The sequence below is a fragment of the Salvelinus fontinalis genome, chromosome 5 (assembly GCF_029448725.1).
Source record: "Salvelinus fontinalis isolate EN_2023a chromosome 5, ASM2944872v1, whole genome shotgun sequence".
NCBI classification, from domain to species: Eukaryota; Metazoa; Chordata; class Actinopteri; order Salmoniformes; family Salmonidae; genus Salvelinus; species Salvelinus fontinalis.
This window is the reverse complement of record NC_074669.1, coordinates 18,169,020-18,239,509: the sequence shown is the minus strand read 5'-3', so window position 1 is coordinate 18,239,509 and position 70,490 is coordinate 18,169,020. Positions and strand designations below refer to the sequence as shown.

Genomic DNA, 70,490 nt, shown 5'->3' with positions numbered 1-70,490 from the left:
TGACGCCTCTCGCACTGAGATGCAGTGCCTTAGGGCTCCCGAGTGGCGCAGCGGTCTAACACAAAATAACCACGTTGATGCTTCAACCAAACAACAAATCAAGCTTGGACATTTTGGGCAAAGCTCGTAGGCCATTTATTGAAAAAGATTCACACATGGAAATGTGTTATCAGTCATTAAATGACATCTTCCAATCTACTACCAGCAATAGAAAAGAATGGCACATTTATCTCAGATCTTTCTCAATAGATCTGATTTGTGAGTTTCCTGATGGTACTTGGTAATACAGAGTACATTGTACTAAGAGGAAAATACACAATTATTCAATCAAAGGAAATACATTTTTCCAGCTGCAAGCCAAAAGAAGACATCTTAACTGGTCTTTCATTTGCTTTCTGGCACATAAAAAAACATCCTTTCACAGAAAATGTAATCTCATAATATTAAGGCATTGTATTGATCACAGAAATAACAATAAACATTTCAGAGGAAAATGTTTGATATCACCAACACTAAATTCTAAATTATGACAGCTTGGTCACTACAACTTTGTCCAACATTAGAATAGCATTAGTTTATCGTTTTTATGACATAAGGTAAAAGCATCTCAGAAAAGCTGAAAAGCTCACTTTTTCGGCTTGACACATTTCTCCCTCTCAAACTGGGCTATCTGGCTGAAGAGATCTAGGAGATTAGTCGGCAGCTCTTTTTTCTGACTTCCTCCTGCGGATGATCCCTTACCATTCCGAGTGGCGTCAGTGGAAGACCTGTAATCTCCTCCATCAGACCTTCGGGTGCCCCTCTCCTGCTCTTTCTTATCGCCTCGCTCTGTGCTACCATACTTCCCACTATCTGATCGCCTGTAAGTGGATATGTGGGACTGTGATGGGAGGTCGTTGGTGTACTGGTCAGATTTGCGGGAATGCTCTGAGCCGGCAGATGAGGAGGACATTCTTCTGTGTTTGACTTTATCCAATGAGCTGGGAACATCTTGTAGGCCACTTTGATCCTCCTGGCCCCTGGAGCCTTCCCTCTTCTTCACGTCTCCATCACTGGTCTTGTCACCACGGACACCTTTTCCCTTGCTGCCATCAGCTCGCTGAGGAGAGGAGTCAAAAGGGTCATCTTCAAACCTGCTGCTGTCCGGAGCGTCGGACACTGATGATAAAGAGCGGTATGAGTGGCTCCTGCCCTTGCTGGGGGGCTGACTGCCTTCTTCAGTCCTCCCTGACCCTTCAAACGGCCTAACCACGCTAGATTTCTGATCCAGGAAGGAGGCGGAGGTGTTGGGCGGGGCAGGGTACCACTCCTCCTCGTCATCAGCCACACTCCTGTTGTCCCTGGATGATACCTGCTGGTGTTTCTTCCCTCGAGATGACCGTCTGTGTTTGCGCTTCTTTTTCTTTGACTTCCTGCGACCCGAGGAGGATCGGTCGGAAGAAGAGGAGGAAGACGATGATGAAGAGGAGGATCTCTTCTGTTTCCTTTTCATTCTAGAGGGAGTTATAGCAGACAAACCATGTAGCTACATATGAAATAGGTTATATTTGTGATCAACTTAAATGATGAATGATAATATTTCACCAAATTAAATTACGTGTATGTATTTTGTTTTACAAGACAACCGATGAGCTGACAGTTTACCAGGTTACCTTTCTGACGGATTGGTATGGATGTACCTTTTTTCTTCTTTTAAGATCTTACGCAATTTTTCTGCACTTGTCTCCACATTCTTAGCTTTTTCCGCTTCCTTTGCAGCTGCCTCTTCTCTCAGTTTGAGGGATTTCTTTAAAGCAGTCATTTTCACAGTAAAATTTTACCCATTTTCAAGAGATGAAAAATTATAAAGGGAGGAAACCAGCAATGTGAAAAACATTCCATCAATTAATTTGAATGGATAAGGACAAGGGGGGAAAAGGCATAAACACAGACATGTTTACCATAGCATGATCCAGAAATCACAATTACAAGCAGAGAACAAATGTTAATTTTACCAGGTGGACAAAAAGGGTTTACATTTACCGCATTGAGACCAGGTCCAGCGTACCAACCATTTTCATTCCAGTTGTAAGGTTGTTTGTTCCCCCAATAGACAAGCGACAATCAAGGCAGTCGGGTAGAGTCAAAGGGCAGGATCCCAGATCAGACAAGCACACAACAAAACACTTAATCAGTATTACAAGGTTCCCTGTGTGTTACTCCAAGCACTCTAAGACACAGAACCTTTCACTGGCCCTTTTCCCCAAAATGTTCATAGTTCATAATGTTCAATGATCAGTCATATGAGGAATAGTTGGCATTGCCATGGAATGTTCCAGCTCACCTGGATAAGCAGCTCTATTTTTTTCAATGCTTCCTTGGCGTCCTGGAAGGAGTCGTCTAGGGCCAGGGCTTTTCTATAGAGACCTTCAGCTGTGACTAGCTTTTCTTCCTCCTCCAGTCTAACAGAATGAAAAACAGTTTTTTTTTCAGTGGAAGGGTTGTTGCTTGTAAATCACTTCAGTGCACACAAGATAATAAAGGAAGTGGATAAACATTCCTACTTACTGGCCACCTCGCTCGACCAGGGTCTGGCATAGGTATTTCTTTGCATTTCTGTGGGTTGGGCAGCTTTCCAATGCCAGCTCAAAGTCAGTTATTGCCTTCAGCAAACTCCCTTTGTTAGCATACCTGGGAAATCAAATGGCAAATTTATATTAGCTGTAGGACCACAACTACATTTTATATGACAATTAAACAACATTACGTTTCAAAAACCTGTGGTCAACAGAGATAACTAGCAGAGTGTAGGCTAGGAGTGCTGACTATTAGATTGTTAATGATCGACCACATTATCAATAAAATAAGATGGCTACTCACAGTGCACCACGTGCCACAAGGGCTTCCACATTGTTAGTGTCGATCTCTAAGGCCTTGTTATATTCATTCATTGCTTCGACATGGCGGCCAGATTTGAAGTGGTCCACACCAACCCTTACACTGTTGCGCAGACATATTGACAAAGAAAGAAAGATCAGGACCAGTTCATTCATTCTGCAAACATTCAGCTAGCAGAGATTTAGTGACATGCTGCTGCAAATGTCAAAATGCAAAAAAAGTTAAAATGTTAGGCATACCATTTAAGAGCCCAGGATGCAGACTGCTTCTTTCGGATAGTTGTGGCAAAGTCCTCCTCAAGGAAATGTTTGCTGTAAAGGAGAGTCCCAAAATACAGTCAAGTACTGATAAAAGGGGGCTACAGATATATTTATGGAAAACGTGTCTTCTGAAGAATAGCAAAACAACAAGTTTGTCTTCTCACCTCTGTAGCCCTCTCATGAGTGAGGGAGGCTGTGTGTCACTGACCCCAATCTTCCCCAGGAGATATTCCACATTAGACGGATTGGAGTAGCCAAGAGAACCCTCTAAAACCCTCTCATAGGTTTCAGTGTTGTCGTTTGCAACCCTCACACTGCGACTGGGTAAAACAATGAAAACAATACAATGAGCAAAGATGTAGCCTAAGTTCTAGCATAACTATTTTTCTGCCAACTAGAATATATCTGTCTTACCTGTATTGAAGTGGCAGATCATCTCTACTAAAAACTCCAAGCTTTAGGTTCATCAGATTTGGGCCGAGGGAGGAGGGCTGAAGTGAAATGGTTATCTTCTCATGGTATCGGTCAATGTCCTTCACTCCAGCTAGAGAACAGCACATGGTACATGGTTCAGTTTGTTGACTTATGTTCACAATGCAGTTTTGTGATAAGTTGTTTAAATGTACAACACAAAGTTAGCTAGTGTGCACTGTGCATTCACCTCTTATTAAATCATTAAGCTGATAGTATGATAGCGGATCATCATGATTGCCATTAGAAGGTACATCTCTAAGGGGACACAGGGCCTGAGGAGAGAAATAAAGCAGAGAAAGAGGCTACCACTTACTCCTATTTCTTCAATAGTGCACACTGACCACCAGGCCGAAGCCACAAACCCTACCGTGAGCTCCAGATCCTCTATGTCTCGCTCTAGTCCACCTCCCATGCAGATCAAAGTTACAAAGAAGCCAAAGTCCCTGATGGAGTTGATCCTGCCTATCACAATGTCCCCTCGCTCAATGTCCCTGTACAAGAGATTCCTCCGTTCCTCAAATGACACCTCCATGAACTGCTCCAGAGGGGGCATGATGGCGTAGGGCTCTAGGAAAAGGATAGTCGTTAGTCCACACTCAAAACAATATGTTGGTTTACCTCTAAATTTCACAGTAACCGTTACCTTCTCCTTCCTCCTCTAACACATCCTCCATAAGTGCACTAGACTTCCATGATGGCGCAAACAGGATGTCAGCTTTTCTAGCAATGAACTGCTCCACTAAGGCATTGTCCTCCCCTCCATATTTCCTGTAGATGATAGTATTAACATTATCAGTACACCTGTCTGGTAATCTGCAGTTGACAGTGTTGGTGCTCAATTAGCCTACATATGGATATAAATAAATGTGGATTCAATAGTGTCTGTGTTAACCATTTAAATGACCTTTGATAGCTGGCTTTGGACAAGTCAGGTTCAATAGCCTTGAAATCTGGATTTTCACTTTGTTCACATTTGAGATGGGTAAACAGGCTTTGTCCATGGTGAGACAAAGTCTGCCTCAGTAAATCTCTATCCATTTTCAGTTATTGGCATCAGAATTCAGCCTGGTTAGCTAGTATGCACATCATCCTGTAACAGAAGAATAATATGTTAGCATAATAGCTAACTAGTAGCTAGCGAAGAAGAATCACAAATATATTTTAATTCAGCGCGGCCAACCAGCCCAACTCATGTCACGAGAGCAACATAGCTAGCTGGCTAGCCAACTGTAAATATATGGCTCTGGCGCTAGCTAGCTAACGTTAGTTGTTGCTGCTGCTCTGTACTGCGGACAAAACGCAACTTACCGTGCAGTTGCAGATGTGTACAAAACATTTACGCGAATTATTAACATAGCTAGCAGCTAGCTATCTGACAGAAGAATCTGTGGAAGCGTTCTAACTCTCGAACGTCCGGAACTTCAATCTTATGTGTTACAGTTATTTGATCCCAAGAGAAACAAAACCCTACTAGGAACGTTTTTGAGTTCATAGGGTTGCCATAGACATATTTTGTAAACACAATTTTGTTGATAGTTCTGGATATCTCCTGTCCTTCCAGTCAAACAAAACATCCAGGAGACAGTTGCATCGTCTTGATGAGAGCCTCTTTTATCCATAGCAAAATGTTCTATAAATAGCTTTGCTTGGGTTTTCCTGTATGTAACACAACAGGTACGAAGAATATCTACAGTGGTTAGCCTAAACTGAGGGTATAGAGCCCCACAGTGGAGGTGTCAGAATACCCATAAAACCCACCTATAAAATCGGGGAAATGGTTCCAATCGTTTTTCCACCATTCATCTGTCCCATAGGGGAATTTAGAAACGCGTAGAAAAAAGGTCTTACCCTGGCGTGACATTTTATTAACCATGTAAATCTCTCTCGGACAAGGTGACTCATCAATATGTTGGGCTCTATTTACTCTCGGATTCGAAAATACTAATCAGCATCAAAGTTGACATCATGGAAAATTACACATCCCTGCACGTCATCTCTAGCTGACACCTTTGCTAACAGGTATTGTGTCAATTTAAAACTTGCACAAGACAGTTCACAGAATTTTCCATGTAAGGAAATGTAGCCAATTTATTCATTAATACATTTAGCTAACATTAGATAGTTAATCCAGAGATTTTTACCTTTGCCTCGATTCGGCAGTCTTGTCCAGATCATCGTGACATTTGTTGTTCTTTATGATAGCCACATTAGCAGCTAATTAGCGTTTCGTTTTGGGGGGTAAATACAGGTGAATATATTGATAAAAGTCAACTTGTCCTAGAGAGATTTACAGAGTTAATAAAATGTTACGCCAGGGTAAGCCTACACGAAACAGAGACCTTATTTTAAGTGTTTCTAAAATCCCCTATGGGGAAAAATGAATGGTGGAAAAATGATTGGAACCATTTCCCTGTTTGACCGATAGGTTTTAAGGGTATTATGACTCATACTGTGGTACTCTGTATTGTACGCTATGAATGTTTGTTTAATGGAGTTTATTATTGATGGCCATAATTAGGCCTACATTATACAGTGCCTTCGGAAAGTATTCAGACCCCTCGACTTTTTGCACATTTTGCCTTATTATAAAATGTATTACATCTATTTTTCCTCATCAATCTACACACAATACTCCATAATGACAAAGCAAAAACAGGTTTTTAGAATTTTTTTCTAATTTATAAAAAATAAAAAAACGGATAATACATTTGCATAAGTATTCAGACCCTTAACCAACTACAAAAACATATTTCGTAACCATTGCAAAGTCATTGGTAACCATGGCAACATGATCTGCAACCACAGAAACATCAACTGCCATCACGGAAACATCATCACCAGCTACGGAAACAGTAACCATTGCAAAGTCATCGTCATTCACGGCAACATCATCACCAACTACGGAAACATTATCGGTAACCATGGCAACATATGCAACCGTGGCAACAGCATCACCAACCACAGCAATATCATCGCCCACCATGGCAACATCATCACCAACTATGGAAACATCATCGGTAACCATGGCAACATCATTGGTAACCATGACGACATCACTAACCGCAGAAACGTCATTGCCCATCACGGCAACATCATCACCAGCTACGGAAACATCATCGTAACTATGGTAACATTGTCAACTACCGCAGCAACATTCCCAACCACGGCAACATCATCACCAACTATGCAAACATCATCAGTAACAATGGCAAAGTCATCATTATTTATGGCAACATCATCAGCTACCACGGAAACAGCATTGGTAACCATGGAAACACCATCTCCAAATCACTTGTCATCATCAACCACAGCAACATCAATCCAAACCATAGCATCATCATCGCCCCAAATCCCCCAACAACAAAAAAACTCCAGCCTCAACAATCACTGCTCCAACATATCCAGTTCTAATACACACTGCTCCGTATTAAGGTAGGTAATCATATTATATAAACTGATCATGCAACAATTTAAAATATTTTACTGAACTACAGTTAATTTCAGGAAATCAGTCAATTGAAGTAAATTCATTATAAAGCCTTTATCTATGGATTTCACGACTGGCAATACAAATATGCATCTGTTGGTCACAGATACCTTTAAAAAAAAGGGTAGTGGCGTGGATCAGATCCTTGCGACATGGGGCCGTGCATTATCGAGCAGAAACATGAGGTGATGGCGGCCGATGAATGGCATGACAATGGGCCTCAGGATCTCATCACGGTATCTCTCTGCATTGAAATAGCCATCAATAAAATGCAATTGTGTTTGTTGTCTGTAGCTTATGCCTGCTCATATAATAACCCCACCTCCACCATAGGGCTCTCTGTTCACAATGTTGACATCAGCAAATCGCTTGCAAACACAACGCCATACACGTTGTCTGCCATCGGCCTGGTACAGTTGAAACGGATTAATCTGTGAAAAGCACACTTCTCCAATGTACCAGTGGCCATCAAAGATGATCATTTGCCCAAAGAAGTCGGTTGCTATGCCGAACTGCAGTCGAGTCAAGACCCTGGTGAGGACGACGAGCAAGCAGATGGGCTTCCCTGGGGCTGTTTCTGACAGTTTGTGCAGAAATTCTTTGGTTATGCAAACCCACAGTTTCATTAGCTGTCTGAGTGGCTGGTCTCAGATGATCCCGCAGGTGAGAAGCCAGATGTGGAGGTCCTGGCCTGGCATGGTTACACGTGGTCTGGGGTTGTGTGTACATAATGTTGCTGTTACCATCTCTTATGACCGAAAATAACTTCTGGACATCAGAAAAGCAATTACTCACCGTGGACTGGAAGAAACTTTTTCCTTTAACGAGAGTCCAACGAGAAGGATATCCTGCTTTCACTGGAACAGGCCCAGATCCACGCCTTTTGCGTCAAGAAAAGACGCCGGAAAAGAGGACTCAGATCGGACATCCTTGTGAGAATCCAGAGGTGAACGAGTAAACTCCCACTGCTTTCCATTCTTCTCGCTAATGTGCAATCATTGGAAAATAAAATGTATGACCTAGAATTAAGATTATCCTACCAACGGGACATTAAAAACTGTAACATCTTATTTTTCACCGAGGTGTGGCTGAACGAAGAGACGGACAATATAGAGCTAGTGGGATTTTCCATGCACCGGCAGAACAGAGACGCTACCTCTGGTAAGACGAGGGGTGGGGGTGTGTGTCTTTTTGTCAATAACAGCTGGTGCGCGATGTCTAATATTAAAGAAGTCTCGAGGTATTGCTTGCCTGAGGTAGAGTACATTGTGATAAGCTGGAGACCACATTATCTACCAAGAGAGTTCTCATCTGTATTATTATTATCTGTCTATTTACCACCACAAAACAAAGCTGGCACTAAGACCGCTCTCAACCAACTCTATAAGGCCATAAGCAAAGAAGAGAATGCTCACCCAGAAGCAGCGCTCCTAGTGGCTGGGGACATTAATGCAGGTAAACGTAAATCTGTTTTACCAAATTTTTACCAGCATGTCACATGTGCAACCAGGGGGGGGAAAAAAAATCCTAGATCACCTTTACTCCACACACAGAGATTAATATAAAGCTCTCCCCCGCCCTCCATTTGGCAAATCTGACCATAATTCTTTCCTCCTGATTCCTGCTTATAAGCAAAAACTAAAGCAGGAGGTACCAGTGACTCGCTCAATACAGAAGTGGTCAGATGACCCAGATGCTACACTACAGGACTGTTTTGCTAACACAGACTGGAATATGTTCCGGGATTCATCCAATGGCATTGAGGAATACACCACCTCAGTCATCGGCTTCATCAATAAGTGCATCGATAACGTCGTCCCTATAGTGACTGTACGTACATATCCCAACCAGAAGCCATGGATTACAGGCAACATCCGCATCGAGCTAAAGGTGTCGTGGAAAATCATCTCAGAAATATAACGCTTAACCTGTTGGGGATGGGGGCGCTGTTTAGACTATTTATGCTAATTTGGCTAATTTTTGAAACGGCTTCCCACAAAATCCTTGATCGTACAATATGCATATTATTATTATTATTATTGGATAGAAAACAGTCTATAGTTTCTATAGGAGTTGAAATTTTGTCTCTAAGTGGAACAGAGCCCATTCTACAGCAATTTCCCTGACATGGAGTCAGATTTCAGAAATTTTGGCCCCTGATCTGGAGTCAGTTAAAAGGGCACTGATTTTGCTATGACTATACGGACACTTCTTACGTCTTCCCCTGGATGCCTTTACGTGATGACGATTCCAATGGGGTCGATTGCGCGTTCACAGGCACTACAAATGAAAAAACCCTGTAGCTAGCAAGTCTTTTCTTGCTGCGTAACGCGCGTGGAGGACACCGACCCTCTCCTGTTCCAAGCGTTAGTTTAGCCTGTTATATTTCTCCGGTCATCTTTTCACTCGTTATAGGAGTTAAAAACATCATAAGGTAGTTAATTTAAAGCGTTTTATAGCAATTTATATCCGTTTAGTGCGATTTTGGGACATTTATTTCTTTAACGCTGTGAATAGGTGGGCACGCTTTCAATTCATCCCGAACGCAGTTGGCATTTTCACATGGCAAGAGGACAGCTTTCCACCAAAAGACGATTCCTCCCAAGAAAGGATCCTTTGCCCAAGATACTGATGGAAGAACAGCTCAAGGTAGGACATTTTTATTATGATAAATCGTGTTTCTGTCGAAACATTTTAGTGGCTTAGGACGCCATGTTTTTTGACGTAGCTTCGCTTGGCGCAAACTGTATTGAAAAGTAAGGATAAATTAAAAAATGTAATAACGCAATTGTATTAAGAATTAAATTGTCTATCAATCCCTGTCCACCCTATATTTTTTAGTCACGTTTATGAGTATTTATGTATAAGAGTAGATCACTGTCTAAGTGGCGCAAGGACTTTTTCTTTACCAGCTTGTCTACATTTCACATTGTCTAACCATGATTTTGGTGGCTAAATATAAACATTTTCGATCAAACTGTATATGCATGTTGTAATGTGATGTTACAGGAGTGTCATCGGAAGAATTCTGAGAAGGTTAGTGAAAAAATTAATATCTTTTGGCGATGTTGACTTTTATCGCTCACTTTGGCTAGAATCAATGCTGGGCTGCTAATTGCTATGTGCTAAGCTAATATAACGATTTATTGTGTTTTCGCTGTAAGACACTTAGAAAATCTGAAATATTGTCTGTATTCACAGGATCTGTGTCTTTCGATTCGTGTATGCTGTGTATTTTTACGAAATGTTTGATGATTAGTAAGTAGGTAAACACGTTGCTCTAAGTAGTTTTTCTATTCCATTTGTGATGGTGGGTGCAATTGTAACCTATGCCATCTACCTGAAATATGCACTTTTTTCTAACAAAACCTATCCCATACCATAAATATGTTATCAGACTGTCATCTAATGAGTTTTTTTGTTGGTTAGGGGCTATAAATATCTTAGTTTAGCCGAATTGGTGATGGCTACTGGTGTTGGTGGACAAATAAAAGATGGTGGATTATGCTAATGTGTTTTTAGGTAATAGATGTACATCTTTACATATTGTGTCTTCCCTGTAAAACATTTTAAAAATCGGAAATGTTGACTGGATTCACAAGATCTGTGTCTTTCATTAGCTGTATTGGACTTTAATGTGTGAAAGTTAAATATTTAAAAAAAAATATTTTTTTTGAATTTCGCGGCACTGGTTTTTCAGTGGGGGGGGGGGGGGGGTGTGCCGCTAGCGCCACGCTGATCCTAGACAGGTTAATCAGAACTTGTGAAATCAAAACATGCTTTTATTTACAATTGTATAACCATCTCGAATGTCCCGCTGAACACCCCCACACCCAGAGCACTGGTTCACTCTTTATACCCAAATAGCATATGAGTCCACCCCATATGCAAATAAACATACTTCCCCTAATTCTTCAACATCATTATCTTTTTAGTTCAGGCTTCCTGCTTGTTCACACATACTAACGCCCATCATCTGCTTTCAGTTAAATTATAATAGTCGTCAGACCCTCTATCCTTAGGGTATCCAATTGCTTATAGGCGTCTATGTGTCTGGTCAGTTTCACTTAAATGGAATCAGCAGACTATGTGTTTCTTGTTCATTAGTGTCCAGTTACTTTAGGCATATTTCTCTGGTATGTATGTTTATTTTAGTGGAATGGGTAGACTATAAATCTAGTGTGTCAAAGCACCCAGGCGCCGACATGTCTGGTCAATCTGTCAGCACAATGGAGAATCTACAAGGGTCAGAGGGTCAGAACGTCCCTTAGTAGATTTCCATTACCACGGTCTCATGATCTATGTTAACATGTGGTTCGTTACTTTAATGTTCAGCTATCTTTTATATTTATATGTTATCCATGTATCTTATGTTACTACTACACTACTACACCATCTGCTAATCTTTGGTTTCCTGTATTTACCAGAATGGCAAATGCACTCACATCTGCCTTCTTATACTATTTTCTAGTATACTCCTGTCTATTGTTTAATAGTGTGATATCTACCTACATATGTCAATTACTCCTACAAAGGCTAAAGCTGCTGCTTTCAATGAGCGGGAGACTAATCCGGACGCTTATAAGAAATCCCGCTATGCCATCAGACGAACCATCAAACAAGCAAAGCGTCAATACAGAATTAAGATTGAATCCTACTACACCGGCTCTGATGCTCGTCGGATGTGGCAGGGCTTGAAAACTATTACAGACTACAGAGGGAAACCCAGACGCGAGCTGCCCAATGTACATGGGAAGCGAACAATAATGATATTTATTTATTTCACCTTTATTTAACCAGGTAGGCAAGTTGAGAACACGTTCTCATTTACAATTGCGACCTGGCCAAGATAAAGCAAAGCAGTGCGACACATACAACAACACAGAGTTACACACGGAGTAAAACAAACATACAGTCAATAATACAGTAGAAAAATAAGTCTATATACAATGTGAGCAAGTGAGGTGCGATAAGGGAGGTAAAGGCAAAAAAAGGCCATGGTTGCGAAGTAAATACAATATTGCAAGTAAAACACTGGAATGGTTGATTTGCAGTGGAAGAATGTGCAAAGTAGAGATGGCAATAATGGGGTTCCATAGGAGCTAAATAAATAAATAAATACAGTAGGGAAAGAGGTAGTTGTTTGGGCTAAATTATAGATGGGCTATGTACAGGTGCAGTAATCTATGAGCTGCTCTGACAGCTGGTGCTTAAAGCTAGTGAGGGAGATAAGTGTTTCTAGGTTCAGAGATTTTTGGAGTTCGTTCCAGTCATTGGCAGCAGAGAACTGGAAGGAGAGGCGGCCAAAGGAAGAATTGGTTTTGGGGTTGACCAGAGAGATAAACCTGCTGTAACGCGTGCTACAGGTGGGTGCTGCTATGGTGACCAGCGAGCTGAGATAAGGGGGGACATTACCTAGCAGGGTCTTGTAGATGACCTGGAGCCAGTGGGTTTGGCGACGAGTATGAAGCGAGGGCCAGCCAACGAGAGTGTACAGGTCGCAGTGGTGGGTAGTATATGGGGCTTTGGTGACAAAACGGATGGCACTGTGATAGACTGCATCCAATTTATTGAATGGGGTATTGGAGGCTATTTTATAAATGACATCACCGAAGTCGAGGATTGGTAGGATGGTCAGTTTTACAAGGGTATGTTTGGCAGCATGAGTGAAGGATGCTTTGTTGCGAAATAGGAAGCCAATTCTAGATTTAACTTTGGATTGGAGATGTTTGATGTGAGTCTGGAAGGAGAGTTTAAAGTCTAACCAGACACCTAGGTATTTGTAGTTGTCCACATATTTTAAGTCAGAGCCGTCCAGAGTAGTGATGTTGGACAGGCAGGCAGGTGCAGGTAGCGATCGGTTGAAGAGCATGCATTTAGTTTTACTTGTATTTTTAATTGGAGGCCACGGAAGGAGAGTTATATGGCATTGAAGCTCGCCTGGAGGGTTGTTAACACAGTGTCCAAAGAAGGGCCAGAAGTATACAGAATGTGCATGTCAATTATTATACATTTTGTATTGTAGATATGTAGTGATGTAAAAATATTATATGATGTACTGTTTTATCTTTTGTTTTATGTGTGATGTAAGTCCCTTAATGTGTTTGAATCCCAGGAAGAGTAGCTGCTGCCTTGGCAGCAGCTAATGGGGATCCCTAATAAATACAAATACAAATGATCATGAGGTTTAATCAGCTTCTTGATATGCCAAATGTGTCAGAAGGATGGATTATCTTGGCAAGGGAGAAATGCTCACTAACAGGGATGTAAACAAGTTTGTGCACAGAATTTGAGAGAAGTAAGCTTTTTGTGTGTATGGAACATTTCTGGAACCTTTTACTTCAGCTCATGAAACATGGGACCAAAACTTTACATGTTGAGTTAATATTTTTGGTCAGTGTTTAACATACTTGGATGCTTTGGGAATCAAGCCCCCGAATACCTAGCCTTTTCCCTGATCTGTTTGTGCCATCATACCACTCCTTACATGCCAAACATGACAAGAAGTGGCATGATGGCACCAACAGACTGGTAACAGGCTTCCAAATACCCCCTACTTGTAGCAAAACTTGTGTAAATGTTAGGATTTTGTTCCTCATTGTCTTACTCTCTTCCACAGGCTTCACAAATGTTGCATATGCAACATTCAATATGTCCTCCACTGTTAAACTAGACAATGAAACAGTCATCCAACTTATTAAAGAGGTAAGTTTTGATCGTAATAATTGCTTCCTGTCCATAATGATATGACTAAATATAAGGAAAACAGATTTAAGTTTGTGTCAGTTTCCTCTGATTTCAGTTCTTCCATGCTCGACTGAATGGAACACAGATCACAGTGAAATAGAGTGCCTTCGGAAAGTTTTCAGATGCCTTGACTTTTTCCACATTTTGTTACGTTACAGCCTTATTCTAAAATGGATTATATAAAAACAATTCCTCAGCAATCTACACACGATGCCCCATAATGACAAGGTGAAAACAGGTTTTTAGATTTTTTGCAAAGGTATTAAAAATTAAAACAAATACTTTATTTACATAAGTATTCAGACTCTTTACTATTAGACACGAAATTGAGCTCAGCTGCATCCTGTTTCTATTTATCATCCTTGAGATGTTTCTCGAAATTTAATTGACATGATTTGGAAAGGCACACACCTGTCTATACAAGGTCCCAAAGTTGACAGTGCATGTCAGAGCAAAAACCAAGCCATGAGGTCAAAGGAAGCTCTGAGACAGGATTGTGTCGAGGCACAGATCTGGGGAAGGGTACCAAAACATTTCTGCAGGATTGAAGGTCCCCAAGAACACTTTGTCCTCCATCATTATTAAATGGAAGAAGTTTGGAACCACCAAGACTCCACCAAGCTGGCCACCCAGCCAAACTGAGCAATTGAGGAAGAAGGGCTGTATTCGCTGCCAAAGGTGCTTCATCAAAGTACTGAGTAAAGGGTCTGAAAACTTATGTAAATGTAATATTTTATTAGCAAACATTTCTTAACCTCTTGACGCTAGGGGTCAGATTATTATTATTCTTTTTTTAAATAACATTCCCAAGGTAAACGGACTATTTCTCAGGTCCAGATCGTAGAATATGCATATAATTTACAGATTAGGATAGAAAACACTCCAGAGTTTCCAAAACCTGTCAAAATATTGTCTGTGAGTATCATAGGCGGAAATCCCAGGGGGGACGGGGGGGACACGACCCCCCCATCTTGGGAAAAATATGATTTGTCCCCCCCAATATATCACTGTAAACATAACTATGTAATTTCAATAATATTAATAATACGCAATGAAAGCACTTGTTCTGATTATAGACACTTAATAGCGCATTTAAATTTCAAAAGATTGCGACCCCCCCGCCCTTTGCCTCACAATGGTTTGATCCACTGCCAGTTCTTTAGCTGGCAAGGTAATAGAGGGTTCGTATCTACTGTCCGAAAGGGACATGTACGTAACTGACGTGAGGTTAATTCAGTCAATCCATAGCAGGTCCATAGCAATGTTATTTATTTATTTTTATGTTGGCAGGGTTCACACACTAGTTGAATTTGCAGAGCTAGCGCGCAAACTAAAGCAAACATTAACTATCAAGCTAGCTAGTACCTATTCCATTTATGTGGCGTCGTCAAAGATGGAATCTTTGCAATCGTCAGTTTATTCCAAGATCAGCATGCAGCTGTAGTGCTTCGACGTCCCTGTGATAAGGTTAGCAATAAACTGAAGTCCAAACTGAACAGAACAGAACTACACTCTCTTCTACCATTGTCTTAAATATATATAATGGTCTCGTTGCAAAAGATAAATTGTCGCTAGTGAACTTTTTTTATTTTATTTTATTTCACCTTTATTTAACCAGGTAGCAAAGATTATAGCAAACACACAGAAACGGAATTGGTGCTCGCTAGCTTTACAAATTCAGCTATTGTTGGAAGCCAGCCAATATGAAAAAAACTATTTAAATTACAAAAGGTTGCAGCATGTGTTGTGTAAATGTGTGTGTGTGCAGCTAGGCCAGCCAGCCAGCCAGGTAGAAAAATGGCAGAAAAAAGTAAGAAGACGGACATCAGAGTATTTGTCAGTACACCAAAACGCATAGTAAGAACTCTAGTATCCTAATATCTCAACGACTAGTTGATAAAATGTTCATAAGAAAGAAGTGAAATGCGAATGGAAATGTTTCACAATGATGTCATTAGGCAGAGCAGGCAACAGATGGCACACAGACAGCAGAGTTGGGGACAGATATGCAGGGACAGACTGGCAGACAGGGAGTCTCAGGTAAGTTTGTTGAGTCTTTGTTTGGCAACATTATGAAAGGTTCTCAATTTTTTTGACTTGTAAAATAGGGACATATTTGGAAAATGCCATGGATACCCCCACTCTCAACTTAAACTGGTGACTAAACTAAGATTTGTTTAGGCAATGGTATTGCTGTTGTGATTAATTGTGTCGTTTTGGGTACCGGTAGTTAGGAGTACGGCAAACACCTTATTTATTTTCTAGGAGACAGACTGAGTCAGTTAGGGGGGTGAAAGGGAAAGAGCCAGGAAGAGAGACTTCAGAGGACAGTGTCACAGCCACGGCAGGACCAAGTGTCACCCTTGTTGCCAGCAGCACCAGTATAGGGGACAGTGGCACAGCATTGTCCAGTTACCACAGTGATGGCACAAAACCATATCAGCCACACCCACAATTTATAGAACCGCAAACTCTTGCCAACAGAGTGTTGACGTTTCAAGAGAGATGGTTTCGCGATTTCCCCTGGCTACATTATAATCCATCAATAAAAGGAGTGTTGTGTTTTCACTGTAGCCAAGGGTTTTCAAGCCAGCCATCTTTTGGCCAAAGAGCTGATGCTGCCTTCATTAGTGCAGGATTTAGGAACTGGAGAAAAGGCATTGAAAAATTCACAGCACATCAAAATTGCCAAACCCACCGCTACTTTGTAATTGTAACAGCACACCAGCTAAATCCAATCAGTGTCCAGTTATGTCCAGCGCGTGGGGTAAACAGCTGGATGCCGCAAGGCATTGCTTGATGAAAATTGTTAGTTCGGTGCGGCATGTAGTAAGACAGGGACAAGCCTTTAGAGGCCACACGGATGACAGTGGGAATTTATACCAGATTTTGAAACTTAGGGCAGAAGAGGATGATCCCATTTTACTGAAGTGGTTAACAGAGCGTACCACAATGTACACAGGCCCCAAAGCACAGAATGAAATTCTGAACATCATGGCCAATAGTCATTCGAGGCATTGCAGCTGAGATTAGGTCTCTTCCGATTGTACAATTTTCATTAATTGTTGATGGTACTCAAGATGTCTCTGGTGCTGAACAGGAGAATGTCTGTCTGCGTTATGTTGACCATGACCTTGTCCCTCACAAGGAGTTTATTGGGCTATACAGGGTGTCGGAGACAACAGGCGAGGGTATTGCGAAAGTGCCAACTGATGTGTTGTTGAGGAAACCCGCAAACATATGCTCGGTTCTTTTGTTCAGTAGTGTGTATAGCAGTGGTTCTCAACCTTTTTGGGGTACTGGAACCCCTGCATATTTTGAGGCAAGGCAGGCAAGGTTTTGAGCGGTCCTCAGGGACCTCCACCCCTCTATATTATATGTAAACTTACTGGAAACCTTGTGGTACTGACTACATTCATTACACTTTTTTATTTCACGGACTCCTTGCAATTAGTCCATGGACCCCTGTTTGAGAACCCATGGTGTAATTGATAGTTGTTCTTTTGTTTAGTAGTTTTCAGTACACTTACAAATGATTTATTTCATGTTATTTTATTTAAAATGGCATACTTTGTGCGACATACTTGTCCATAGCTGCTGTTGGAAGAGTTGAGACACTGACTGAAGGATATTTTGGTTGATTTATTTGGGTTTTTCATTGAAGTAGTTATTTTGCTTTTAGAACTGTACTTATTTTAAGCTTTTTGTTCTTGCAAAGATATTGTAGACTCAGGCCAGGTGCACATATTTAATGACTATATAAATGTATCAGAAAAAGTCAAATTAAAAGGTCAATTCAATACGGAGACCAACTTTGTGATGGTTCTCAATGGAGATTATTTTAGATGTGATCACACCATGTTCATTGTATTTATGAAAACTACACCCATACAGTGTACAGTACCATTGTCACCTACTGACCTTTCTTGATATTGCTGGTTGTAAGTACGAATACCTGCATACATACTGGACTGGTAAGGAGCACTGCTATAACTATTATTAGTAGTAGAATTATAATGATTTAAACATTTGAACAAGTTGGGAAAACCCTTCAGTTAACTACTGTACCTATCAATTATCCAGTTGTAGGAATTATGGTTCCTCAATATACATTTAACAACGTATGCTATGTGTGACAGCACTACTTTTGGTGTCCCCCTCAGGAATTGCTCTTGAGAAAATTTAATGTAATTGTCCCCTCCAAGGTTGATCTCAGATTTTCGCCCCTGGTGAGTATAACAAAACTGATTCTGCAGGCAAAAACCTGAGGAAATCTAACCCGGAAGTGATTTTCTTTTTTTCTTTTTTAAAATCTGTTTCCTTGCCCGTCTTTCTTCCATTTAAAGGGGTATCAACCAGATTCCTTTTCCAATGGCTTCCTCAGGCTGTGACCAGGCTTTAGACATAGTTTCAGGCTTTTATTTAGAAAAATGAGCGAGATTTTTCAAAAGTAGTCAGGTGTCCTTTGATTAGTTCCTGCGCGCTAGAGGGGTAGCTCTCCATTTTCTTTCTCTCGTTTATTGAATAGGTTACGGTCCGGTTGAAATATTATCGATTATGTTTGATAAACCTGAGGATTGATTATAAAAAAACATTTGACATGTTTCTACGAACATTACGGATACTTTTTGGAATTTTTGTCGAACGGAACGAGGCTTTGGTTTTCTGAACATAACGCGCAACCCAAATGGCATTTTTTTGTTATAAAAGTAATATTTATCGAACAAAAATAACATTTATTGTGTAACTGGGAGTCTCGTGAGTGCAAACATCCGAAGATGATCAAATGTAAGCGATTAATTTTATTGCTTTTCTGACTTTCGTGACCATGCTAATTTGGGGCTAGCTGTTCTAGCATTGATTGATACACTCACAAAAGCTTGGATTGCTTTCGCTGCAAAGCATATTTTCAAAATCTGACACGATAGGTGGATTAACAACAAGCTAAGCTGTGTTTTGGTATATTTCACTTGTGATTGCATGATTATAAATATTTTTAGTAATATTTTGCGCCCTGCAATTCAGCAGTTGTTTAGGAAAATTATCCCGCTAAAGGGATCCGTAGCGCAGAGAAGTTAACCAGTTTTTGCTTTGTCATCATTGGGTATTGTGTGTAGATAGTTTTTTCCTCAATTTAATCAATTTTAGAATAAGGCTGTAACAAAATGGGAAAAAGTCAAGGTCTGAATACTTTCTCAAAGAACTGTACATAAAAGTAGTAACACCATGAAGGTATCTTTTGGACAGTAAAATATCTAGGCGTACTACCAGCAGTGTGTAAAGATGGCATTTAAGGTATAATTATGATTTAATCCTCTAATTGGTGATTTAGCTGCACTTGAATCAATTAAATATTGCTAATTTGAGTTTCATTCATGTTATCAAAAATATTTTATTAAGTCACATTTTGTAGATCAACACGATCTCTACAATGCATAATTACATCTCAATTTTGTCATAATCAAAATTAGCAATGTATTGTTATTCTATTTTCAAATGATTACCAAATACTATTTGTTGATGACTTAATAGGCACTGTCTTGGTCTTAATTAATTTTGACAAAAATGACTGAGTTTAGCGTATCTAAAATATTAATACATAGAATATTAAGTAAATAAACTTCCAGATTAAAAGGAAATGTGCATTCAGTTGAATGTTCTTCATATTAACTGCATATCAGAAATAATATTCAGCCCTTATCTTGCAATCTCATTCAGTATGTACTGTACCCATAGCTGAGAATCTCATTAGTAATGGAGAAAATGACAATTTGCAGAACAAATAAAACACCTAGACTGGTAAACCATGCATTATTGATTACCTCATCTATCAAACATTTTCAAGCTTCGATTCCTCCCACATTGTTTTTTGTTGGATTGATCATTGGCTCAAAGCTGAACTGTCAGCATAAATATTTCCAAATCCTAAAGATTCTTGCAGTGCTCTTGTCAGCATGTCCTTCAACCCACCAGGACTGGCCATACCTCGGGGAAGATAGAGCTCCAAAGTACAAGTAGAGGCATGTGGTAAACGGACACTGAACATTCCCTGGTCTTGGTCATAGAATCTGATGCAGAGATTTCTTAGGAATCCCAAAAGAGGGATCTGATCCGCTCCTGTGATGAAGGCCAGTAGATTCCCAAAGGACAAGGCAGTCTGGTGTTCTGAGAAGCGATGCAAGAACAGATAACATTTTATCGAAAAGCTGAGAATATATGAAACTTACATTTTAATGTACATACTTGTTATGCTATGCTCAGGAATTAGTGGAAAACGTTTATGGTGATCTAGATCTATGCATGAGCCTTGACCGAAAATTAATTAATTCTAGAAATATTCAATACAACGCAACAGAAAATACCCAGCTAACCGTTGACCATGATCAGAAATATCTCCCAGGAGGTGACTGTGGTCTCCTCAGCTTGTCTTAGGCCTATGGTTGATTCGAGAGGACTCCACGACACCTCAAACAGACTTCTGAACTGTTGCAGGGTGAGAGGGTGTTCTGTCCTGGTCATGACAGGCATGAAGGCTGCAGAGTGAGCCTTGATGATAGCCCACAGGCCACCACAGCTGTTCAGACCCTCTGTGAACTGGGAGATCATGCTTGCCACCCTGCAAAAAAAAAGCAAGCAGTGATATTAACCAAACATATAGTTGCATTCCATATGATCGTAAGAGCAGAGGAAAAGCAAGATGACCAAATGTTGAATAGGTGTTCAAAAAATATACAGATGTAGGTTCTTAATTTGACCTATACTGGCACAGCAGAATGATGCTGCATTAACGTTTAGTCCATAACGTTAACGTTTTAATGATCCTGCATTAACGTTTAGTCCATAATGTTGCTTGATGGTTGGTTAGGCCATCTGTAACGAGTGCGCTGCGAGTTGGGAAGCAAGTTCAGGGAGTGCATAATTTAATAAACAAAACAAGAAACACAAACAACGCAGACAGGAAACAGAAACAATAACGCCTGGGGAAGGAACCAAAGGGAGTGACATATATAGGCAAGGTAATCAGGGAAGTGATGGAGTCCAGGTGAGTGATGACGAGCAGGTGCGCGTAATAGGGGTGACAGGTGTGCGCTATAACAAGCAGCCTGGTGACCTAGAGGCCGCACACGTGACAAAACCCCCTCCCTGACGCGGGGATCAGGAGCAGACCGGTCACCTTTGCTGAGGCACAGGAAACCTGTCAGTCCGGCTGAGACGCGAGAGCATGGCGACCTAAAGCGTTGGAGAGTGCAGTGCAGTATAATTCTCAGCAACAAAATAGTGATCTAATTAAGATCCTACATCTGTATGACCAATAAAAAAGTATATCCTACCTGTGATAAATGCAGTGCCTTAAAACCCAGGTATAGATGTAGGGCATGTCTTTGATTTCGGCACTGTAGATATCAGGAATTCCACAACCTGCAATCCATTCACACAGGTTTGGAGTCAAACTCTGGATGCTAGTGCAATTCTTGACCTATAAAAAAGAATCAATCACAAACCCAGAATCAAATCAAATCAAATGTTATTTGTCACATGCAACAGGTGTAGACCTTACAGTGAAATGCTTACTTACAAGCCCTTAACCAACAATGCAGTTTTATACCCCCCAAAAAGTAAGAGACAAGAATAACAAATAGTTAAAGAGCAGCAGTAAATAACAATAGCGGGGCTATATACAGGGGGTACTGATACAGAGTCAATGTGGGGTGTCGAGGTAATTGAGGTAATATGTACATGTAGGTAGAGTTATTAAAGTGACTATAAATAGATAATAACAGATAGTAGCAGCAGCATAGAAGGGGGGGGGGGGGCAATGCAAATAGTCTGGGTAGTCATTTGATTAGCTGTTCAGGAGTCTTTATGGCTTGGGGGTAGAATCTGTTTAGAAGCCTCTTGGACCTAGACCTGGCGCCCCAGTACCGCTAGGAACAGGGATTGGGTACACCAAAAGAAAGAAAAGGTTGGTAGTGATTTGATTATGTCTTGTGTTGTACCTGTTGCAGTTTCATCTGTACATCCACATCAGAGATGTCCATCCAGTTGAAGTCTTCCAGGGGAGGGCTTTGGCCACACATGAGCTGGTAGAGGGACTGGTGTAGGCAGCATGGTCCAGGACCACCATGCAGCAGAGACCAGGCCACCATGACTCCTGCAGCGTAGTACCTCCTCTCCTCCAGGGCAGCCTGGTCGTAGGCAAACAGCAGATGCCCCGGGCGACCCTCCAGGATACCGCTCTCATGCAACTCTAACATGATGAGTCTAGAAAAAAGGAATCGATTGCATTAGGGCATGTCAAAGTGAACAACTAAATAATTTCCTGTTATGAAGGGGGCAAACAAATATATTGTATAGTGTAAATGAAAAGGGAGAGCAGTAAGAACTCACCTGAAAAACTCTCTCAAAGGACCGTCATAGTCATCCACATCCTCTCCTAGGAAGTGGAAGAGAGGAGTTGTCTTGATGGAGAATGACTTCTTCCTCATCACCTTGAGTGCACTTCTGAAGATGTCTCTCCGCCTCACATACATGTGTGTTTGGATGTCAGGCATTGAGTTTTGTTCTCTGTATGTTTGGAGGATGGTGACCAGGTCCAAAATGACCTAAAACATAAAAACTATCTCATAAAGATACAGAATTCTACATGTTTTACCAAATGTTACACCAAGCTTACCTCTTTATCAGTGGTGACAGGCAGGGGAGACTCTACACTTCTCTCCTCCTCCTCCTCCTCCTCCTCCTCCTCCTCCTCCTCCTCCTCCTCCTCCTCCTCCTCCTCCTCCTCCTCCTCCTCCTCCTCATTGTCATCCACCAAGAAATCATGACTAAATTAAAAACATTTCAGGGCATTAGAGCATTGGTTAAGTGAACAGTAAAGTGTTTTGTTATGAGTTCACTTGAGATCATATATAAACAATGCTGAGTCATTAAAATAAATTGCACTGACATTGATAAAGATCCAGTTCGAATGTAATATACATACCTGTTAATTACTGGTGCGATGTTTGTTGGCCACTCACATTCTATCTATTCAATAACAACAACAAAGACTTCATAAATGTTCCAATGATTGCACAGCAAATACATTTATAAAAGATAAATCACATTCATTATTTAAATTATTATCCGTTTACCTCAAAGCTCATGAAATCATAGTGACTGAGAATATAAAGGGGGCCATGTCCTGCTATCCGCAACACTTGTTCCCCACTCCAGGAGAACTGTGGTGGGGTGTCTGGAACAAACAGCACACGAGAGCCCTGCAGACACTGAAAAATACGGTTTACATATTAAATCAGAATGCAGGTAGGGACACAGAGACAAAAGTACTTAATGTACAGATGCACCACTGAGTAGTTGCGTCCCGCGATCAGTAGTGGTGCTGTATCAGAGTTAGTATGCCAAGTGTTTGATCCTCCACTGTAATCACCTGAAGGTATGTGAAGGTGAATCTTTGTTCGCGTCCACTGAAGAAGCGGCTCCTGAACAGAGAGGCAAGGCGGCTCTCCATTTCATGATGGAGCCAGGACTTGTCTATGGTTATCCTAGCGATGAGGCCCATGGCAGCAAGCTCGTCCCTCTCCTGGCCTCTGGGGACACTGTGCCTGTCCTCCTGAGCCAGGTAGTGACCTTGTGGCAGGCAGATCACATCTTTAACCACCAAACAAGTCTTCCCTGGTGTGATTCTCCTCCATTTCAGTTTGCTTGGTCGGATCGGTTCTGGCGAGACTGGGACAACTGGTTCTGGTGAGACTGGGACAACTGGTTCTGGTGTCTGAATAAAAGGAATGAAATGTATCATATTCTAGATTTATAATTTCTAAATTGAGTGTGTGAAATGTAACATTTCTTGGATTTATTTGCAGGCATGCAAATTTAAAGGTCATAAACGACACAATGATTGGGGTCCTTACCCTGGTCATGACAGAGGGGTCATCTGGAGTGATCTCCACCACATCACTTTCAGTCAAGCCAGAGGGCGGAAACATCTCCATTTCAATCTCAATGCTCTCAAAGGTGTTGTTTGTAATCCTTGGTATATATTCTTTCTCAATCTTTGCAGGTGTAACAGTCTCCCTCTGCTGTTTAGGTGGTTCTATATCATCTTCCTCCAACGGGAGTGGAACTAGGGGGTGTTCAGGTTGTTGTCTCTATAGGAGAGAGAAAGATGCAGAGTAAGTATAATCTAAAATGTAACTTAACCTAACCATGGTCAGACTCAGTAGTATGTTGATCTATAACAATAATTCATAGAGGATCAGAGGTTGATTTGACCTGTTCAACTGCCTAAATGGCTGCGTTACCTACCGTTGTCTCCTGTCGGTATTGCGGAATTACTGCTAATGGCACAGCAAACGTGCCTATAACGGAAAACAGGTCCATCTCTATGTCCTCTGTCAAAATCATGACTGGAGCAGATCCTCTCTCCTTCTGACTTGCTTGTCCAAAACGTTCACCTACTTTATGCCTCTCCAGCTCTGAGTGGTTGTTCCTGGGAAGGGTGGATGTTTGCATGAAAAGAGACAAAAGACAAGCATTGCACAACCCATCACCTTCTAAATTGAATCCATTCTCATTGATCTTGTGAGTGGAATTTCTTAAACCTTTCAAATGACCTTTGTGCTCTGGTCTGATTGATCAATGTTTACATTTCATCCTATTATATAGCTTGTTCAGCTTCAAACATGTCTGAAAGCAAGGAAATGGGTTAATTTTGACTCAACATGTCCAGTTCAAAATTTGCCTAAATCTATTAACATAATGATGTTCAATCTAAACAATCTAATTTAGAGCACCCGTATGCCTATAAATGCCTACCTATCTTAAATCATGTGTATATATTCTATTAAATTCTATGAGATGACTCATCTCCTGAATAATCAGCATGACTATTAATAAGACAATAATTACTCAAATTGAGTAAGGATTTATGATGATCACTCAAGGCAGTCCACACCCCAAGACAGCCAAAAGGCCCCATTATAATGCACAATTCAGATATACAACAAGTTGGAGACCACAAGGTTAGTGTTCCAAGAGATTCCTGTGTATGCCTTGCGAAAGACGCTAGGCATATCGTAATATTGACAAAATCCTGATCAATAGACGTCGATAGGTACAGTATATCCGAGTGCACGTCTCCTCCTCTCTTCTCGCTGCTTGTGCGCTTTGCATTGGCTCTATAAATAGAAGCGAATCAAACGCATGCCCCTTCATTAATGAATCCAATAATCTCCGTAGCCTATTCGTCTTTTGTTCCACTTCTGGTGCGTTTACCGAACCATGCTGACTTCCAATTATGTTGTCATGAATTGTGGTCTGAAACGGGCTGTTATGTGCCCATTCAATATGGGACAGATCAATCAAACACGCACTGCAAAATAAACACTTCACTTTGGCCTACTCTTGCATTGAAATCAAAATCAGTTTACATACAATAAATTAATAACTGGCCTAATTTCATGGCAGGCTTTGGGCCTCCATTATTTCCTTACATTGTGGGATTGGTTTAATTGAGAATTGTAGGCTACATGGAGCATTGTATTTTAGACATGTTTGAACAAATGGGCAAGTAGACAAAAGGATTACAATATAGTTCCATCTGAAACATCAACAGAGACCATTTTCCTAACTGTATTTATTTGGAAAAGGAATAAAACACAATAAATATAAACCACAAATATATATACATTTTTAAATAAATGCATTGAAATTCAGTTTTACAAGGGGAGGACAATCCAGTGTTCTAATACCAGATTGCACGGCTTTTCTCACTCTTCCCGCCTCAAACACACCAATGTCCAGTGTTATGATATACTGATGATTTGTCGCCACAGATGGTTTGTTAACGTCTCTATCGTTGTTGAAAGATGGCGTTGGCCAACAGCTCTATCTACTTGGACAACAGTTGTTGACAACTGTAGGATTGTAGCTAAGCCTAACCCTAACCCTTTTCCTTAACTTAACCCCATTCTGGAAATACAGTTGGCTAAAAGCTATTGAACACTTTATCTTAAAACAAATCAACATTGAATCACATTAGGCCTTGTTTTGTCAACTAAAAAACATGTTGAAGTACAAGCGACAAAAATACTTTCATCATAAAGCTGAGCCCTACAGTAATTTCATGGATTTAAAAAGGTATTAATTTAAAGTTAAAGGAGGTGAAGGATTTCTGATAATGCCCTCAAACGTAATACGTCTCCTCATCTTCAGTTAATGCATGTTGACATTTTGTTGTATATATATTTTGTCACCAATATACAGTGGCTTGCGAAAGTATTCACCCCCCTTGGCATTTTTCCTATTTTGTTGCCTTACAACCTATAATTAAAATAGATTTTTTGAGGGGTTGTATCATTTGATTTACACAACATGCCTACCACTTTGAACATGCAAAATATTATTTATTGTGAAACAAACAAGAAATAAGACAACAACAAAAAAAAGAAAACTTGAGCGTGCATAACTAGTCACCCCCAAAGTCAATACTTTGTAGAGCCACCTTTTGCAGCAATTACAGCTGCAAGTCTCTTGGGATATGTCTTTATAAGCTTGGCACATCTAGCCACTAGGATTTTTGTAACTGACAAGTTAATTGTATATGTCGTTGTTTTTGTTTGAATTGTTTACGTGTTCGCTATGCGGGGGAAATGGTAAGACAAGCGGAACTACATGGCTAAGAACTGTTATAACGGGGATTATTATCATAGCAGGGCACTTTTGGAGTGAAGGCAATCCCACGCTGTGTTAGATAGGTTTTTCATGTCTTCAGATGTAGTTCGTAACAGTTGAAATGTGTATGTTAGGATGGTAACGTTATAATAATTAAGGATGAAGCGTGAGTTTATGCCAGGAATAAGAAGTGTTAAGTTTTGGATTTCCTCCCTTCTGTAATAAACAGCCAATGAGGTATATTCCCTTATTCATGTGTTTAATCTGTTATATCTCAGGCTAAACTGTTTTTATGTATGTAAGCACTTCAGAGTCATATCAAGCTAATAAGTCACTCATAAGACAAGAATGTTGTAAGAGTGCTTAGCTGTATTTTCATTTACTTTATAGTTTACTTTATAGATAATTCTGACTAAAATTACAGAATAAAACCGCCAGTTAAAATCAAGGAACAGTTGTGCTCGTGGTTACTGGAGGGAGCTCCAATTTTTGCCCATTCTTCAAGGCAAAACTGCTCCAGCTCCTTCATGTTGGATGGGTTCCGCTGGTGTACAGCAATCTTTAAGTCATACCACAGATTCTCAATTGGATTGAGGTCTGGGCTTTGACTAAGCCATTCCAAGAAATGTAAATGTTTCCCCTTAAACCACTCAAGTGTTGCTTTAGCAGTATGCTTAGGGTCATTGTCCTGCTGGAAGGTGAACCTCCGTCCCAGTCTCAAATCTCTGGAAGACTGAAACAGGTTTCCCTCAAGAATTTCCCTGTATTTAGTGCCATCCATCATTCAATTCTGACCAGTTTCAAAGTCCCTGCCGATGAAAAACATCCCCACAGCATGATGCTGCCACCAGAATGATTCACTGTGAGAATGGTGTTCTCAGGGTGATGAGAGGTGTTTGGTTTGCGCCAGACATAGCATTTTCCTTGATGGCCAAAAAGCTCAATTTGACCAGAGCACCTTCTTCCATACGTTTGGGGAGCCTCCCACATGCCTTTTGGCAAACACCAAACGCGTTTTCTTATTTTTTTCTTTAAGCAATGGCTTTTTTTCTGGCCACTCTTCCTCAAAGCCCAGCTCTGTGGAGTGTACGGCTTAAAGTGGTCCTGTGGACAGATACTCCGATCTCCGCTCTGGAGCTTTGCAGCTCCTTCAGGGTTATCTTTGGTCTCTTTGTTGTCTCTCTGAATAATGCCCTCCTTGCCTGGTCCATGAGGTTTGGTGGGAGGCCCTCTCTTGGCAAGTTTGTTGTCGTTCCATATTCTTTCAAATTTTTTAAAATAATGGATTTAATGGTGCTCCATGGGATGTTCAAAGATCCAGATAATTTTTTAGAACCCAACCCTGATGATTACTTCTCCACAACTGGTGCACGCACCACTTTTCCGTTTGTAATTATTATATATTTTTTTAAACATGTCATTTTTTCATTTCACTTGACCAATTTGGACTATTTTGTGTATGTCCATTGCATGAAATCCAAATAAAAAATCTATTTAAATTACAGGTTGTAATGCAACAAAATAGGAAAAAACGCCTAGGGGGATGAATACTTTTGCAAGGCACTATAATTAAATGAACAGGACCTGAATGAGAGAGAACTTGTTTGACTGTATACCGTTGTTTGACTGATGAAATCTTTGGAAGGAATATTATGCTGTAGACCAATGTCTTGCGTCAGCGCAACGGCCGTCTCCACTGACGTGTGTTGCGTTAGAATGACGCCATCTGACCGAAGACAATGGCTGTAGACTAGAAAACGGAGGATCTGGTTAGGTCAGTATTCTGTCACAAAGAAGTATTTTACGATAGACTTACGATACACATTACTCATTAAATTCTCAACCTCTCAGCATACAGCCAAGGGAGCCTGTTTAGGCCCCTAACACAGTTTAGTTGATGTAAAACAGTAGAATCATAATAAGGTTATTTCCACTACACGTGACTCACTCCACTAATGGTTTCTCCATAATATGATAACTATAGTTTCAAGTTGGAGTTAATCAACATGACATAAGACACATTTTGTCAGCTCACAGTAAGGTACAGTACAGTGGGGGTTTTGGTTGACGGCGGCACCTCTCCTGGCATGTCTTTATATCTCACTGCTACTCAAGCTTGTCACTCTGGAACCAGAGCAATCAGGATTTATGATTAATCTGAACTCTCATTGTCATATCTGATCTGCAGTCTAGAGGTTTGGTCACCAGAGGGACATCCATCTGAAAAGTGACATTAAGCACTCTGGGCTGGCTCACAGTGAACGTCCTCCTGGGGGCCTTCAGCAGTGGATCTCATATGCAAATTGTGAGTCGAGGAACAACCCTGTGTGATTCAGAAACAAGCCCTCTGACTCGGCTGTCACCGTCTCTGCCTCCACGCCCTCCCCTGCGATCCTTCTCATTGTCCGTATATCGGGCTCCATCTGGGGCTTTGTGGGAGACAGTGCTTCCTGCTGTTGGTCCCCCGGGGTGGTGGTATCAGCTGTGGTGGAAGGTGGGATGATGGGTTTAGCGCGGTTAAGAACATACATCTCATGCCCGCGCTCATCGCGGTACTCCTCCAGCTGGGCAAAGGTTGTTGGTCCGTCTGAGTAATCATTGACATAGAGTATGCTTTCCTCCTTGTCATCTGTGTCCTTCTGCCGCTGGCGTTGCCGGCTGTAGATCATGGCCACCAGGAGAAGGGCAGTGAGGGCCAGTAGGGAGATCCCTATGGCGATGGCAGTCTGTGTAGCAGCTCCCAGTGTGCTGAAGGCCATGCTGCCAAGGGCGTACAGGGGCTCTCGCCTCACGTCTGACGATGTTGGCCGATTGGCGCGCAGACGAGGCCAGGATGGGGCGTAGGAGGCGGGGGACCAACCAGAAGAGGACGAGGAGTTGATTGCTAGCTGAAAGGTCACACGGGCCACCCCTCCAGCGTTCCAGGCCTCGCACTCATACACCCCGGCGTGAGACACCGTCACGTTGCTGAGGAAAAGCATTCCACTGCCTGTGTCTGGATCGAAGCGCTCCCCATCCTCCTTCTGGAGTCTCACCCGCCCTGTGTGTGCTGCATCCTCAGCCCCCATGCTCCCTACACTGCCCAGGTCCTGCACCAGCCCCCGCGGGGATAGTTGCACCTTGCCCTGGGACACCTTCCTCCAGGTGACCTGCGGCCGGGGGTAACCAGAGGCATGGCAGGAGACACGTAGGCTCTCACCCAGGCGCACGGCCAGGCGGCGTGGCTCCAGCTGCACCAGAGGGGGGATACACACCAGGCTGTTGAGAGGCACCTCCACCAAGCTGAGGTGGGAAAGGCGGGGCGGCTCGGAACACACCAAGCGTCTCTCGGCCGAGCTCAGCAGGCGCTGGCCCTCCTCATCAATCCAGCTGCGCAGCCAGTGCAGGGCACAGTCGCAACGCCACGGATTGTCTACAGTAGGAAATGATCATGTGATGGGTGGGTGTGGCCAAGTCAACAAAGGAGGATGAAAAAGGATGTGACAGGACAATGACACAATTAAGACAAAGTTAGGAGGTAATTCTAGCTTAAGAACAATGGCAGGATATTTATTGTATGCTTCTTTTATGGTTCCACAGCCCCACCCCATGTCCTCTCTCTTGGCGCTCCCCTTACCTGTGACACGCAGCACCTGCAGGCTGACGAGGGGCCGTAGGGTGGCAGGGCCGATGGTGTGCAGGTTATTCCGGCTGAGGTCAAGGAGGGCAAGAGAGGACAGACCAACTAGAGACTGGTCTCCCAGCATCTCAATGTTATTTTGCTGCAGGTGAAGCTCTTGAAGACGCTACGGAAGCAGGGATTGTAATCATTATTAGTAATGAATAGTGATATAATGTAGAGGGAGTCATTGATGTTGATGCGTTGATTGTTGTGTTGAAACTCTAGACAACTATCTGGACAAACATGGTCTGTTTACAAGGGAGGAAGGGAGCAGTAAAGAAAAGCATTGATTTAGCAAAACATTAACTTGAGTGACTGATAATATGGGGACTGACCAGTAGGCCTCTGAAGGTATAGTCCTGTAGGCGAGTGATGTCATTTCCTGCCAGGTAGAGGATACGGAGGTGCTCCAAGCCTCTGAACATGTCTCCTGTGATTAGATGGATGCGGTTCCCGTTGAGGGCCAGCTCCAGAAGATTACCCTGGCTCTGAAAGGCCCCAGGCTCCAGTGCTGCGATACTGTTGTTCTGCAGATACAGGCATTGCAGAAGGCCCAGCTGGGAGAGGTCAGATAGATTGATCTGCCCGATAGCATTGTCCTGGAGGAAGATGGTCTAAATGCAATAGATGAGCAGAAGTACAGGGAAAGCACAACACCATCTTTATTTAACCAGGCAAGATATTTTATTATTTAACCAGATCTTGCCCTCCTTAAGAACAAATTCTTATTTACAATGACAGCCTAGGAACAGTGGGTTAACTGCCTTGTTCAGGAGCAGAACGGCATATTTTTACCTTGTCAGCTCGGGGATTCGATCTAGCAACCTTTCGGTTACTAGCCCAACTCTCTAACCACTAGGCTACCTGCCGCCCTGTAAACTCTCTAAGAAGATAAGTGTATGGATAATTCAAGACTGGCTATATTGTGTGGGGGGTGGTGGCCTATGTGGGTGTGGGTCTAGGAATCAGATGTATGTGGTAGACATATTGAGTCATCATGGCTAACCTGTGTGGAGGGTGGGACGTGTGAGGGGATGTCCCGGAGGCCCATAGAGCCACACTCTACAGTCAAGCTGTAGCAGCGACATCCCACTGGGCAGCCAATGGATAGGAGGGTGTGGACAGATAAGATCAGGAAAGCCAGAAAGAAGAAGGCCATCGCACCAATAGGACAGAGATCCTAGAGAGAGACCAGCAGACTGAGAAGGGAGAGATGGAGGGTTAGAGAGGGAAGAGGAAACTGGTTAAATATATAATTTTGTTTACAATATCTGCTGTATTGCACTCCAAATGATCTGCCTGAGCCCATAAATAAAATGCAAGTATCAGTACTAATGTTGCATGCTGCCAGCCTGGCTGCGAGGTTACAATACAGTATCACAAGAGCAGAGGCATCCTTCCCATATGGGGCCCAAGGGCACGTGTCCCTTAAGATTTGTCCTGTTATAAAAATGTTCTGATGTTAAATGAACTACTAACACTTCATTTTTAAATCCACATTTTATCATTACTGTTTATAAAAATATCTGTCAGTGGTATTTTGCAGAGGGGGAAAAATACCCTAAGTGGTTTCTCCCAAGGTGTACGTGCCTTAGCCTATCATCAGTGGATGAGGGTAGAGAGTGTAGAGTTACAAACACACAGCGTTTGATTTGATTTGAGCTACCCATGATGGGCAGGACTCGCATGAGGTACACTATATATACAAAAGTATGTGGACACGCCTTCAAATTAGATTGGGCTATTTCAGCCACACCCGTTGCTGACAGATGTATAAAATCGAGCACACAGCTACGCAATCTCCATAGACAAACATTGGCAGTAGAATGGCCTTAGTGAAGAGTTCAGTGACTTTCAACGTGTCATAGGATGCCACCTTTCCAACAGGTCAGTTCATCAAACTTCTGCCCTGCTAGAGCTGCCTCGGGCAACTGTAAGTGCTGTTATTGTGAAGTTGAAACATCTAGGAGCAACAACGGCTCCACAGCGAAGTGGTAGGCCACACAAGCTCACAGAACACGACCGGCGAGTGTTGAAGCGTGTAATAATTGTCTGTCCTCGGTTGCAACACCCACTACCGAGTTCCAAACTGCCTCCGGAAGCAATGTCAGCACAAGAACCATTTGTCGGGAGCTTCATGAAATGGGTTTCCATGACCGAGCAGCCGCACACAAGCCTAAGGTCACCATGCGCAATGCCAAGCGTCATCTGGAGTGGTGTAAAGCTCGCCGCCATTGGACTCTGGAGCATTGGAAACTTGTTTTCTGGCGTGAGGAATCACGCTTCATCATCTGGCAGTCCAACGGACAAATCTGGGTTTGGCGGATGCCAGGAGAACGCTCCCTGCCCGAATGCATAGTGCCAACTGTAAAGTTTGGTGGAGGAGGAATAATGGTCTGGGGCTGTTTTTCAGGGATGGGGCTAGGCCCCTTTTTATTTTTTTATTTAACCTTTATTTAACCAGGTAGGCTAGTTGAGAACAAGTTCTCATTTACAACTGCGACCTGGCCAAGATAAGGCAAAGCAGTGTGACAGAAACAACAACACAGAGTTACACATGGAATAAACAAGCGTACAGTCAATCACACAATAGAAAAAAGAAAGTCTATATACAGTGTGTGCAAATGGCATGAGGAGGTATGGCAATAAATAGGCCATAGTAGTAAAGTAATTACAATTTAGCAGATTAACACGGGAGTGATAGATGGGCAGATGATGATGAGCAGATGATGGTGTGTAAGCAGTGATACTGGTGTGCAAAGAGCAGCAATGTAAATAAAAACAATATGGGGATGAGGTAGGTAGATTGGGCTATTTACAGATGGACTATGTACAGCTGCAGCGATCGGTTAGCTGATGTTTAAAGTTAGTGAGGGAAATGTAAGTCTCCAGCTTCAGCGATTTTTGCAATTCGTTCCAGTCACTGGCAGCAGAGAACTGGAAGGAAAGGCGGCCAAAGGAGGTGTTGGCTTTAGGGATGACCAGTGAGATATACCTGCTGGAGCGCGTGCTACGGGTGGGTGTTGTTATCGTGACCAGTGAGCTGAGATAAGGCGGAGCTTTACCTAGCATAGACTTATAGATGACCTGGAGCCAGTGGGTCTGGCGACGAATATGTAGCGAGGGCCAGCCAACTAGAGCATACAGGTCGCAGTGGTGGGTGGTATAAGGCGCTTTGGTAAGAAAACGGATGGCACTGTGATAGACTGCATTCAATTTGCTGAGTAGAGTATTGGAAGCTATTTTGTAGATGACATCGCCGAAGTCGAGGATTGGTAGGACAGTCAGTTTTACTAAGGTAAGTTTGGCGGCGTGAGTGAAGGAGGCTCTGTTGCGAAATAGAAAGCCGATTCTAGATTTGATTTTGGATTGGAGATGTTTGATATGAGTCTGGAAGGAGAGTTTTCAGTCTAGCCAGACATCTAGGTATTTGTAGTTGTCCACGTATTCTAAGTCAGAACCGTCCAGAATAGTGATGCTAGTCGGGCGGGTGGGTGCGGGCAGCGAACGGTTGAAAAGCATGCATTTGGTTTTGCTAGCGTTTCAGAGCATTTGGAGGCCACAGAAGGAGTGTTGTATGGCATTGAAGCTCGTTTGGAGGTTAGTTAACACAGTGTCCAAAGAATGGCCAGATGTATACAGAATGGTGTCGTCTGCATAGAGGTGGATCAGGGAATCACCCACAGCAAGAGCGACATCGTTGATATATACAGAGAAAAGAGTCGGCCCGAGAATTGAACCCTGTGGTACCCCCATAGAGACTGCCAGAGGTCCGGACAACAGGCCTTCCGATTTTACACACTGAACTCTGTCTGCGAAGTAGTTGGTAAACCAGATGAGGCAGTCATTTGAGAAACCAAGGCTGTTGAGTCTGCCGATAAGAATACGGTGATTGACAGAGTAGAAAGCCTTGGCCAGGTCGATGAAGACGGCTGCACAGTACTGTCTTTTATCGATGGCGGTTATGATATCGTTTAGTACCTTGAGCGTGGCTGAGGTGCACCCGTGACCAGCTTGGAAACCGGATTGCACAGCGGAGAATGTACGGTGGGAATCGAAATGGTCAGTGATCTGTTTATTAACTTGGCTTTCAAAGACTTCAGTTTCAATGAAGGGAAATCTTAATGCTACAGCATACAATGACATTCTAGACGATTCTGTGCTTCCAACTTTGTGGAAACAGTTTGGGGAAAGCCCTTTCCTGTTTCAGCATGACAATGCCCCCGTGCACAATGCGAGGTCCATACAGAAATGGTTTGTTGAGATCAGTGTGGAACTTGACTGGCCTGCACAGAGCCCTGACCTCAACCCCATCGAACACCTTTAAGATGAATTGGAACGCAGACTTCGAGCCAGGCCTAATTGCCCAACATCAGTGTCCAACCTCCCTAATGCTTCTGTGGCTGAATGGAAGCAAGTCCCGGCAGAAATGTTCCACCATCTAGTGGAAAGCCTTCCCAGAAGAGTGGAGGCTGTTACAGCAGCAAAGGGGGGACCAACTCAATATTAATGCCAATGATTTTGGAATGAGATGTTTGACGAGCAGGTGTCTGTCCACATACTTTTGGTCATGTAGTGTATGTTTGTAAATTAATTTTATCAAGTTCTTCAGCTTATTGATTCCTTCTTGATAAATAAATAAAACAAAAATGTTTTATTCGTTCTCTGTAATACTAGCCACCTAGCAGCAATTTTATGAAGTCGGCTTTAGCTAGCCAGATTGGTTCCCAATCTTCCAACCTCATAACTAGCTACCAAGTAATTTCAGGATATCAGCCGTTAGAGTAGCTTGTCTATCTTAGCTGGCATGCCTGCTGTCAAGGTTGCTAAACTTCAGAAAAGCAAGTAATTACTAAATGTACTGAATAACACCCTTATTAATTATTATCATTATTATTTTTTATCCAGTCAGATTAACACTCGAACAGACGCTTGGAGGCGTCCGCATGGTCCTAAAGCACACAGTTGCATAGTTTTGTATCACATTCCAATAATAAAACTGGAGTGGACAAAAATGCAATTTCAGAATGTCCCCAGTGAAAGTTCCACCCCTGCTGAATAAGACTCACATTCCTTTCAATCTTTTACCCAGATTTTTGCAGAGATGCATATTTACACTAAACAAAAATATGAATGCAACATGTAAAGTGATGGTCCCATGTTTCATGAGCGGAAATAAAAAATCACAGAAATATTCAATACGAACAAAAAGCTTTTTAATCCTAAATGTTGTGCACTAATTTGTTTACATCCCTGTTAGTGGGCATTTCTCCTTTGCCAAGATAATCAATCCACCAGACAGATGTGGCATATCAAGAAGATGATTAAACAGCATGATTATTACACAGCTGCACCTTGTGATGGGGACAATAAAAGGCCACTTTAAAATGTGCAGTTTTGTCACACAACACAATGCCACAGAATGCTCAAGTTTTGAGGAAGCATGCAATTGGCATGCTGACTGCAGGAATGTCAACCAGAGCTGTTGCCAGAGAATTTTATGTAAATTTCTCTGCCATAAGCTGTCTACAACGTTGCTTTTTAGATTTTGGTAGTACTGCCAACCAGCCACACAACCACAGACCACGTGTAACCACGCCAGCCCAGAACCTCCACATCCAGCTTCTTCACGTGCGGGATTGTCTGAGGGGGGTGGTGGTGCTGAGGAGTATTTCCGTATGTAATAAAGCCTTGCTCCTCAGTGGGGGGAGGGCCTATGCCCTCCAAGGCCCACCCATGGCTGCTCCCCTGCGCAGTCATTAGAAATCCATTGATTAGGGCCTAATTTATTTATTTAAATTGACAGATTTCCTAATATGAACTGTAACACTTTGAAATTGTTGCATGTTGCATTCATATTTGTGTTCATTGTAGTTTCTTTAAAAAAAAAGAACCACCTGTCAGGTGGACACAGACAGCTCAAGAGGTATGCTTAGACAAGTAGAAAAATACTTGTTTTAAATGTAATATGTCACCTTATAATAATATCATGATATTTGTGCCTTAATTATGATATGTGCCTGTATTGATGATGTATGTTATGATCCCCGTGTACTGTGTTGTAATTTGGATGTAATATCCGAGGCATGTTAGTGCAGTATATTGAAATGTGTGATTTACTACACTCATAATGACACCCCCTGTAGAATAGAATTAGGCATAATGATTATGGCTCTAGATTGCAGGAAAAAGTTGTTTCAGGTGTTTGATAAATGCTAAATTCTCCGAAAACACCCTTTCCCCTCCAACCGCACGTAGGCCTACTCTACTTCGTGCCCCCTATACAATATTTGGTGCATGACGCTCCTGAGGAAGATACTAAAATACTGAGGAGCCTTTATTAGGCAGATTCCACTGCCTTCTCTCCAAACATAGGCTGCTGCAGGCAGCTTTGGAAGTACAAGCTTGTGTTAAGCGATGAGCAGACCATTTCCTTGGAGAAGGTGAGATCAATTCCAGGAAGTGACCTGGCAGTGAGCATACATCTTCCTCTAATATGCCTGACACCTAGCAAGGGTCTGGAGGCTTTCCTGAAGAGCTGTGATGCAGCTCCAGGGGAATCGGTAAGTGACATACAGCATGGCTCGTTGCATTTATATGTTTTATAACAGTAGCTTATTCATGACCAGGCCTCTAAGCTCTGATTCTCCTGACTGTTTTGGTTTGTAGCCTATTGTAACTCGGCAAATAAGTCAGAGAATGAGAATATGCCAAAACGGTATCATAGCAGACATATTTATGAGATGACGCTTATCTAGGCCTAGACAAATATCTATACAGCCACCATTACTTGGATTCTACAACTAATAACGACAATAATAATAATATTAGTAATACCATTACGCCTACTGCTAATAAATAATAATTAATAAATAATAATGCATTGTTTTATCATAATTCATTACTGTCATGGTTGCTCTTATTTATATTGTGCAAGCTGATCAGTTAGCCTACAACACACTACCATAATAAATCGATATATCAAACAGCCTACACTGGGATAACAATGCATAAACATTTGGCTACACATTGCCCAGTCCACATTATATCAGTGGTTCTTAAAGAAAAATAGTCATCATCGGCGGTCACATACCAGACAAGGAAGGACCTATACAATTACAATCGCCCAATTTCGAATGGATCAGCTCGAAAGAGCGCGAAGAGCGCGTTATTTCGATTAGAAGCACACCGACACCTTCCTATAGATTTGGCCATATTCTAACAGGATCTCCTCGGCAAAAGACACATCAGACGTTTTGAACACATTGTCCAAGGCTACTGTCGAGCCTTTATCATTGCACAGCGAGGGCCCCGCATCATAGTAAAATGTCCGATACTTGCAGGCTAAAGTAGATGTCCAACCTCGAAAATAGAAGCTTCAAGCCGACAGATTTGTATTCCAAAAAAGAAAAAACAATTTTGATTAATCAGAATATCTCCTTTTCCTTTAATTCCATTATATGTTATTCTTGCGCCCGCACGGTGTCATCCAATTCAGTGCGTTCGTGGTCTTTAGCCCCTCCCTTCCTCCTCTCTCAAATGCACGATCACATAATAGCGCTACAGTTGAATTGTTAAACACTTGCTTTGTTTACTTCTTGACTTTTGTTATATCTGATCTATTCCCCGATGTTCCTACCAACTAAATATCTTAGATACCATTGTCTCTCCATCACACGCGCGACAGAGAGCAAGTCTCCGTCACACACCTTTTCCGTTAGTCATGTCTTTCCTTCATTATGGCAACATTAACGGTCTATGTCTTCATCACTAAAAGCATTATCCACATTATTGCACTATAATAACAATAGTATTATCTCATCTGTTTTAAGGAGCAGGAAGATTGTAACCATTATGGTTTAGGATAGTAGGTGATGGTACATGACTAGATCCTTACATTCCTTCAAGAGAGACAAATACAATGAATGTGTAATGTGATCAAGGAAATTAACCAGTTGAATTGCATTAGGTTTGTGTCAATATAGGCCTACTGGGCAAATGTGACAGCCACTGTCAGTGGAGACAAACACAACAAAAATATCCCTGGATACAAAGGCAAATTAATAATTGAACTGTCTTGAGTTATCGAATTGTAACATTAACATTCAGACATTGGTGGTGTCCTAGAGTTTCAGGATATTGAGATGAGAAGCCATTTCTAGGCATATTAAAAATATCCACTACTGTATAGTGGGGACTGGGGACCCCTGCTGGTAAAATCGAAGAAGCAACCCAGATCAAGAAAGGTGGTTTATTCTATACAGGAGAAAGGCAAGGAAAGCATCATGCAATGGAAAACTGTGTTACTATGACCTCTACTGGCAACTTCCTGCTTGTTCAGGGAGGAACAGTATTGTATGATTCATTTCATGTTCAATGTTTAGTCCAATAAGTCTGACAATTTATTTGAGAAATTACATTAAAGACCCATCTCATCCACAGACAGCCGTGCAAAGCATTTCTCTGTACACAAGCATTTCACACCACCCACAATAACATCTGATAAATATGTGTATGCGACCAATACAATTAACATATTATTGTTTTCCCACATAGTACCCGTCAAACCAGATATACATTAGAAGTATCTATAACAAGTGCTTTACGTTGTAATATAATCAATTATGTTTCGTTTCATCAAACAGAGAGAAAGAAAAATGCAACCTAATTACATATTTCTGATGTGTTTGAGCAGATTTACAAATGAAGTCTTTCCGGTCTTCTTAAGTTTGATGATTCTGAAGGTGCTGATTTCAGTGTATGTTGTCTTGAGATAGGTCTACAGCTGTAATGCAGCCTGAGAAGGAGGAGGTCGAGAAGCAAGGTGTTGTTGACAGGGCGATAGACAAAGTGAAAAGTGAGAGATCAATGCAACCTAACTATATATTTCTGCAGATTCACAAATCAAGTCTTTCTGGTCTTCTATGACTGATTCTGATCTTTGTCACCCTGACAGATAGCCTAGCAGTTAAGCGAGTTGGTCGCTCTGAAAAGAGCGTCTGCTAAATTACTAAAATGTAAATATGTAAGTAGAGCATTTGTTGTTTCTGAGTGTTGAGATAGGCAAAGAGAAAGCAGAAGCACTTACATTCTGAATAGACACTTCAAGAGACGCATCAGTTGAATTGGGTGGAGCAAGAATGGATATCATTCCACTACCAATCACCTTCTGAATGTCTAAAAAATATGACATACTTTGAGTTAATGGCAAAAAAGTATGATAATCTTTCAACCATCCCTCTTCGATGTTGGTGTCCTGAAACTCAGTTCCAGTTTTTGGTGTTTCCCAAAATAGGTACAGAGCAACACACTATCAAACACATCATGTACGCTTGAACTGTTAATGATTTAAAAAAGAGGGATCAAGGGTTCTGACCTTTTGTGCAGGTATCTGCATAGTCAGGACAGCAGTCATTTAGAGTCTGACAAACCTCATCACAGAAGGACCCTCTGAAGCAATTCACATTGGTGCCTTTACAGCACAAGGCCGGCCGTGCAGAACAATTTCCTTTAGGATGATTGGAAAAACAAATTATTGAACAGGAAGGTTAACTGTAAAGCCTTGATAAAATGTATTTTTAAAAATCACATTTTGATGTGGTAGAGAAGAAAACTAAAGGAACCTGGAAATGAGAACACTGGGAATGATGTGGAAGTGGAATTGGTTGCGTTGGAGACTGGGGACACCGTGGCTGATCCAATCTGCACACCTTTAAACAAAGACAGTAAATGATGTCACATCAGACACAAGTAGCATGTTTACAATTTGAAGTTTCTACAATTTCAAGATTTTACAACTATTATTAATAGTGATCAAGGGCCTCCATAAAAACAGAGATGATAAAACAATGGCCCAGCTATACCTGTCACACAAGTAGTCCGGAATTCTGGGCAGCAATCCTTCAACCTTATACAGGCCACATCACTGAAACAGGAATTTTTGAGCCCAAGACAACACAGAGGTGGATTTGAAGAACATTTCCCTAGAATGCAAACATATAAAAACAAGTATGAAAATATGTTAAAAGCATAGGTGTACTTTACCTTGCTATTGAATGTAAAGTTTGTAATCAGTTATCATTTATTCAGAATTTTCAAAAAAGGAACATTTTAAAATGATGGGACAATAATTCAAGTATATGGTAGTTATATTTACAGCAGGATTTGATTCATAATTTATTTTATCTGATGCATTGCAGAGAAACTGACTTGAGAATGGAGCCACCAGAGAAACTGGGCTAGTTCCACTAATCCCAGGAAATGGTGTCAACAAATTGCCAAAGTGATATTGAGTGGTATTGAATGACCCGCCTGTAGTGGCCAGAGTTGTCCATGCACTTTGAGAGCTTGTATTGGTAGATGGAGTTGTTACATTTGATGGCAGAGCTGTTGCATTTGGCTGTTGAGGCATCAAACAATAGATGTAGGGTTGTCTGTGTTTGACACTGGAAATGAGGCACCAATCAGTGAGGGTGTTGACGAGGGTGTTAAACCAACTGATGAAGCTGTTGTATCTGATGGTGAAGTTGTTGAGGATGAAGTGGCTGTTGAGCTTGACAGTGGATCATTTGACCTCGTTTGTTGGACAGGAGTCCCACTTGACTGTGGGGCTGCTGAGCTCAATGGTGGATCAGTAGTGCTCGATGGTGGAGTTGCTGCTGAGCTCAATGGTGGATCAGTAGTGCTCGATGGTGGAGTTGCTGTACTCAGAGGACAAACAGCAAGACAAATTGGAGTCATTTATGCAGAAGAGTTGAGAAAGGTTTTGCAAAACAATATATAAATGGACTGGAAAGCCTATTCAATTTATTTGTGTCATATTTATTATCAACAGTACTGTTTAGGAATGTTTTATCCTCACGTAGATATGGGATAACCAGTGTACAGTACAAGACTAAAATGGCTAAAATGTTAACATGACATTTTGTATTGAAGTCCTTGACTAAATTGTCATGTAAGAAAAGGTTAATCTACGGTATGTGTGTGTGCTCTACCTACCTGTAGTAGTCTGTCCATTTACAGTGTGAAGGATAAACAGAAGAGCAATGAGTGCAGTGTAACAACCATTCTGATAAGTGCCAATTATCCTGTCTGTTTTCTTCTTAACCTTTAAGGTCAATGTCAGTGAAGTCGTTTGGAGCTATCTACTCTCATGTCCTGTTTAGGTAGAGCTCCTCCTCCCTGCGTGGTAAGGAAATGGAGGGATGACTGCATTCCTATTATTAATCTTGTCTGACCAGATTATTAAGAATATATATTTTAGGTGGTAGATCAGCTTAATATTGCAGTGTCACGATCGTCGTAAAGAGGAGACCAAGGCGCAGCGGGCATTGAGTTCCACATAATTTTAATAAAGAGAAACTCACTAAACAAAACAAACAAAAAGCACAAACGAAACGTGAAGCTACTGGAGTGCACAAAGGCAACTTACAGTAGACAAGATCCCACAACACAAACAAGGAAAATGGCTACCTAAATATGATCCCCAATCAGAGACAACGATAAACAGCTGTCTCTGATTGGGAACCATATCAGGCCAACATAGACATACAATACACCTAGATGACAACACCCCTAGACATACAGAGATATCTAAGGTCAGGGCTTGACAGTACCCCCCCCCCCCCCCAAAGGTGCGGACTTCCGGCCGCAAACCTGAACCTATAGGGGAGGGTCCGGGTGGGCATCTACCCTTGGTGGCGGCTCTGGTTCTGGACGCAGCTCTGGAAGCTCCGGACCGTGGGTCGTCTCCGGAGGCTCCGGACCGTGGATCGTTGCCGGAGGAACCGGACCGTAGATCGTCGTTGCAGGTTCCGGACCATGGCCCGTAGGTGGAGGTTCCGAAACGTCGCCGGAAGCTCTGGACTGGGAACTGTCGCCGGAAGCTCTAGACTGGGGACTGTCGCCGGAAGCTCTGGACTGGAGACTGTCGCCGGGAAACTGTGGAGGCGCACTGGAGGCTTGATGCATGTGACCGGTACCGGTGGCACCGGGCTGATGACACGCACCTCAGGGCGAGTGCGGGGAAGAGGCACAGGACGTACTGGACTGTGGATGCGCACTGGAGATTTGGAGCATAGAGCTGACACAATGAATCCTGGCTGGATGCTCACTTTAGCTCGATAAGTGCGGGGCGCTGGGACAGGACACACTGGGCTGTGTGTGACTGGGCTGTGAAGGCGTACTGGCGATAGAGTACGTAGAGCTGGCGCAGGATATCCTGGTCCGAAGAGGTGTACTGGAGACAAGGAGCACTGAGCCGGCACAACCCGTCCTGGCTGGATGCCCATTCTAGCGCGGCAAATGCGGGGAGCTGGAATAGAGCGCATCGGGCTATGAATGTGCACTGGAGACACCGTGCGCATCACTGCATAACACGGTGCCTGACCAGTCACACACTCCCCACGGTAAGTGTAACGGATGTGAAATGGCTAGCTAGTTAGCGGGTACGCGCTAGTAGCATTTCAATCAGTTACGTCACTTGCTCTGAGACTTAAGTAGTGTTGCCCCTTGCTTTGCAAGGGCCTCGGCCTTTGTGGAGCGATGGGTAACGACCGTGCTTCGTGGGCAACCGTTGTTGATGTGTGCAGAGGGTCCCTGGTTCGCGCCCGTGTCGGGGCGAGGGGACGGTTTAAAGTTATACTGTTACATTGATGCTGTTGACCCGGATCACTGGTTGCTGCGGAAAAGGAGGAGGTTGAAAGGGGGGTGAGTGTAACGGATGTGAAATGGCTAGCTAGTTAGCGGGTACGCGCTAGTAGCATTTCAATCAGTTACGTCACTTGCTCTGAGACTTAAGTAGTGTTGCCCCTTGCTTTGCAAGGGCCGTGGCTTTTGTGGAGCGATGGGTAACGCTGCTTCGTGGGCGACCGTTGTCGATGTGTGCAGAGGGTCCCTGGTTCGCGCCCGTGTCGGGGCGAGGGGACGGTTTAAAGTTATACTGTTACATTGATGCTGTTGACCCGGATCACTGGTTGCTGCGGAAAAGGAGGAGGTTGAAAGGGGGGTGAGTGTAACGGATGTGAAATGGCTAGCTAGTTAGCGGGTACGCGCTAGTAGCATTTCAATCAGTTACGTCACTTGCTCTGAGACTTAAGTAGTGTTGCCCCTTGCTTTGCAAGGGCCGTGGCTTTTGTGGAGCGATGGGTAACGCTGCTTCGTGGGTGACTGTTGTCGATGTGTGCAGAGGGTCCCTGGTTCGCGCCCGTGTCGGGGCGAGGGGACGGTTTAAAGTTATACTGTTACATAAGCACGGGGAGTTGGCTCAGGTCTAAACCCTACCTCCTCCAACCAATCTCCCGTGTGCCCCGCCCCAAAACATCTTTGGAGCTGCCTCTCGGGTTTCCGTGCTAGCCGTGTCCCCTCGTATCGTCGCCTTTCCTCTTTCGCTGCCTCTATTTCCTCCTTCAGACGGCGATACTCCCCAGCCCTTGTCCAGGGTCCTGCTCCATCCAGGATTTCTTCCCAAGTCCAGGATACTTCTTCCTACTGGGCACGCTGCTTGGTCCTTTGTTGGTGGGATCTTCTGTCACGATCGTCGTAAATATGAGACCAAGGCGCAGCATGAGTAGAGTTCCACATAATTTTAATCAACTGAAACTCCTCTAACAAAACAACACAAAGAGTGCACAAAGGCAACTTACTGTAGACAAGATCCCACAACACAAACAAGGAAAATGGCTACCTAAATATGATCCCCAATCAGAGACAATGATAAACAGCTGTCTCTGATTGGGAACCATATCAGGCCAACATAGACATACAACACCCCTAGACATACAACACCCCTAGACATACAAAAACCCTAGACATACAAAACTAGTGTACCCACCCTAGTCACACCCTGACCTAACCAAAATATATAGAAAAACAGAGATATCTAAGGTCAGGGCGTAACATGCAGATAGGTTGTGGCTTCTAATATGTAATTCTCTGCATAATTTCCAATCCCACATGTATATATTTGTAATAAATATTTATTATTTTAAATATATATATGTATATATATACATACTTGTATATATTTTCCTTTATTATTTCCCACAAACCATACCACTCCTCCCTTAATTGTAGTAAACTAATGGACAACAACACTTAGGCTTCTACTTCCAGCTTATACATACTATATACATTTTACGGACACAGTATATTTTACATTAGTTATCTTTCTGTTTGTTTTTAGTCCCATCCTTCAGCTATCCTCAACCCCTCCCAGCTATCGCTGAACAACATCCAGTTTTGATTTATATTTGCCATATATTTTTTGTGCTGTGCTGTTTCACAAAAGTTCTGAACCTTTCTATTCTCATAGTTTCTACAGATTGTAAATTATATATTTTTTTGCTAAGAGTATTATTATATTATTGATTAACTGACTATGACTTTTCAAATCATCCAGCAGTGCTATTAGCAGAGTTAGCTCCAGGTAAATGTTGCAATTCTTCAGCCATTCCTGAATCTGCGAGAATCCAGAGGTCATAAAAATGTATTATTACAGAGATATTGTTGTAAACATGAAAAATGACATACAGATACTGCAAGAATCCATCAATATTAGGTTTTAAACTTTTGAAAATATTTATTGTTGTGATGCTTTACACAGAGAAAATTCTTGTTTTTAAAGCTATTAATGTACACCAGGGCTCGCCAACCATGTTCCTGGAGTGCTACTCTCCTGTAGGTTTTCGCTCCAACCCCAGATGTAACTAACCTGATTCAGTTTATCAACCAGCTAATTATTAGAATCAGGTGTGCTAGATTAGGGTTGGAGCGAAAACTTACTGGACGGTAGCTCTTCAGGAACAGGGTTTGAGAGCCATGATGTACACTGTATTGTAGCATAGAATAAAGCTTCATTATTGACTGCATATTTGGCCAAATACTGAGGTAAATCTTAAAGAAAGCTTTAAATGTGTTAAAGAACTGTAAGAAGCACTTTTCAAGGGTCTGAAAAAGCCAGCATTTCTGAGAGGTTATATTTTATTGTGTTCATCCATAACCTTGGTTGAGTTGCACTTAGGTGCACCAGGAAACAAATGGGTTAAGGTATTTGAGCAGCAATTTTTGTTACATGCCTACGATTTTAGAAAGCTCATATAGTAATCTGATAGCATTGACTATAAATATGATTTGATCTGAACTTGAGCTGTAAAATAACATGCACAGGGTTATCAAACAGTAGCACAACCTTACTGTCAGTCAAATGTGGCATTATTGCAGGCAGTGTTAGGGCTTTCATAATGCTTGTAAGGGTTCTTTTTGTCCAGGATACTAAGGCACACCCAGCAGAAGTACTGACCACAGGTGAAACAGGCCATCTTGTTACAACCACCGTTCTTCTGTAATGAGAGGATAGACATTGGTCACGAAGATGACGTCAAGCCATGCCATGTCAAAGGTACAATAGGCTGGTTATAGAGCTCAGGCTTACCTGTATATTGGCACGGCAGGATGGACATTCTTTGCTGTTCTGGCCTTTCCAGCCTTGACTCAGGCTCTCCTCCAGCAATGTGTTGAGAATGTGTTTCCCATAGCGTTTCTCCAGGAACATTCTCCTCTCCTCACTGCCTGAGGCATAATCTTCCCATAGGCCCTGGAGCCCAGCTACAGGCAGAAACAGACAGACACAGAAAATGGTGCACAAGCTGGGATAAGAGTTTGATTGAGCCAAAGCAACCTGGAATGACTGCAATGACTCAACAGTAGATAGAGCTAATCATTGGATACTTAAAATGCCATGACAGTGCTTAGAGGCACAGCATCTAAAATACATTAATTGTGTTTAATATTTCTTTAAGAATTATTGAAACATTCTATTCTAAGTTACCTTCCACAATCATACACTTTCATTGGAGTTTTTCACACAGCACCAAGGCTCCGAAAGTGTGACTGATCAACAGACATGTGCATGTGGTTCATTTGGTTGCATATAACTTACACTGAATGGTTTCTCTTACCCTCTGTCTGAGGTACACATGCATTGGATGACTCAGCAGCTGAGTCAGAGCCTGAGGTCAGGAGTGTGTTTGCCCTCAGTTTACAGTTGGAGGTGCCATGGTAGGTCTTGCGACAGATAGTGCAGAAGGCATAGCGGCAGGAGGGACAGAGGGCGGCGGTTGTGTCCGGTTCCAGCACCACTGGGGCAGCACAGGCCTTGCGGGCGCAGTAAATCACGTCAGCCATGCGGTCCAGAGTGGACTGGAGCAGGAGGCGGTCGTAACGGGTGAATAACTCCTCCCCAACCAACCGCTTCACCTTAAACAACAGTTCATCCTCTGGGTTTAGTTTCCACATAGTGTAGAATAGCAGTTTCACACAGGTTAACTTCAGATATTCATTGAGGAAACTGTATTTCAACTTTGATCTCTAGAATAAACATCTATTCACTTCAGTTTTTCATTACCTGTGAGGGTGTAGCTGTGGAGCTGCACTCGGGCTCTGGACAGGTAAGGCCACGGACGTTCCCGTCTCTGATCTGGACCGTGAAGTACTCCGACATGCATTCGTTGCAGTAAATATGGCCGCACTCTCTGTACTGACTAGAGCCTAACTTGCTCATCAAGCAGATCCCGCAGTCATATGCCTGTCCCTCGAACACTCTCAGCCTCTGTCTCTCATCATAGTCCAGCAGATGCACCAGGAGGTCTGTGTCTGTGGCTAACATTGAGAGGGCCCTTGGGTCCAGGGACACTGCAGCCTCAGAGGTTTCAACTACACTGCCCTCTGCTTCCCCCTGAGAGTCTCCAGCCTCGCTGCCCTCAGGAGATGGAGTGGCCTGGCCCTGGTCATTCACAAGGATCTCCAGCGGTGGCTGGATATTCAGGAAGTCAAGCAGGTCGTCTCTGAGGAACTGGACCCAGTAGAAGAGGACCACATTGCCCACAGTGTCCTCCCATATCTCATCCAAATGCTTACACACTGCTGAGAGCTGAGCCATTAATCAATGATTACTACACATACAAATGATGTCTAAAACTCAATACACTTCACAGTATTGAATACATTTTTGATCTAAACATACCTGACTATGGGAGAGCCACTTACAGCTCAGTATATACTCTGGCGATGAGGTGGAAGGGTAATCCAAAGGTAGGTCGAAGGTCAGCACCAGAGGAGGGAGGAAAGATATGACATAATCTCTGTGCTTGTCACCTTGGTATCACAATAAAGACAAAAGAAGCCTTGATACCATTCATCTGCTTTACTAGAATACCCTGAGTATAGAATATATGTTTCGTCAATTTGTATTGTAGCATAACCTAATTAAAGGCTACAATAAAACTGGAGGTGAGATCAAAATAATTCAATACTCATATAACGGTTTCTAAATTGTGAGTTGAGGTGATTTGCATAAATTATAAAATAATGACTATTATTTGAATCCAAACCTGCTTTGACAATCACACTGAAGTCCCGAGGCAGGTCCAAAGAGACCCGGATTTCCCCACCTAATCCTGACACAGTCCGTCTGAACTCCTGACTGTAGATACTCGCGAGCGCCAGCAGTTCATCCTCCTGAGCTTCCAATTCCGCGTTCATAATACTCCAGCGTCACTTCACTAAATCTACTAAACGTATTATTATAGCTACGTTTATGAGAATAATTGGCCTACAATAGATACAATACTCTTTTCGATTTGGTTTAGCTCCTTTACTATTGTAAATTTACTTCCGCGTTCTAATGCCTCCGAAGCTCTAATGTTGTTGTGATCCCGCCTATAGGAAACCTCCGGACTCGGAAACGTGGAGCTTCCTGTTGGTTGATTCTGATACTTTCAAATCAAATCAAATTTTATTTGTCACACACGCCGAATACCACAGGTACCATACAGTGAAATGCTTACTTACAACCCCTTAATTAACCAACAATGCAGTTCTAAGAAAGATAAGAATAACAAATAATTAAAGAGCAGCAGTAAATAACAATAGCGTGGCTATATACAGGCGGTAACTACAGAGTCAATGTGGCACCTCGAGGTAATTGAGGAAATTATGTACATGTAGGTGGAGTTATTAAAATGGCTATGCATAGATAATAACAGAGAGTAGCAGCAGCGTGGGGGGGGGGGTAACGTAAACTCGTACATCGCCTTGGTCCGTACAATTGCCCTTATTTTAGCGCCACAAAAACGTAATACTTCCAGATCAACTGTAATGTCAATACCATTGTAAAGCACAATTTCTCCCCTTTCCAACATAATCAATTACATGACCTAAACGCTGCCCGTTTCTGCATAATTCAAGCAGGCAATGAGCCCCGTCGGGTCTTTTTAAAAATGGCGGGTGGGGAAGCGAAACTAATGGGTGAAAGTGAAAAGGAGAGATGTTGTGTGTGAATTATTTTTTTTCACTCGATCTGTCCAACTTATCGCCTCTAAAATGTAAATAAAACACTATAAAGAGTTTATCTAATGTGTCATTACGTACCTATTTGAAGGTTTGAGAATGATGACTGCATGCAATGATGACGCAAAAAAATGACTCGAAATAGTTGCTTTATGCGTGCTGTACGTTATGACATGACACGTCACGATGTAACGAAGGGTCTGTTTTTTCAACTTTTCTCCAATACTATAGAGCCATTACCATGTCGATCAACGCTTGAATAGAAACCTAGTTCACACCCCATGATTTTGAAGTCAACACAGTCGCTACAGTCCCATTAGTTTTCTTTGTAGCCTCGTTTGAATGTTGTGGTTGCGCACATTTGTACGGAATGGGGTGAGTTTACGTTAGCCATTTGATTAGATGTTCAGGAGTCTTATGGCTTGGGGGTAGAAGCTGTTTAGAAGCCTCTTGGACCTAGACTTGGCGCTCTGGTACCGCTTGCCGTGTGGTAGCAGAGAGAACAGTCTATGACTAGGGTGGCTGGAGTCTTTGACATTTTTTAGGGCCTTCCTCTGACACCGCCTGGTATAGAGGTCCTGGATGGCAGGAAGCTTGACCCCGGTGATGTACTGGGCCGTACGCACTACCCTCTGTAGTGTCTTTGCGGTCGTAGGAAGAGCAGTTGCCATACCAGGCAGTGATGCAACCTGTCAGGATGCTCTCGATGGTGCAGCTATAAAACTTTTTGAGGAACCATGCCAAATCTTTTCCGTCTCCTGAGGGGGAATAGGTTTTGTCGTGCCCTCTTCACGACTGTCTTAGTGTGCTTGGACCATGTTAGTTTATTGGTGATGTGGACGCCAAGGAACTTGAAGCTGTGCTAGAAAAACAGTCCTGTAGTTTAGCATCTGCTTCATCTGACCACCTTTTTATAGACCGAGTCACTGGTGCTTCCTGCTTTATTTTTTGCTTGTAAGCAGGAATCAGGAGGATAGAATTATGGTCAGATTTGCCAAATGGAGGGCGAGGGAGAGCTTTGTGCGTGTCTCTGTGTGTGGATTAAAGGTGGTCTAGAATTTTTTTCCCTCTGGTTGCACATTTAACATGCTGATAGAAATGAGGTAAAACTGATTTAAGTTTCCCTGCATTAAAGTCCCTGGCCACTAGGAGCGCCACCTCTGGATGAGCGTTTTCCTTTGCTTATGGCGGAATACATCTCATTGAGTGCGGTTTTGGTGCCAGCCTCTGTCTGTGGTGGTATATAGACAGCTACGAAAAATACAGATGAAAACTCTCTAGGTAGATAGTGTGGTCTACAGCTTATCATGAAATACTCATCTTTAGGCGAGCAAAACCCTGAGACTTCCTTAGATTTTGTGCACCAGCTATTGTTTATAAATATGCATAGGCCCCCACCCCGTGTCTCGGAAATATCTAACTTGTTAACCTAGGTGGAAGAGTTGGATCCAAGTGGGAAACTCATGCTACGTTCTTGTCATCTTGGAAACTCAGGTCTCCGAGTTAAAATTAACGTAAGTTATTTGCGTAGAGCTTCCTATTGGTTGATTCTGATACCTCCCAAATGAGAAACTCTGGATTTAACTCTTCTGCCTTGGTTAACAAGTCGGATACACAGAGTTTCTGACATAACATGAATGCGGCATCAGAGCTCATCTTTCTACAAGTTTCGAAGTCGGACATTTCTGTGTTTCCGAGTTCCGAGTTGTCTGAATGCAGCAAGAAAGATGAACTCTGAGTTTCCCGCTTGGAAAGTGTCAGAATCAACCAATAGGAACCTTTACTCCAAAAACGTTAGGAACCAATTGGAAGCGTAAGGATATTTTTACTCAGAGGGTTCCGAGTTTCCAAGTTGTCTTGAAAGCAGCACAAAATCGGAATCCTTGAGCGTCACTTCTTGGATGGGCAGCCCATATATTATGGTTCTAAGGTAAAGTCACAGAGAATCCTGATGCAAGAGTGAACAAGAACTTGTAATAGTGTGGCAAAGCAAATTGAGCCATGAGTCACTGATTGATTTGCCCCTTGGATTGTGTTACACAGTCAGGGGTTCGCAAACTTTTTTGACCCTCAACCCCTTCTTGATATCAAACATTTTTCAAGACCCCACCATTTAAAAACGTTATGTAATCAAGGTTTGCTTTTTAAATTTGGGCTATTACAGTCTATTACAAATCAGACTGACAGTATTTTCTACAGTATTTCAATCTGAAGACAGTATGGTTTAAAGTGTAATATATTTTTCGTTATATGTCGGACCTTAGTAAGACCAGCTGTAGCCATTGGCGTCGGCTAATGGGGATCCTAATAAATAAAATAAAAAACTGACTAAAATGCACCAGAAAGGTATTGGGAAGTTCAGAAGATCATCAGGCAATAATGGTTATTGATCTTCTGTGTTGAAAAGATCATCATAATTAATTATGTTATTTTTCCCACAGGTTCTAATCTAATGGCTCGTGGGCATGGTAGAGGGAAACAGTAGGTATGTACATACGTACCACAGGAGGTTGGTGGCACCTTAATTGGGGAGGACGGGCTCATAGTAATGGCTGGAAAGGAATCAATGGAATGGTATCGGACTCATCAAAGACATGGTTTCCATTTGGTTGATACCATTCAATTTACCCCATCCCAGCCATTATTATGAGCCTTCCTCCCCTCATCAGCCTTCTGTGGCACGTACTTGCTACTGAGGGTCTTATTTTTCAGTGATGGGATCATAATATTTTGTAGCTTAAACCGTTTAAAGATAGAGACACATTTGTAGGAAGAAACATAAACCGTTCTATTTATTACAACCGCATCTAGCAGCTACCGGAGGTTACTGACTTAACCCTGGTTCAAATGTATTTATATAGCCCTTCTTACATCAGCTGATATCTCAAAGTGCTGTACAGAAACCCAGCCTAAAACCCCAAACAGCAAGCAATACAGGTGTAGAAGCACAGTAGCTAGGAAAAACTCCCTAGAAAGGCCAAAACCTAGGAAGAAACCTAGAGAGGAACCAGGCTATGAGGGGTGGCCAGTCCTCTTCTGGCTGTGCCGGGTGGAGATTATAACAGAACATGGCCAAGATGTTCAAATGTTCATAAATTACCAGCATGGTCAAATAATAATAATCACAGTAGTTGTCGAGGGTGCAGCAAGTCATCAACTCAGGAGTAAATGTCAGTTGGCTTTTCATAGCCGATCATTAAGAGTATCTATGCCACTTTATGTTTATATACCCTACATTACTCATCTCATATGTATATACTGTACTCTATACCATCTACTGCATCTTGCCTATGCCGTTCTGTACCATCACTCATTCATACATCTTTATGTACATATTCTTTATCCCTTTACACTTGTGTGTATAAGGTAGTAGTTGTGGAATTGTTAGGTTAGATTACTCGTTGGTTATTACTGCATTGTCGGAACTAGAAGCACAAGCATTTCGCTACACTCGCATTAACATCTGCTAACCATGTGTATGTGACAAATACAATTTGATTTGATCTCTACCGCTCCTGCAGTCTCTAGAGAGTTGAAAACAGCAGGTCTGGGACAGGTAGCACGTCCGGTGAGCAGGTCAGGGTTCCATAGCCGCAGGCAGAACAGTTGAAACTGGAGCAGCTGCACTGTTTAAAGAACAGTTGAAATTGTGTGGCTGCACTGTTTAAATGGCCACTAACACTGGATAGTCCACAGCTCATATTATAATAGTTGGTAAGAATGTGAAAAAACAGGGGTAAGACAAGAAAAACAGCATATTTCCCATCCATTGGTGATATACAGCCTGAAGAGAGAAAGGGTTTATTAGAGGAAGGGAGGGAATGGAAGGGGGGTTGAGCACTTGCTTCTTTCAAAATATAGTATTACAGAGTGATTAAAACCTGCCTTCAGAACTCCTCTATCTCCTGTCAGCCGAGTCCTTCAAAAATGTTTTGCACTTTAAAGAGAATACAGGGGAACCAGCACAGACATACTGAGGAGAGAGAGGAAGAGACAGAGAACAGAGAGAGAACTAAGGAACCGGGGTGTGTTGGCAGTAGCAGGCCTATGCTGGGCAAGGTTGTGAGTTAAGTCAATAGTACACAGTTTAGCTATGTAATTTGAAGTAATTCAAAACTACCTAAGGGAATGAAATCACTAATGAGCTCCCCTGACTGGATTTGACGCTATCTAGTGGCATGCAGACAAATACCATAAATCAGTACTGTAGCGACTTGCTTGGTTAGTTATGTGTGCCTGTGTTCTGACATTCTGTTGTTGTGTGCCTATCATTGCATGTTTATCAGTTTCTGATGGTTTCACAGGGTCCAGCATGCCAGTCCCCCTGCTGTCTGCCAATCAAATAAATGCCTGGAATGTTTCAGTGCAGGTGTCCTTGTAGTTGGTGGACAAGTGGGGGGCTGGGCAAGGGAGCTGGGCATTACATGTTATATTGCCATGCTTTCATTGTTCTGTCTCGTTCACGTCCTAACAGAGAGTTGGATACCTGTTGTTTAATCAAATCAAATCAAATATATTTGTCACATGTGCCAAATGCAACAGGTGTAGACCTTACTGTGAAATGCTTACTTACAAGCCCTTAAACAACAGTGTAGTTTTAAGAAAATAGAGCTAAGAAATTTAAATTAAAAAAGTAACACAATAAAATAACAATAATGAGGCTATATACAGAGGGTACCGGTACCGAGTTAATGTGCTGGGGTAAAGGTTAGTCGAGTTAATTTGTACATGTAGGTAGGGGTAAAGTGACTATGCATAGATAATAAACAGCTAGTAGCAGTAGTGTAAAAACAAAGGGGGGTGGGGAGGGATGTCAAAGCAAATAGTCTGGGTGGAATACGGATGTATTTAGCATAGGCTTCGGCCAAAGTAGCCTGTGTGCGTTGTGGTTAACAAACCGGTTCAATTCAAGAACTCAATCCTCTGTTGTGGACATCATTTTATTTATGATCTGTCAGTACAATGCTGAACTAAAGTTGTATGTCATTGATACTGTCTTAACATTGTGGCATTGTAGATGCCTTTTTGTCCAGTGGCAGTTTCGTTTTTACTGCATGACATCTAACATTAATGTTGTTGTTACTGATATGCGTATGCACTGGGATTGTTGTGGGAAATGCATATTAGACATAATGTCATTGTATATCCATGGATGGAATATAGATTTGTGTGGTCGTGTAGCCTGGAATGAATTGTCAAATGTTTTGAAGAAGATGAGGGCCAGAAAATGCAGGGTAGTCCCAAAGTTTGGGTTAAATGCATTCTGTAAACAGTCTTGACCTTACAGTGATTTTCATTAACACAAGAGGACACATTTGGAAACATAGAAAAGTGCAATACCTGTACTAGATATGTATGTATTTAAACCATATAGTATATTTTCTTGTTGATTGGATTCTCAAATTACTTATAGACTTTTCCATTAGAATTTCACAGTATGTGATTAGAATAGTTTTCGTAATATTCATAACAGATTAACTGCTTTCACAAATCAATCCCAGAAACATCTGGAAAGGTACAGTATGCTACTGCTTTACTAACTGTATACCATAACTTTTTACATCTCACTTTGCTTTCTGTTTATTCCTATATCTGAAAAGGTCAGTTTAGTAAAACTTAAATTCTGAAAAAGTTGTTCTAACCTGTATTAGTACTGGTTAGGTGAAATATTTGAAGCATTAGCACTGTTAAAAGGTGCTGCAAGTGATATATGAGAATAGCACATTCCTCCTGAATTTCCCTTGCCTAAAAATAATCCTCATTCCCCCTCCCCACAGAGAGAGTTGTGTATCTGCATTGTAGCCCGTGTTACTTCCTGCAATGGCAGAGAGAGATCACTCTCAGAGGAGAGAGTGTCTGTTTGAGGATAACACCCGAGCAGAGAGGAAGGCTGGTGTCCCCCGGGGTTAGGCAACACAAAGCCATGGCTGATTAATGACAGCAGATGGACTGATGGCTCTGCTTTGACATACACATTCTCCACAGGAAATGTATTCGGTCCCCTGCAACTCCTCCTCCTTCTGGACTACAGCAGGCAGCACACTGACACTGGTCACCTGGAATGGTACCAGAGAGGGGTACCTCTACAGAGGTATTACCACCTATCCCCACTAGATGACTGTGGTGCCCCTTCACAGGAAACTATACAACTGGACATCAACTGTGAGGTATTACAGCCAAATCAAATCCATGTATTTCACAAACAAATACAGAGATGGGTGCTTGAAATTATCATAATTCAGAAGGTGTGTCATGAGCAACATTTGCCAGTTTTCCGCTTGTGCAGTGCATTCTAACATCCTCACAATATGCTGACTCACACACCAAGGCATTACGCACAAAGCCATAGAGGAGCAAACGACTACTCTTGACAAATTGACACAAGCTGGTGTCAACAGTCGGAAGTACCAGCCATTTTATTCTTATAACGGGAAAAACATGGTCTGATGTGTGTAATGAGGATCAACCTGATGCCGCACTTGAAGCATTTATGAAATTGCTTTATCCGGTTACTGATAGGCATGCGCCCATCGAGAAACTGACTGTTAGAACTGCCAAATCCCCATCGATAGATAATGAATTGCAAAACTGTATGGCTGAGAGGGATGAGGCAAAGGGAATAGCAAATAAGTCTGACAACGCAGCAGATTGGTAAACATACAGAACATTGAGAAATCACGCTAAACTAAAAAAAAAAGAAGAAGAAACTTCAGTATGGAACAAAGATAAATTGTATAAACAATGGTAGTAAAAAGCTCTGGAGTACATTAAATAAAACTCTAGGCAAAAAAGCGAACTGAGGGTTGGGATGTGGAATTGAGGACAATTCCACATCCCAGTTGCTGTGCGGGGGATAGAATGACAGTCAAAGACAAAGATTTTAAAAAATTGGTCAAAATAAAACACAACCAAAAGTAAGTTTGAATGACACTGAGGGGCAGTGTTACAGCTAATGACTGTTTGCCTGAGGCTGATACCACGCAGGTGTTTGTACAAATGCATAAACACACACTCTCATTCAAATGCACACACGTGCACAGTTGAAGTCGGAAGTTTACATACTTAGGTTGGAGTCATTAAAACTCATTTTTTAACCACTCCACAAATTTCTTGTTAACAAACTATAGTTTTGGCAAGTCATTTAGGACATCTACTTTGTGCATGACACAAGTAATTTTTCAACAATTGTTTACAGAGATTATTCACTGTATCACAATTCCAGTGGGTCAGAAGTTTACATACACTAAGTTGGCTGTGCCTTTAAACAGCTTGGAAAATTCCAGAAAATGATGTCATGGCTTTAGAAGCTTCTGATAGGTGAATTGACATAATTTGAGTCAATTGAAGGTGTACCTGTGGATGTATTTCAAGGCCTAACTTCAAACTCAGTGCCTCTTTGCTTGATATCATGGGGAAATCATGTTAATCTGTACAAACAATAGTACGCAAGTATAAACACCATGGGACCATGCAGCCGTCATACCGCTCAGGAAGGAGATGCATTCTGTGCAAATCAAATCAAGTGCAAATCAATCCCAGAACAACAGCAAAGGACCTTGTGAAGATGCTGGAGGAAACACGTACAAAAGTTTCTATATCCACAGTAAAACGACTCCTATATCAACATGACCTGAAAGGCCGCTCAGCAAGGAAGAAGCCACTGCTACAAAGCCGCCATAAAAAAGCCAGACTACGGTTTGCAACTGCACATGGGGACAAAGATCGTACTTTTTGGAGAAATGTCCTCTGGTCTGATGAAACAAAAATAGGACTGTTTGTCCATAATAACCATCGTTATGTTTGGAGGAAAAAGGGGAACGCTTGCAAGCTGAAGAACACCATCCCAAACGTGAAGCACGGGTTTGGCAGCATCATGTTGTGGGGGTGCTATGCTGCAGGAGGGACTGGTGCACTTCACAAAATAGATGGCATCATGAGGGGGAAATTACATGGATATATTAAAGCAACATCTCAAGACATCAGTCAGGAAGTTAAAGCTTGGTCGGAAATGGGTCTTCCAAATGGACAATGACCTCAAGCATACTTCCAAAGTTGTGGCAAAATGGCTTAAGGATAACAAAGTGATGGTATTGGAGTGGCCATCCCAAAGCCCTGACCTCAATATCATAGAACATGTGTGGGCAGAACTGAAAAAGTGTGTGCGAGCAAGGAGGCCTACAAACCTGACTCAGTTACACCAGCTCGGTCAGGAGGAATGTGCCAAAATTCACCCAACTTATTGTGGGAAGCTTGTGGAAGGCTACCCGAAACGTTTGACCCAAGTTAAACAATTTAAAGGCAATGCTACCAAATACTAGTTGAGTGTATGTAAACTTCTAACCCACTGGGAATGTGATGAAAGAAATAAAAACTGAAATAAATCTCTCTCTACTATTATTCTGACATTTCACATTCTTAAAATAAAGTGGTGATCCTAACTGACATAAAACAGGGAATTTTTACTAGGATTAAATGTCAGGAATTGTAAAAAACTGAGTTTAAATGTATTTGGCTAAGGTGTATGTAAACATCCGACTTCAACTGCACACACACACACACACACACACACACACACACACACACACACACACACACACACACACACACACACACACACACACACACACACACACACACACACACACACACACACACACACACACTGTAAATAGTGCCATACATGCACTCAAACATATTTATTTGGCCTTGCTGTTATGATTTTTGTTGTCCTCGATTTCTTTTATTTTTTGCATTGTTGTTTTCTGTTTTCCTTTGTCTTTGTCTTTTTTCTCTTTTGTTCATTTCGTTGGTTGTTGGTTCATTGGGGGTGGGGAAATGGAATTATAAAACATTTCTTGGGGGGGTCTCGGATGTTTGAGGGGCAGCTCTTGGGGAACTGTGGGGGGGGGGATCTTGGAGGGCTGGTGGCCTGGCGGTTGGGAGCTTGGGCCGGTGGCTGATGGGTCTCTGGTTCAGGTCCCCGTTTTTGTGGGAGATCTGTTGATGTGTCCTTGAGCAGGGCGTTGACCCTGGTTGCTTCTGTGGCTTGCTCTGGAAGGGAGTCTGTTAGATGACTAATGTGATGTAGATGTTGAGCAGCTTCACTGCAAGTACATTGTATGTTTTAAATATTCAATTAAAAAAATGAATAAAAAAATAAAAAAAATAAAATAAAATAATTTAAAAATGCAAACTCGGCTCTATCCTTCATTGACAAAACAACAAAACCCTTTGATATTACCAACCACTTTTATAACTGTTTTGTTTACAAGATTGACAAACTTAGCCATGACATGCAAACACCAAATGCTGAGCCTTCATATTCATGCACAATGGACCAAGTAATGAAAGACAAGCACTGTAGTTCTGAGTTACGCAAACTTGTTGAGGAAGAAGTGAAAAAATTGCAATCTACACTGCTCAAAAAAATAAAGGGAACACTTAAAAAACACAATGTAACTCCAAGTCAATCACACTTCTGTGAAATCAAACTGTCCACTTAGGAAGCAACACTGATTGACAATAAATGTCACATGCTGTTGTGCAAATGGAATAGACAAAAGGTGGAAATTATAGGCAATTAGCAAGACACCCCCAATAAAGGAGTGATTCTGCAGGTGGTGACCACAGACCACTTCTCAGTTCCTATGCTTCCTGGCTGATGTTTTGGTCACTTTTGAATGCTGGCAGTGCTCTCACTCTAGTGGTAGCATGAGACGGAGTCTACAACCCACACAAGTGGCTCAGGTAGTGCAGCTCATCCAGGATGGCACATCAATGCGAGCTGTGGCAAAAAGGTTTGCTGTGTCTGTCAGCGTAGTGTCCAGAGCATGGAGGCGCTACCAGGAGACAGGCCAGTACATCAGGAGACGTGGAGGAGGCCGTAGGAGGGCAACAACCCAGCAGCAGGACCGCTACCTCCGCCTATGAGCAGGAGAAGTACTGCCAGAGCACGGCAAAATGACCTCCAGCAGGCCACAAATGTGCATGTGTCTTTTGGTCTATTCCATTTGCACAACAGCATGTGAAATTTATTGTCAATCAGTGTTGCTTCCTAAGTGGACAGTTTGATTTCACAGAAGTGTGATTGACTTGGAGTTACATTGTGTTGTTTAAGTGTTCCCTTTATTTTTTGAGCAGTGTATAACTAAGGGCAAGCCACCTGGTACCGACAACCTGGATGGTAAATTGCTGTTGGTAGCGGAATACATTGCGACTCCTGTTTGTCACATCTCACTGACCATTTCGATTCCCACCGTACCTTCTCCGCTATGCAATCTGGTTTCTGAGCTGGCCATGGGTGCACCTCAGCCACACTCAAGGTCTTAAACGATATCATAACCTCCATCAATAAGAGACAATACTGTGCAGCTGTATTCCTCGACCTGGCCAAGGCTTTTGACTCTGTCAATCACCACATTCTTATCGGCAGACTCAACAGCCTTGGTTTCTCAAATGACTGCCTCACCTGGTTCACCAACTACTTCTCAGACAGAGTTCAGTGTGTCAAATCGGAGGGCCTGTTGTCCGGACCTCTGGCAGTCTCTATGGGGGTGCCACAGGGTTTAGTCCTCGGGCCGACTCTTTTCTCTGTATACATCAATGATGTCACTCTTGCTGATGGTGATTCTCTGATCCACCTCTACGCAGACGACACCATTCTGTATACATCTGGCCCTTTTTTGGACACTGTGTTAACCAACCTCCAGACGAGCTTCAATGCCATACAACTCTCCTTCCGTGGCCTCCAACTGCTCTTAAATGCTAATAAAACTAAATGCATGCTCTTCGCTGCCCACACCTGCCCGCCCGTCCAGCATCACTACTCTGGACGGTTCTGACTTAGAACATGTGGACAACTACAAATACCTAGGTGTCTGGTTAGACTGTAAACTCTCCTTTCAGACTCACATTAAGCATCTCCAATCCAAAATTAAATCTAGAATCGGCTCCTATTTTGCAACAAAGCATCCTTCACTCATGCTGCCAAACATACCCTCGTAAAACTGACTATCCTACCGATCCTTGACTTCGGCGATGTCATTTACAAAATAGCCTCCAACACTCTACTCAGCAAATTGGATGCTGTATATCACAGTGCCATCCGTTTTGTCACCAAAGCCCCATATACTAACCACCACTGCGACCTGTATGCTCTCGTTGGCTGGCCCTTGCTTCATATTCATCGCCAAACCCTCTGGCTCCAGGTCATCTATAAATCTTTGCTAGGTAAAGCCCCGCCTTATCTCAGCTCACTGGTCACCATAGCAGCACCCATCCGTAGCACGCGCTCCAGCAGGTATATTTCACTGGTCACCCCCAAAGCCAATTCCCCCAATTCCCTATCCAACTACCTCATCCCCATACTGTATTTATTTATTTATTTTGCTCCTTTGCACCCCCGTATCTCTAATGGCACATTCATCTTCTGCACATTTATCACTCCAGTGTTTAATTGTTATATTGTAATTATTTTGCCACTATGGCCTATTTATTGCCTTACTTCCCTTATCCTACCTCATTTGCACACACTGTATATAGACTTTTTCTATTGTATTATTGACTGTATGTTTGTTAATTCCATGTGTAACTCTGTGTTGTTCTTTGTGTCGCACTGCTTTGCTTTATCTTGGCCAGGTCGCTGTTGTAAATGAGAACTTGTTCTCAACTAGTCTACCTGGTGAAATAAAGGTGAAATAAAAATAATAAAAATTAAAAAAATCTTCAATCTAAGCCTAGAAGATGGTGTGTGCCCTCAGGCCTAGAGGGAGGCAATGGTCATTCTGCTGCCCAATGTAACGGTCGTCCTCCTCTGGCCGGCTGAGACGCACTGTAGGCCTGGTGCGTGGTGCCGGAACTGGAGGTACCGGGCTAAAGATGCGCACCTTCAGGCTAGTGCGGGGAACAACAACAGGGCACACTGGGCTTTCAAAGCGTACTATAGGCCTGGTGCGTGGTACCGGCACTGGTGGTACCAGGATCAGTGCGTACAGGGCTCTGGAGACGCAAATGAGGCTTGGTGCGTGGTGCCGGAACTGGTGGTACCGGACTGGAGACACACACCTCAAGGCTAGTGCGGGGAGCAGGAACAGGGCACACTGAGTTCTCAAGGCGCACTATAGGAGTGGTGCGTGGTACCGGGACTGGTGGTACCTGGCTGAGGGCACGCACCTCAGGACGAGTGCGGGGAGAAAGATCAGTGCGTACAGGGCTCTGGAGACGCACATGAGGCTTGGTGCGTGGTGCTGGAACTGGAGGCACTGGGCTGGATACACGCACCACAGGGAGAGTGCGTGGAGGAGGAACAGGGCTCTGGAAACGCACTGGAAGCCTGGTGCGTGGTGTAGGCACTGGTGGTACTGGGCTGGAGCGGGGAGGTGGCCCCGGAAATACCGGACCGTGCAGGCGTACTGGCTCCCTTGAACACTGAGCCTGCCCAACCTTACCTGGTTGTATGCTCCCCGTCGCCCGACCAGTGCGGGGAGGTGGAATAACCCGCACCGGGCTATGTAGGCGAACCGGGGACACCATGCGTAAGGCTGGTGCCATGTAAGCCGGCCCGAGGAGACGTACTGGTGGCCAAATATGTAGGGCCGGCTTCATGACATCCGGCTCAATACTCAATCTCGCCCTGCCAGTGCGGGGAGGTGGAATAACCCGCACCGGGCTATGCACACGTACAGGAGACACCATGCGCTCTACTGCGTAACACGGTGTCTGCCCGTACTCTCGCTCTCCACGGTAAGTACAGGGAGTGGGCGCGATATTTTTCGGGTTTACTCACAGGCTTCCTACCGCGTCGTTGTGCTGCCTCCATTCGCCGGTATCCCTCCTCGCACTGCGCCAGAGAATCCCAGGCGGGCTCCGGCACTCGCCCTGGGTCGATCGCCCACCTGTCGATCTCCTCCCACGTAGTGTAGCCCAGATCCTTCTCCTGCTTCCGAGCTAGCTCCTTTAAACGCCGCCTCTCTGCTTTCGCTGCCTCCAGCTCAGCTTTGGGGCAGCGATATTCTCCTGCCTTATCCCAGGGTCCTTCTCCATTCAATATCTCCTCCCAAGTCCACGAGTCCTGGTTCTTTGGCCGCTGCTGCTGGTTCCTCTCACGCTGCTTGATCCATGGTTGGTGGGTGGTTCTGTAACGGTCGTCCTCCTCCTCTTCGGATGAAGAGGAGGAGTAGGGATTGGACCAAAGCGCAGCGTGATAATTTGACATAATGAAGTTTATTAAAGAAAAGACGAAAACCGAAAAACACTTCAACAAACTACAAAATAACAAACGAACGTAGACTGACCTAAAACATGTGAACTTACATATAACGAAGAACGCACGAACAGGTACAGACTACAAACAAACGATACAGTCCCGTGTGGTAACATATACGGACACAGGAGACAACCACCCACAAACAAAGTGTGAACAGCCTACCTTTATATGGTTCTCAATCAGAGGAAAAGTCAAACACCTGTCTCTGATTGAGAACCATATAAGGCTAATTACAAATGACCTAAACATAGAAACACAAAACATAGAATGCCCACACCAACTCACGCCCTGACCAACTAAACACATACAAAAATAACAGAAAACAGGTCAGGAATGTGACAGAACCCCCCCCCCCCCCTCAAGGTGCGAACTCCGGACGCACCACCAAAAGTCTAGGGGAGGGTCTGGGTGGGCATCTGTCCACGGTGGCGGCTCAGGCTCTGGGCGTGGACCCCATCCCACCATAATAAATCCCCGCTTCTTTAGCCTCCTCCCAATGACCACCCTCCAAATTAACATTTACATTACATTTAAGTCATTTAGCAGACGCTCTTATCCAGAGCCACTTACAAATTGGTGCATTCACCTTATGAAATCCAGTGGGACAACCACTGGATAGTCGCACAATAGTGCATCTAAATCTTTTAAGGGGGGGGGGGGTTAGAAGGATTACTTTATCCTATCCTAGGTATTCCTTAAAGAGGTGGGGTTTCAGGTGTCTCCGGAAGGTGGTGATTGACTCCGCTGACCTGGCGTCGTGAGGGAGTTTGTTCCACCATTGGGGTGCCAGAGCAGCGAACAGTTTTGACTGGGCTGAGCGGGAACTGTACTTCCTCAGAGGTAGGGAGGCGAGCAGGCCAGAGGTGGATGAACGCAGTGCCCTTGTTTGGGTGTAGGGCCTGATCAGAGCCTGAAGGTACGGAGGTGCCGTTCCCCTCACAGCTCCGTAGGCAAGCACCATGGTCTTGTAGCGGATGCGAGCTTCAACTGGAAGCCAGTGGAGAGAGCGGAGGAGCGGGGTGACGTGAGAGAACTTGGGAAGGTTGAACACCAGACGGGCTGCGGCGTTCTGGATGAGTTGTAGGGGTTTAATGGCACAGGCAGGGAGCCCAGCCAACAGCGAGTTGCAGTAATCCAGACGGGAGATGACAAGTGCCTGGATTAGGACCTGTGCCGCTTCCTGTGTGAGGCAGGGTCGTACTCTGCGAATGTTGTAGAGCATGAACCTACAGGAACGGGTCACCGCCTTGATGTTAGTTGAGAACGACAGGGTGTTGTCCAGGATCACGCCAAGGTTCTTAGCGCTCTGGGAGGAGGACACAATGGAGTTGTCAACCGTGATGGCGAGATCATGGAACGGGCAGTCCTTCCCCGGGAGGAAGAGCAGCTCCGTCTTGCCGAGGTTCAGCTTGAGGTGGTGATCCGTCATCCACACTGATATGTCTGCCAGACATGCAGAGATGCGATTCGCCACCTGGTTATCAGAAGGGGGAAAGGAGAAGATTAATTGTGTGTCGTCTGCATAGCAATGATAGGAGAGACCATGTGAGGATATGACAGAGCCAAGTGACTTGGTGTATAGCGAGAATAGGACAGGGCCTAGAACAGAGCCCTGGGGGACACCAGTGGTGAGAGCACGTGGTGCGGAGACAGATTCTCGCCACGCCACCTGGTAGGAGCGACCTGTCAGGTAGGACGCAATCCAAGCGTGGGCCGCGCCGGAGATGACCAACTCAGAGAGGATGGAGAGGAGGATCTGATGGTTCACAGTATCAAAGGCAGCCGATAGGTCTAGAAGGATGAGAGCAGAGGAGAGAGAGTTAGCTTTAGCAGTGCGGAGCGCCTCCGTGACACAGAGAAGAGCAGTCTCAGTTGAATGACTAGTCTTGAAACCTGACTGATTTGGATCAAGAAGGTCATTCTGAGAGAGATAGCAGGAGAGCTGGCCAAGGACGGCACGTTCAAGAGTTTTGGAGAGAAAAGAAAGAAGGGATACTGGTCTGTAGTTGTTGACATCGGAGGGATCGAGTGTAGATTTTTTCAGAACTGGTGCGACTCTCGCTCTCTTGAAGACGGAAGGGACGTAGCCAGCGGTCAAGGATGAGTTGATGAGCGAGGTGAGGTAAGGGAGAAGGTCTCCGGAAATGGTCTGGAGAAGAGAGGAGGGGATAGGGTCAAGCGGGCAGGTTGTTGGGCGGCCGGCCGTCACAAGACGCGAGATTTCATCTGGAGAGAGAGGGGAGAAAGAGGTCAAAGCACAGGGTAGGGCAGTGTGAGCAGAACCAGCGGTGTCGTTTGACTTAGCAAACGAGGATCGGATGTCGTCGATCTTCTTTTCAAAATGGTTGACGAAGTCATCCGCAGAGAGGGAGGAGGGGGGGAGGGGGAGGAGGATTCAGGAGGGAGGAGAAGGTGGCAAAGAGCTTCCTGGGGTTAGAGGCAGATGCGTGGAATTTAGAGTTGTAGAACGTGGCTTTAGCAGCAGAGACAGAAGAGGAAAATGTAGAGAGGAGGGAGTGAAAGGATGCCAGGTCCGCAGGGAGGCGAGTTCTCCTACATTTCCGCTCGGCTGCCCGGAGCCCTGTTCTGTGAGCTCGCAATGAGTCGTCGAGCCACGGAGCAGGAGGGGAGGACCGAGCCGGCCTGGAGGATAGGGGACATAGAGAGTCAAAGGATGCAGAAAGGGAGGAGAGGAGGGTTGAGGAGGCAGAATCAGGAGATAGGTTGGAGAAGGTTTGAGCAGAGGGAAGAGATGATAGGATGGAAGAGGAGAGAGTAGCGGGGGAGAGAGAGCGAAGGTTGGGACGGCGCGATACCATCCGAGTAGGGGCAGAGTGGGAAGTGTTGGATGAGAGCGAGAGGGAAAAGGATACAAGGTTGTGGTCGGAGGCTTGGAGGGGAGTTGCAATGAGATTAGTGGAAGAACAGCATCTAGTAAAGATGAGGTCAAGCGTATTGCTGCCTTGTGAGTAGGGGGGGAAGGTGAGAGGGTGAGGTCAAAAGAGGAGAGGAGTGGAAAGAAGGAGGCAGAGAGGAATGAGTCAAAGGTATACGTGGGGAGGTTAAAGTCACCCAGAACTGTGAGAGGTGAGCCATCCTCAGGAAAGGAACTTATCAAGGCGTCAAGCTCATTGATGAACTCTCCAAGGGAACCTGGAGGGCGATAAATGATAAGGATGTTTAGCTTGAAAGGGCTGGTAACTGTGACAGCATGGAATTCAAAGGAGGCGATAGACAGATGGGTCAGGGGAGAAAGAGAGAATGTCCACTTGGGAGAGATGAGGATCCCAGTGCCACCACCCCGCTGACCAGAAGCTCTCGGGGTGTGCGAGAACACGTGGGCAGACGAGGAGAGAGCAGTAGGAGTAGCAGTGTTATCTGTGGTGATCCATGTTTCCGTCAGTGCCAAGAAGTCGAGGGACTGGAGGGAAGCATAGGCTGGGATGAACTCTGCCTTGTTGGCCGCAGATCGGCAGTTCAAGAGGCTGCCGGAGACCTGGAACTCCACGCTGGGACCACCAGGTCAGCGTGGCAGCGGCCACGCGGTGTGAAGCGTCTGTATGGTCTGTGCAGAGAAGAGAGAACAGGAATAGACAGACACATAGTTGACAGGCTACAGAGGAGGCTACGCTAATGCAAAGTAGATTGGAATGACAAGTGGACTACACGTCTCGAATGTTCAGAAAGTTAAGCTTACGTTGCAAAAATCTTATTGACTAAAATGATTAAAATGATACAGTACTGCTGGCTGGTGAAGTAGGCTAGCTAGCAGTGTCTGCGTTGTTGACTTTGTTTGAAAGTGTTGCTGGCTAGGTAGCCTCGATAACTGGCTAGGTAACCTCGATAATTACTCTAAACTACACAATTATCTTAGATACAAAGACAGCAAAGACAACTATGTAGCTAGCTAACACTACACTAATCAAATCGTTCCGTTGTAATGTTTCGGTAGAAGTTGGCTAGCTGGCTAGCTAGCAGTGTTGACAACGTTAGGACGACGAAAATAGCTGGCTAGCTGACTTTGTTTGAAAGTGGAGCTGGCTAGGTAACCTCGATAACTGGCTAGATAATTACTCTAAACTACACAATTATCTTAGATACAAAGACAGCAAAGACAACTATGTAGCTAGCTAACACTACACTAATTAGATCGTTCCGTTGTAATGTTTCGGTAGAAGTTGGCTAGCTGGCTAGCTAGCAGTGTTGACAACGTTAGCAGTGTTGACAACGTGGCTAGCTAACCTCGATAATTACTCTAAACTACACAATTATCTTTGATACAAAGATGGCTATGTAGCTAGCTAGAAAAAAGTGTTAAGATCAAACAAATCAACCCGTTGTACTGTAATGAAATGAAATGAAGGGGGCAACACCGGAATGAGGGGCAACACCGGAATGAGGGGCAACACCAGAATGACTGGCGGATCCTGGCTGGCTGGCTCTGGCGGATCCTGGCTGGCTGGCTCTGGCGGATCCTGGCTGGCTGGCTCTGGCGGGTCCTGGCTGGCTGGCTCTGGCGGATCCTGGCTGGCTGGCTCTGGCGGATCCTGGCTGGATGACGGCTCTGGCTGGTCATGGCTGGATGACGGCTCTGGCTGGTCATGGCTGGATGACGGCTCTGGCTGGTCATGGCTGGATGACGGCTCTGGCTGGTCATGGCTCGCTGACGGCTCTGGCTGGTCATGGCTCGCTGACGGCTCTGGCTGGTCATGGCTCGCTGACGGCTCTCGCTGGTCATGGCTCGCTGACGGCTCTGGCTGGTCATGGCTCGCTGACGGCTCTGGCTGGTCATGGCTCGCTGACGGCTCTGGCTGGTCATGGCTCGCGGAAGGCTCTGGCTGGTCATGGCTCGCGGAAGGCTCTGGCTGATCCTGTTTCGCGGAAGGCTCTTGCTGATCCTGTCTGGCGGAATGCTCTGGCTGATCCTGTCTGGCGGAAGGCTCTGGCTGATCCTGTCTGGCGAAAGGCTTTGGCTGATCCTGTCTGGCGGAAGGCTTTGGCTGATCCTGTCTGGCGGAAGGCTTTGGCTGCTCCTGTCTGGCGGAAGGCTCTGGCGGCTCCTGTCTGGCGGAAGGCTCTAGCGGCTCCTGTCTGGCGGACGGCTCTGAAGGCTCATGGCAGACGGGCGGCTTTGCAGGCTCAGTACAGACGGGCGGCTTTGAAGGCTCAGTACAGACGGGCTGTTCATGCGGCACTTGGCAGACGGACAGTTCAGACGGCGTTGGGCAGACGGACAGTTCAGACGCCGTTGGGCAGACGGGCAGTTCAGACGCTGTTGGGCAGACGGGCAGTTCAGGCGCCGTTGGGCAGACGGGCAGTTCAGGCGCCGTTGGGCAGACGGGCAGTTCAGGCGCCGTTGGGCAGACGGGCAATTCAGGCGCCGTTGGGCAGACGGGCAGTTCAGGCGCCGTTGGGCAGATGGGCAGTTCAGGCGTCGTTGGGCAGACGGCAGACTCTGGCCGGCTGAGACGCACTGTAGGCCTGGTGCGTGGTGCCGGAACTGGAGGTACCGGGCTAAAGATACGCACCTTCAGGCTAGTGCGGGGAACAACAACAGGATACACTGGACTCTCAAAGCGTACTATAGGCCTGGTGCGTGGTACCGGCACTGGTGGTACCGGGCTGAGGGCACGCACATCAGGGCGAGTACAGGGAGAAGGATCAGTGCGTACAGGGCTCTGGAGACAAACACAACGTTTGGTGCGTGTTGCCGGAACTGGTGGTACCGGACTGGAGACACGCACCTCAAGGCTAGTGCGGGGAACAGGAACAGGGCACACGGAGTTCTCAAGGCGCACTAGTGAGTGCGGGGAAAAAGATCAGTGCGTACAGGGCTCTGGAGACGCACATGAGGCTTGGTGCGTGGTGCTGGAACTGGAGGCACTGGGCTGGATACACGCACCACAGGGAGAGTGCGTGGAGGAGGAACAGGGCTCTGGAAACGCACTGGAAGCCTGGTGCGTGGTGTAGGCACTGGTCGTACTGGGCTGGAGCGGGGAGGTGGCCCCGGAAATACCGGACCGTGCAGGCGTACTCGCTCCCTTGAGCACTGAGCCTGCCCAACCTTACCTGGTTGTATGCTCCCCGTCGCCCGACCAGTGCGGGGAGGTGGAATAACCCGCACCGGGCTATGTAGGCGAACCGGGGACACCATGCGTAAGGCTGGTGCCATGTAAGCCGGCCCGAGGAGACATACTGGTGGCCAAATATGTAGGGCCGGCTTCATGACATCCGGCTCAATACTCAATCTCGCCCTGCCAGTGCGGGGAGGTTGAATAACCCGCACCGGGCTATGCACACGTACAGGAGACACCATGCGCTCTACTGCGTAACACGTGTCTGCCCGTACTCTCGCTCTCCACGGTAAGTACAGGGAGTGGGCGCGATATTTTTCGGGTTTACTCACAGGCTTCCTACCGCGTCGTCGTGCTGCCTCCATTCGCCGGTATCCCTCCTCGCACTGCGCCAGAGAATCCCAGGCGGGCTCTGGCACTCGCCCTGGGTCGATCGCCCACCTGTCGATCTCCTCCCACGTAGTGTAGCCCAGATCATTCTCCTGCTTCCGAGCTAGCTCCTTTAAACGCCGCCTCTCTGCTTTCGCTGCCTCCAGCTCAGCTTTGGGGCAGCGATATTCTCCTGCCTTAACCCAGGGTCCTTCTCCATTCAATATCTCCTCCCAAGTCCACGAGTCCTGGTTCTTTGGCCGCTGCTGCTGGTTCCTCTCACGCTGCTTGATCCATGGTTGGTGGGTGGTTCTGTAACGGTCGTCCTCCTCCTCTTCGGATGAAGAGGAGGGGTAGGGATTGGACCAAAGCGCAGCGTGATAATTTGACATAATGAAGTTTATTAAAGAAAAGACGAAAACCGAAAAACACTTCAACAAACTACAAAATAACAAACGAACGTAGACTGACCTAAAACATGTGAATTTACATATAACGAAGAACGCACGAACAGGTACAGACTACAAACAAACGATACAGTTCCGTAGACTGGTAGACGGCGGACGTAAAGGTAATGGCGGACTGAACGAAGTTATGTAGAGCACCTCAAGATAAAACATAATATTCGAAATATCTGCTAAATTAGACTAAAATATTAGCACTAAATAATCTGGTGGGTGATAACCTTCAATCTGGATAATAACACAAAACAAATCCTAAGACTAGAGACATTTATCGACAAATATTACGAAAACAAGCAACACCCAAACATGACGGAGAATAAGACAGGGGAACCGAATCAAAAACGAAAACGTGACTCCTCAACCGACACGGATGATCTAATATTCTCAACACCAGCAATGGTAAAGGTCGAAACCGATCTGTTAAAATCAATAAATGACAAACTGGGTATACTTGAATTAGTTAGTAAAGATATAAAAGACTTGAAGGCAAGCCTAGAGATGAGTGATGAAAAAGCTGCAACATTGGAGAAGGAAACACACGCGCTAAAAGTGACGGTCAATAAGATTGAAACCGAAATGAATGAATTTAAAAAGGAGAACAACGTTCTGAAAGAATGCTTACTGGACATACAAACTAGATCCATGAGAGAGAATTTGGTACTTACAGGTATCCAAGAGAAAGAAGGAGAGGTTCCTGAATCTGTAGTTAGAGAGTTTCTTTTTGCAGCGCTTCAGATTCCACGCGAAGTTATCGATAAGATCCAACTTGAACGTGTACACCGCCTTGGACAGAGAGGGCAGAGGTACGAACGCCCAATCGTTGCCAAATTTGCTTCATTTAAAGATAAAATAATGGTTAAAAGCCTGGGTAAAAGACTTGCTGGGACCAAAATTGGCATGAATGATCAGTTTCCGAAAGAAATTGCAGAACGGCGCAAAGTTCTGTATCCAATTTTCAAAGAAAATAGATTAAAAGCGAAACGAGTAGCTCTCGTCTTGGATAAACTATATATTGATAACCAGTTGTTCAGAGACACAAAGATTACTCCATGGTTATTTTAAAAATTACAAAGTTCTCATAGATGAGGAAAATAAACACAATTCAAGCCCGGTTACTGATTGTAACAATACAATACAAAATATAGCTTTTCTATAAATCTTCACATATAACTAATTGAACTCAAGCACTATTTCTACATAGTGAAGATAAAAACTAAGTAAACAGAAGGCACAGTATGTGTGGATGGTGTGGTGTGTGTTTATTTTTATTTGTTATGTTTGGAAAGTTGAGTGAGTGAGTAATGAAATAGTTGCATATCCCAGAGCCAGTGTATTGCTGTGGGCCGGGTATGAGAGGGCTTTCAATGTTGTTCAAATGATGGATATACTTTTATAATGAATTATACGTCTTATTTATTTATTGTCCTATCATGGGGAACTACATTTTTAAAATAAATTATATCTAATTATTTATTATCCTATTTTAATGGTACGGTCCATGGCCCTATACCCTAGACACCCACATGAATGGCCCAGATACTAAGGAGAAGTCCCTAACTGTTTTATGTGCATGCTGTAAACGGTCTATATGCAGCCAAAATGAGGACAGGGACCATGAGCAGCACTGCCCCCTCAAGATTCTGAGCCTGCTTGGCAGGGTTGGTCCTGCAAAGCCAAAGCCCCCTAAAGGGAGAGCATAATAAACAAGGAATTCTCAAAGCTGCTAATGAGAACCTTGACGACCTTGTACCTAGCCGGTGGGGATTCCGGTGGGGTGCCCCCACCCAGGCAGT

General features: G+C 43.7%; 4 protein-coding genes and 1 long non-coding RNA gene across 11 annotated transcripts in view; all 5 read right to left on the bottom strand.

Annotated features, from left to right (window-relative positions):
• Positions 1–5,291, bottom strand: part of LOC129855250 (tetratricopeptide repeat protein 14-like) — a 5,859-nt gene extending 568 nt beyond the window's left edge. Inside the window, exons 1-13 of one of the 3 annotated variants that reach the window (XM_055922688.1) lie at positions 4,920–5,279; positions 4,516–4,701; positions 4,255–4,379; positions 3,979–4,178; positions 3,799–3,883; positions 3,552–3,681; positions 3,302–3,457; positions 3,117–3,188; positions 2,860–2,979; positions 2,548–2,670; positions 2,324–2,441; positions 1,653–1,786; positions 1–1,493 (exon numbers count right to left, since the gene is read on the bottom strand). The exon at positions 1–1,493 is cut by the window's left edge and continues 568 nt beyond it. In XM_055922688.1, coding sequence (XP_055778663.1) covers positions 626–1,493; positions 1,653–1,786; positions 2,324–2,441; positions 2,548–2,670; positions 2,860–2,979; positions 3,117–3,188; positions 3,302–3,457; positions 3,552–3,681; positions 3,799–3,883; positions 3,979–4,178; positions 4,255–4,379; positions 4,516–4,649 — 2,265 coding nt within the window. In that variant the 5' untranslated portion in view covers positions 4,650–4,701; positions 4,920–5,279 and the 3' untranslated portion in view covers positions 1–625. Of the gene's footprint in view, positions 1,494–1,652; positions 1,787–2,022; positions 2,442–2,547; positions 2,671–2,859; positions 2,980–3,116; positions 3,189–3,301; positions 3,458–3,551; positions 3,682–3,798; positions 3,884–3,978; positions 4,179–4,254; positions 4,380–4,515; positions 4,702–4,919 lie in introns of those variants that run through there. The other 2 variants (XM_055922687.1, XR_008759453.1) reach the window with 2 other exon arrangements.
• A 12,176-nt stretch (positions 5,292–17,467) lies between these two features.
• Positions 17,468–22,109, bottom strand: LOC129855249 (G2/M phase-specific E3 ubiquitin-protein ligase-like). The gene is made up of 4 exons (XM_055922686.1): positions 21,843–22,109; positions 21,177–21,322; positions 20,217–20,461; positions 17,468–20,010 (listed from the first exon to the last, which is right to left on the bottom strand). Exons 1-4 carry the CDS (start codon positions 22,098–22,100, stop codon positions 19,727–19,729), a joined length of 933 nt encoding a protein of 310 aa, XP_055778661.1. The 5' UTR covers positions 22,101–22,109; the 3' UTR covers positions 17,468–19,726.
• Positions 22,110–25,468: 3,359 nt separating this feature from the next.
• On the bottom strand, positions 25,469–37,915 carry LOC129855246 (leucine-rich repeat-containing protein 24-like). Its single transcript, XM_055922681.1, has 5 exons — positions 37,275–37,915; positions 31,188–31,380; positions 30,517–30,795; positions 30,137–30,305; positions 25,469–29,932 (listed from the first exon to the last, which is right to left on the bottom strand). The coding sequence occupies exons 2-5, from the start codon at positions 31,338–31,340 to the stop codon at positions 28,800–28,802; spliced, it is 1,734 nt and encodes a 577-aa protein (XP_055778656.1). The 5' UTR covers positions 31,341–31,380; positions 37,275–37,915; the 3' UTR covers positions 25,469–28,799.
• Positions 37,916–38,418: 503 nt separating this feature from the next.
• Positions 38,419–42,587, bottom strand: LOC129855248 (uncharacterized). 2 transcript variants are annotated; one of them, XR_008759452.1, is made up of 6 exons: positions 40,679–42,587; positions 40,045–40,164; positions 39,805–39,891; positions 39,558–39,689; positions 39,270–39,358; positions 38,419–38,978 (listed from the first exon to the last, which is right to left on the bottom strand). It is a non-coding gene; the product is annotated as an uncharacterized LOC129855248 (long non-coding RNA). The 2 variants fall into 2 exon arrangements; XR_008759451.1 differs by having other exon boundaries at positions 40,045–42,587.
• Positions 42,588–44,734: 2,147 nt separating this feature from the next.
• On the bottom strand, positions 44,735–47,928 carry LOC129855247 (E3 ubiquitin-protein ligase RNF14-like). Of its 4 annotated transcripts, none has more exons than XM_055922683.1 (6): positions 47,569–47,928; positions 47,202–47,332; positions 46,584–47,030; positions 46,138–46,435; positions 45,612–45,784; positions 44,735–45,519 (listed from the first exon to the last, which is right to left on the bottom strand). In XM_055922683.1, the coding sequence occupies exons 1-6, from the start codon at positions 47,717–47,719 to the stop codon at positions 45,376–45,378; spliced, it is 1,344 nt and encodes a 447-aa protein (XP_055778658.1). In that variant the 5' UTR covers positions 47,720–47,928; the 3' UTR covers positions 44,735–45,375. The 4 variants fall into 4 exon arrangements, with proteins under 4 accessions (XP_055778658.1, XP_055778659.1, XP_055778660.1 ...); XM_055922684.1 differs by having other exon boundaries at positions 46,584–47,108; positions 47,202–47,239; XM_055922685.1 differs by having other exon boundaries at positions 47,202–47,239.
• Positions 47,929–70,490: the final 22,562 nt, after the last annotated feature.

Bases quoted from the DNA above. Each gene is read 5' to 3' on its own strand.
- LOC129855249 (XM_055922686.1), bottom strand. From the start codon at position 22,100: ATGTTAGAGTTGCATGAGAGCGGTATCCTGGAGGGTCGCCCGGGGCAT. The intron at 21,323-21,842 runs GTACAACACAAG...TCTTTTTTATAG, and splicing joins TACAGATGAAACTGCAACAG to GTCAAGAATTGCACTAGCAT. The intron at 20,462-21,176 runs GTAGGATATACT...TTTTTTTTGCAG, and splicing joins AGGCACTGCATTTATCACAG to GGTGGCAAGCATGATCTCCC.
- LOC129855247 (XM_055922682.1), bottom strand. From the start codon at position 47,719: ATGAACGCGGAATTGGAAGCTCAGGAGGATGAACTGCTGGCGCTCGCG. The intron at 47,109-47,201 runs GTATGTTTAGAT...TTAATGGCTCAG, and splicing joins AGTGGCTCTCCCATAGTCAG to CTCTCAGCAGTGTGTAAGCA. The intron at 46,436-46,583 runs GTAATGAAAAAC...CTGTTGTTTAAG, and splicing joins CCACAGCTACACCCTCACAG to GTGAAGCGGTTGGTTGGGGA.
- LOC129855246 (XM_055922681.1), bottom strand. From the start codon at position 31,340: ATGGCCTTCTTCTTTCTGGCTTTCCTGATCTTATCTGTCCACACCCTC. The intron at 30,796-31,187 runs GTTAGCCATGAT...TATTGCATTTAG, and splicing joins ACGTCCCACCCTCCACACAG to ACCATCTTCCTCCAGGACAA. The intron at 29,933-30,136 runs GTAAGGGGAGCG...TTCCTACTGTAG, and splicing joins GCAGGTGCTGCGTGTCACAG to ACAATCCGTGGCGTTGCGAC.